This window comes from Poromitra crassiceps, assembly GCF_964638095.1.
Source record: "Poromitra crassiceps genome assembly, chromosome: 15".
Classification (NCBI taxonomy): domain Eukaryota; kingdom Metazoa; phylum Chordata; class Actinopteri; order Beryciformes; family Melamphaidae; genus Poromitra; species Poromitra crassiceps.
The window spans coordinates 41,989,684-42,061,772 of NC_139634.1; the positions used below are offsets into that span (position 1 = coordinate 41,989,684).

General features: G+C 44.7%; 2 protein-coding genes across 2 annotated transcripts in view; both read right to left on the reverse strand.

The window, feature by feature from the left end:
- Positions 1–31,816: 31,816 nt before the first annotated feature.
- mtnr1al (melatonin receptor type 1A like) lies at positions 31,817–50,314 on the reverse strand (the record flags this gene model as incomplete). The annotated part of the gene is made up of 3 exons (XM_083651439.1): positions 31,817–32,200; positions 33,823–34,208; positions 50,002–50,314. 3 exons carry the CDS (start codon positions 50,312–50,314, stop codon positions 31,817–31,819), a joined length of 1,083 nt encoding a protein of 360 aa, XP_083507565.1.
- Positions 50,315–72,068: 21,754 nt separating this feature from the next.
- Positions 72,069–72,089, reverse strand: part of fat2 (FAT atypical cadherin 2) — a gene marked incomplete at its 5' end in the record, with an annotated part of 200,893 nt that continues 200,872 nt past the window's right edge. Inside the window, one exon of the mRNA XM_083652048.1 lies at positions 72,069–72,089. This exon is cut by the window's right edge and continues 4,009 nt beyond it.

Genomic DNA, 72,089 nt, shown 5'->3' on the forward strand with positions numbered 1-72,089 from the left:
GAGAAACATAAAAATAAAAGATGGGTGCAGTCTTGGCGTTGTTTTTCTGAGTTTGTATTCAAGTTAAGTCCACTACACAACAAACACTTTCAGAGAGTTCAGCTGTCTAACGAAAAGACAGGAAATGGTCTCTGTCTATCTGCAAGAGAAGAAACTAGAAAAAAGAATGTGAATTCGCAATATGTGTGAAAACTGTGGTGGACCCAGCAACCGACCGGCTGCCTGACAGAGCGAGCTAGCTGGTGTTTAGCTGCTGGTTACAGCTAAACACCAGCAGCAGGTTGCTATAGCGTGCTGGGGAGTGTTTCCTCTCTGCTCACTTTATTACTAGACACATGACTACAGTCAGAGGCAGTTCTTCATTTCTTAGTATTTGTCTCTTGTTCTTTAGTTACAGTAAGCTTTGTTATTCTCTGATATATGGTCTTTAATCCCAGCCGGTAGGCTACATATAGATATCATTTCCCCATACATTTTAGTTTGTGCAAGCGAAGCAAAAGGCATAATAGAATGTTTAATATTGTTACACAGATATCACTTGTGTATCCTAAGATATGTGCTTTCTGGTTTTCCCATGTGGCAGAGTATCATTGCCTCAACCCTAACCCCTAACTCTAAGCCAAACCCCTAACCCTAACCCTAAGCCAACCCCCTAACCTTAACCCCTAACTCTAAGCCAAACCCCTAACCCTAACCCCTAACTCTAAGCCAAACCCCTAACCCTAACCCCTAACCCTAACCTAACCCAGGGCCAGCAGACGTTAGCCTGGTAAACCAGCCCGTCACGTGAACTCACATTTCATTTTGTTCTGCGAGACTGTCTGGCCCCAAGGCCTGGGAGGGTGTTCAGCAGAAGCTGCAAAGCGGAAGAGCCAATCAGCAACTGCGCTCAGTGCCCTGTGATTGACAGCGCAAATTGGACAATCAGAAGCGGACTGACGTAGTTGATGGCGTGAATACAGGCCGACGCTGTAGCAAACAACTAAGTAACTAGCAGTAACGTGAACGTTAGCATAAACACAGCCATAAGTGAAGTTATTGCATTAATAGACTCAATAACAACACTTAAACAAGAGCAAGAGTATGCACTTCCCCATGTTCATGTGGGTATGCTCTGGTTTCCTCCCATAGGTATGTTAGGGTTAACACTCCTGAGTGAACATGCCTGGCTCTCCCTGGAGTGACTATTTTGTTGTACAATACGTTCAATGACAATAAAAGCATTCTTTGTCTGACACCAACTTCTCCATCTCATCTATAGAGGAGTAGTAGCAGTGGTTCTCAAACAGTTTCACATCAAGGACCCCTCAACTGACACAAATTAGACCACGGACCCGAATTTGACAAGACTTTGTCCCAGGGTCCCCATCTGGTTTTTGCTTTCAGATGTTTTATTACAGAAAGTGTATGAAACCCATGACCACAATAGCCATACATTCTCTCATTGAGTGCGTTTACATGCAAACAATGAACGGATGACTGAGAATAATCAGGTAACTGGCAATAATCTGATTTCCACGTTGCACTTAGTAAATAGGGGGAACTCACCTCAAAGTGCGTGAGTGGACATTGACGGCAATGAATAAACCTGATGACTCAGCAGAAACCTAGGTGTGTTTATCCGTTTTCTCATAAACTGATAACTGCCTTTATCTGATAAAGGATGCTGTTTACATGACTGATACATGACATTGAATAATCAGGTAACTCTAGAAATCTGCTAATAAACAGTTTATTAGTGTGCATGTAAATGCACTCAGTGTGTTACCATGGATGGAATTATAGTGAAAATAAATGATCCCCCTTTTGCTGGGGCCCGCTTGCAACCCCCTCAAGGACCCCTGGGGGTCCCCGGAACCTAACTTGAGAACCACTGATAATGGCTGGGTTTCCCAAAAGCTTCTTTGCGCTAAGAAGCTAATTTAACCCTTCTTAAGGCCCCCTTAAGAAGCAAACGCGTTTCCCAATTGCTTCTTTACGAAGGCATGCGTTTCCCAAAAGCTTCTTAGCGCTAAGAAGCTTCTTTGACCCTTCTTACGGCTCCCGTAAGAAGCCAACGAAGCCAACGCGTTTCCCGATTGCTTCTTAGCCTAAAATTATCTTCCAATTATCTTCCGTTAAGAAGGCTGCGTTTCCCAAAAGCTTCTTAGCGCTAAGATGATCTTTCGTTAAGAAGGTTTTGTAAGAAGGGTCTGGGGCATTCTTAACACCTTCTTAATGACAAAACACTGGCAGATCCAGCCGCGTCAGGCAAAAGGAGATACTTGTGTCCACTGTTCCTCTTGTGTTTTTCCCTTTTTCCTTTCTTTCATGCACCCTTTAGTGTTTAAAATTGGGGAACACTTGAAAATCTCCCGTCTATGTATGGTTACTTGTGTTTTAAATGTTTTACCGTAGGCTATATTGCTCTAATCAGAATGGATTCCTTTTGTAATGTTGTGGATTTATATAGCACCTTTCACAGAACCCAAGGTTGCTTAAATTCTGTAGTGTTTCTCGCAATTTTGTTGTATGCTGTGTATATACAGCAATTTGAACTGCAGTCCATGTCTGAAATAAATAATGTTTAATAAAAGAAGTTCTTGTTTAACATGACCACGATTAGGTTATTCTACAACAGTGTTTCTCAACCACTGGGTCGTGGCCCACTGGTGGGCTCAGAGTGCCATCAAGTGGGCCGCAGAGGACCTCTCACATCGAGATGGTGAACAGCTCCAGTTAAGATGCTTCTTAAGAGCCTTCTATTTTTTTTATTTTTCTCTTCTGTTAAGAAGGCGTTTGGGAAACACTTCTTTGGAGCCTTCTTAACTCCTTAAGAAGCTTCTTAAGTCCTTAAGAAGCTTCTTAACTCTTAAGAAGCTTCTTTGTTGGGAAACTCAGCCAATAGAGGTTAGTGTTGATGTCTCCGTGGTCTGACACCAGCTTCTCCATCTCATCCAGGAAACTTGGTCTGTAGAACACTTTCCATGTTGCTCGGCGTGTACACCAATTATTTAAAAAATCCTACTTTCCCAAGAGATTGATATGGATTTATTCATGAAACCAGCGGCAAAACAAGCGGCAGACATTCTTATTTATCCGAGTTATCTCCCCTCAGAGCCATATAATTTAGAGCAATCATTTTCCACCATTGTCGTCTTTGCAACAGAACATCAACAATTGTCTGCATTTGTTGCAATTCTGCCCTCAAGGCCAGTTTGTCTTGCAAATACACACACACACACACACACACACACACACACACACACACACACACACACACACACACACACACACACACACACACACACACACACTTATTATCCTGCTCACACATAGGCCCAGGCGGCTGTGTCATTTCAGATCAACACAGCAGGTTTTTCTACACCAGTCTTGATAGGCTGGTAAATGGCCAGTCTTGATAGGCTGGTGGAATGGCGTGATAAAGGTGCACGTCCGTGTTTTCGCTCGCCATTCAGTTGAGCACTTTGTTTTACACACTACAGTACATTGAACTTTTCATTTGATCCAGAGTGACTTACACTGAGTGCAACAGTAGAATAGATGTGTTCACACCACCACGCATGTTTTGAGTGTGATTTGTGTGTGTGTGTGTGTGTGTGTGTGTGTGTGTGTGTGTGTGTGTGTGTGTGTGTGTGTGTGAGTGTGTGTGTGTGTGTTTAGTGGGGACCAACAGCTCTATAAGTCACTCGGTTGGTTGGTTGGTTGGTCGGTCAGTCCACAAAAAGTTCACCACTTTTTAGCGTGCACAGTCAAATGTGTGTGTGTGTGTGTGTGTGTGTGTGTGTGTTCATGTCAATTGCCTGAAAGGGGCGGAGTGCCATCCTGAATTTCAGAAATTTGCATAATGTGGTCGCAGCTCCGTATTGGGAATTTGCGCTTGTTTTGAATGCCCTGTTCACATTCACACACACATTCCCACCTGGAAGCTGACCAGTACAACCAGAGTCTGATCTGCCGGCCACTGAGCCACTGAGCTACTGAGCCATTTATTTTATTTTATTTTGTAACGGTTTATGATCGTTTAGTTTAGATCTGCTCTGTAATGGTTTGCCTTTTAGTCTTCATTCAGGCATTTAACAATTCATGGTGGAAACAATGATTTTAGTCATGGTGTCTTTTATGTGAGGCAAAAATGGCACACAAAAAAGAAGACTCAAGTCTTTGTTGGTCAGTACAATGTCTTACATTTGCCTATGTTTGTTGTTGAGCATGTCTCGTTGAAGTTAATTTACGATGTTTATTGTGATACAGTAAGTTTCACATTTATTTTTTGCATGTAAAGTAGTAGGAGGGGGCACTTCAGGTGAAGTCACCCTACCTAGGGCACCACACTGTTAATGGTAAATGCTAAATGGACTGCATTTATATAGCGCTTTTATCCAAAGCGCTTTACAATGTGCCTACATTCACCCATTCACACACCGAAGGCGGCAAGCTGCCACGCAGGGTGCTGGCACAGCCATCGGGAGCAATTCGGGGTTCAGTCTTGCCCAAGCACACTTCGACATGCGGACTGGAGGAGCCGGGGATCGAACCACCGACCTTCTGATTAGTGGACGACCCGCTCTACCTCCTGAGCCACAGCCGCCCGGGCCTCCCTTTAGAGTGCTCAAATTAGCATCACGGTCCAATTTGCCTGCAGCCCCTCCAGCTGCCTGTCACCTCTTTGATGAAATTACTTTTCAAACATGCTCATCAACCAGCGTTACCTTCTGCTTTTGCATCTGAAATAACCCTGAACCACTTTACATCCAATCGGCGACTTGGCGAGCAACACGTGGCTGAAGGTCACACAGGCTTTGATTGCTCTTCCAGTGTAACTCAGGGGCTGAAGTTATCCATTTAATTTTTGAATAAATGCCAGCTATTGATGGAGGATCTGGAAGGAATGGTTCTGCGAGGACCGCAACCCCCTCCAACATCCGTTTTGTAATTACAAACGAGGCTGAGTTTGGAATCTTCTGCAGGCTCCTCTTAGATACGCAGCCACCTTCTTTATTGTACTTTGTGCAGGAGCCACCGTGACTCATTTTGGCTCGAGGTGCTCGGGAAATTGAGGCACGTTCAACTCACCCTCTTCTGCAACAGAAACCGTTTGTAATGTAAATCTGCCTTCCTGCCCAAGTTGTCCTCTTTCCAAAGGCATACAGTACAGGTGAATAATGGAAACATGTGGACGTAATCACAATGGACGACCAATCACAAAAAGGTGGCCTAAGTTCCAAACCGATTCACGTAACACCACGGAACTTTGTAGAAAGGTTTGCGGCGGTATCAGAAAATGCCATCACTTTACTATAATGCAGCCTTTCAGACTATTTTTTAGTTAGGCTCATGTCCCATCCACTAACATGGAGGAGGCGAGACTGATGACTAAAGGTCTCCGGGTACAGTATGCCTGAATACCCGAGGGTCCGACTTGGGTCTTGGGTCCATTCAAAAGGTGTGACTGCGGGTCCGGGTCGGGTCCAACATGTATTGGTTCTGTACTAGGTCTGGGTATCAGCTTTCTAATAATAGACGGGTATGACTTTTTGGGGGTATCCGTTAATTTCTGAAAATGGACACCTACTACAGTAAGTAGTTCCAGTGAAACGGTCTGCACTGAAACACATATCCTTCAGTGTCTCATCCTCTACACACCACATGATGGCGACTGTAACACATTGGCTGCTAGAAGTAGGTGCCCATCTGCACTTCCTGATACTCTGTATCTCACATCCCATTCACTATTCAACTCACTACTTCCTGCTGCAGCAAATTTCAATATTGATTTGGGGACAGTAACATGGCTGGATAGGTAGCTAGTCTTGTCAGAGCAGGAGTGCGTAATCTTTGTAGTACAGAACCTTTGTCTCCCCCTTGTGGTGCTTCTGGCAGTGAGAGTACATGCGCTGCATTCAAGTGGTGTCGGGAAAATTAGTTCCCGACCGTTTCCTTTGCTCTTTGCTGTCACGCAAAAACTGGAAACAGCTCCAACGTGTTTGTTTAAACACTCTGAGCAATAACATACATCACATCTTCTTTGTAGCATAGTGTTGTTTCTAATCGCGCCGCTAATCGAGCTCGCCAGCGATAAACGCATTTCATTTCCTATGTTCTTCACAATTAAACCGTTGTGTTAGTTTGTAAGTGGAAAGGTTTTAATATGAAGGAGCAGCAGCAGGAAATGAAGTTACAACCGGGCAACGTGACATGCTCTGGGCGGGGCATCGAAGTTCCATGGTGCAGTAAAAAGCCATTCAGGGCTCAGAGTGGGAATGATAGAGGCACCATTCTCCCATACTGTATGAGAAGTCAGTGTGCCATCGACATGATTTAAAAGCTGTTTAGGTAAAAGAAAAGAAAAAAGAAATGTGACACATTGGGGCTTTAAAAGCTCATGAACACACAGAGGAAGGACGACTTCCCAACTCGGGAATGGGGACAATCTGAGCACCACGTGAATGCAGCATTTGTCATAAGCTACGCCGTAGTGGCTATGCTATAAGCAGGTTAATGCCCTTCCAGGTGTCCATTAGCAGGCATTAATGGACTCCCCATCGTCCATTAATTTATGGAAATGGAGACCTCGTCTCGCTTCAACCCATACGTATAAAAAAATATATACATATACATATACATATGAATATATAATGAACTACCCCCCAAACAAATGAGCCAGGGCCAGCAGTCTGCACACATTACAAACCAAAAGTCCTGATACTTCATATTTGATCATGCTCTGAGGTAAGAGAGTTCACTCCTGGTTCGAGGATGAAGCCTTATGAATGATAGATTGAAATGATCAATTATCTATCAGAAGGGACTGTGCAGGAGCCTTATTACCATCGTATGATCACGCTATGCATCAGAACTGAGCCGACTTAGTAAATCACCCCGGTTCCTCCATTAGCTTGTCTGCAACAGCTCCGCTAATTGGATGGATGTTCTTGGTAGTCCTCTCCGAGCTATATATCACTGAGACTATACTATCTTATGCTTTAACTCTGTAACACCTGAGCTATATATCACTGAGACTATACTATCTTATGCTTTAACTCTGTAACACCCGAGCTATATATCACTGAGACTATACTATCTTATGCTTTAACTCTTTAACACCTGAGCTATATATCACTGAGACTATACTATCTTATGCTTTAACTCTTTAACACCTGAGCTATATATCACTGAGACTATACTATCTTATGCTTTAACTCTGTAACACCCGAGCTATATATCACTGAGACTATACTATCTGATGCTTTAACTCTGTAACACCTGAGCTATATATCACTGAGACTATACTATCTGATGCTTTAACTCTGTAACACCTGAGCTATATATCACTGAGACTATACTATCTTATGCTTTAACTCTGTAACACCCGAGCTATATATCACTGAGACTATACTATCTGATGCTTTAACTCTGTAACACCTGAGCTATATATCACTGAGACTATACTATCTTATGCTTTAACTCTGTAACACCTGAGCTATATATCACTGAGACTATACTATCTTATGCTTTAACTCTGTAACACCTGAGCTATATATCACTGAGACTATACTATCTTATGCTTTAACTCTTTAACACCTGAGCTATATATCACTGAGACTATACTATCTTATGCTTTAACTCTTTAACACCTGAGCTATATATCACTGAGACTATACTATCTTATGCTTTAACTCTTTAACACCTGAGCTATATATCACTGAGACTATACTATCTTATGCTTTAACTCTGTAACACCTGAGCTATATATCACTGAGACTATACTATCTTATGCTTTAACTCTGTAACACCTGAGCTATATATCACTGAGACTATACTATCTTATGCTTTAACTCTGTAACACCTGAGCTATATATCACTGAGACTATACTATCTTATGCTTTAACTCTGTAACACCCGAGCTATATATCACTGAGACTATACTATCTTATGCTTTAACTCTGTAACACCTGAGCTATATATCACTGAGACTATACTATCTTATGCTTTAACTCTTTAACACCTGAGCTATATATCACTGAGACTATACTATCTTATGCTTTAACTCTTTAACACCTGAGCTATATATCACTGAGACTATACTATCTTATGCTTTAACTCTTTAACACCTGAGCTATATATCACTGAGACTATACTATCTTATGCTTTAACTCTTTAACACCTGAGCTATATATCACTGAGACTATACTATCTTATGCTTTAACTCTTTAACACCTGAGCTATATATCACTGAGACTATACTATCTTATGCTTTAACTCTGTAACACCCGAGCTATATATCACTGAGACTATACTATCTGATGCTTTAACTCTGTAACACCTGAGCTATATATCACTGAGACTATACTATCTTATGCTTTAACTCTGTAACACCTGAGCTATATATCACTGAGACTATACTATCTTATGCTTTAACTCTTTAACACCTGAGCTATATATCACTGAGACTATACTATCTTATGCTTTAACTCTTTAACACCTGAGCTATATATCACTGAGACTATACTATCTGATGCTTTAACTCTGTAACACCTGAGCTATATATCACTGAGACTATACTATCTTATGCTTTAACTCTTTAACACCTGAGCTATATATCACTGAGACTATACTATCTTATGCTTTAACTCTTTAACACCTGAGCTATATATCACTGAGACTATACTATCTGATGCTTTAACTCTGTAACACCTGAGCTATATATCACTGAGACTATACTATCTTATGCTTTAACTCTTTAACACCTGAGCTATATATCACTGAGACTATACTATCTTATGCTTTAACTATTTAACACCTGAGCTATATATCACTGAGACTATACTATCTTATGCTTTAACTCTGTAACACCTGAGCTATATATCACTGAGACTATACTATCTTATGTTTTAACTCTTTAACACCTGAGCTATATATCACTGAGACTATACTATCTTATGCTTTAACTCTGTAACACCTGAGCTATATATCACTGAGACTATACTATCTTATGCTTTAACTCTTTAACACCTGAGCTATATATCACTGAGACTATACTATCTTATGCTTTAACTCTGTAACACCTGAGCTATATATCACTGAGACTATACTATCTTATGCTTTAACTCTGTAACACTCGAGCTATATATCACTGAGACTATATACTATAGTATGCTTTAACTCTTTAACACCTGAGCTATATATCACTGAGACTATACTATCTTATGCTTTAACTCTTTAACACCTGAGCTATATATCACTGAGACTATACTATCTTATGCTTTAACTCTTTAACACCTGAGCTATATATCACTGAGACTATATACTATATTATGCTTTAACTCTTTAACACCTGAGCTATATATCACTGAGACTATACTATCTTATGCTTTAACTCTTTAACACCTGAGCTATATATCACTGAGACTATACTATCTTATGCTTTAACTCTGTAACACTTGAGCTATATATCACTGAGACTATACTATCTTATGCTTTAACTCTTTAACACCTGAGCTATATATCACTGAGACTATACTATCTTATGCTTTAACTCTTTAACACCTGAGCTATATATCACTGAGACTATACTATCTTATGCTTTAACTCTTTAAGACCTGAGCTATATATCACTGAGACTATATACTATCTTATGTTTTAACTCTTTAACACCTGAGCTATATATCACTGAGACTATACTATCTTATGCTTTAACTCTTTAACACCTGAGCTATATATCACTGAGACTATACTATCTTATGCTTTAACTCTGTAACACCTGAGCTATATATCACTGAGACTATACTATCTTATGCTTTAACTCTTTAAGACCTGAGCTATATATCACTGAGACTATACTATCTTATGCTTTAACTCTGTAACACCTGAGCTATATATCACTGAGACTATACTATCTTATGCTTTAACTCTGTAACACCTGAGCTATATATCACTGAGACTATACTATCTTATGTTTTAACTCTTTAACACCTGAGCTATATATCACTGAGACTATACTATATTATGCTTTAACTCTTTAACACCTGAGCTATATATCACTGAGACTATACTATCTTATGCTTTAACGCTGTAACACTCGAGCTATATATCACTGAGACTATACTATCTTATGCTTTAACTCTTTAAGGATGTTCATACTCATTGGCAGAACCCAAGGAGCCTCGATGCATTTTTAAGATGACCATGTGCAGGCGGCGCCAGGGTGAAGTCATTAATCTGAAGGCTGTCTGTTGGCTGCGGAGAGGAGGTTCTGCCTCTCGCTCTTGGGCCCGTTGGGGCGAGGAGAGACGCTGATTGCTGACTCAACATGATGGAGTGTGGGAGAGACGAGGTGAGGCAGAGGTTATACCAGAGACCTTTGATAGAGATAGAGACACGCCACTCCACTCCAGGCTCCACCAATAATAATAAATGCTACTCTTCCGGTCTCCTAAATGGGCGTGGTCATCTGCTTGTGGTTGGCTGTGTCTGTCAGTGGTACGAAACTTCATTGGCTGACCAGTCTCCTAAGTCATGGTGAGACCTCCTTGGCACAGATGCAGGAAGTGACTGGAAGATGGAGAGTCTCACTCTGATATTGACGTCTCTGGTTATACCCTCGTGTTTATACAGATGTGGAGGGCAGAGAGAGGAGAGCACGCGGGCCGGAGAGGTGTGTTTAATGCCAACTTAATGATGGTGAACTATTAAAGCTGTTTAGTTAAATGACTCTCTCTCTCTCTCTGTGTCTCTCTCTCTCTGTCTCTCTCTCTCTCTCTCTCTCTCTCTCTGTCTCTCTCTCTCCTGCTGGCTGGCAGCAAGGTGGCATCAGAGAAATTGCAAATTAGCATCATTTGAGAGTTTATTTGATCACTTTGGCAATTACAGAAACCGTCCTGCGGCTGGATGCTCACAGGTTCCATTCCTGTCATTGGTGTCCATGAACAAAACATTGCGTCACTACATGTTCTTTTTATTTTGTACAGTTTAAGAAGAAGAAAGAGAAGATGAGGAAAAACAAACAGAAAAACAACAACGGTAACAGTATACAGTATGGTGGAAGGTAGAGATGCAAAGTTTAATCAATTTCCTTTTTGACCAATCAGCCACATTAAATTATTTGATTAATCATTATGTATTTAAAAAAAAAAAAAAAAAAACCTTGACATAGAAAATACAAAATGTGCGTTTTTTACACCTGTCTTTAGGCCTACTCAACACGTTAATCAACCAAGCAAACTCGTGCTGCATTTCATATATACTGTATATATATATATATATATATATATATATATATATATATATATATATATATATATATATATATATACATGTATATATATACATATATAACCATGCTCCAGATGATGTCCCGCCAGCTGCTGGTGATGTACTACAAGGTGTCTAATATGATTAGGGAGGCTCCAAATTAAATTAATGCATGAATTAATTGTCTGCCTTCTGCAACCAAGTCGTTGTGATTGTCTGGCAACCGTAGATAACGACACATTCCTGGTCTTCTATCGCAGTGGAATTCGGGGACCCCTAGGGGTCCTTGAGGGCGTTACGGGGGGGGGGGGGGGCAGCAAAAAGGTGAATCATTTATTTTCACTCCAGACTCCAGACTGTGGAGGAGAAGACCACCCCTCCTCCTCAGCACAGACTCCAGACTGTGGAGGAGAGGATCACACCTCCTCCTCAGCACAGACTCCAGACTGTGGAGGAGAAGACCACCCCTCCTCCTCAGCACAGACTCCAGACTGTGGAGGAGAAGACCACACCTCCTCCTCAGCACAGACTCCAGACTGTGGAGGAGAGGATCACACCTCCTCCTCAGCACAGACTCCAGACTGTGGAGGAGAAGACCACACCTCCTCCTCAGCACAGACTCCAGACTGTGGAGGAGAAGACCACACCTCCTCCTCAGCACAGACTCCAGACTGTGGATGAGAAGATCACACCTCCTCCTCAGCACAGACTCCAGACTGTGGAGGAGAGGATCACACCTCCTCCTCAGCACAGACTCCAGACTGTGGAGGAGAAGACCACACCTCCTCCTCAGCACAGACTCCGCTGCAGCTTTGTAGTCGACTCGCTGTGGAGGCTGAGCACGCTCTTGAGGTATGCGCTGCCCCTCGCGGGCCTCCCTCCTCTGCCTGGTTTGATCACGCGGAAAGCTTCAAAACGCAGTTTGAAGAGCGCCCTTGTACGGCGAAGGCCCTTCTCAGAGAAGTGACAGGTTCCCTGGCGGGGAGCATGCCCCTCGCCGGGCTTGTCACATGAAAGCTCGACCTTGCCTCGGCGCCCTCGTAGGTTCATTTGACAGACTTTGTGAACCAGCCATTGATTCTGGTTCAAAGAGTCTTTTATCAGCCTCTGGTAACGGCTGTCCGACCAACACGCAGAACAAGAGCAACGACTTGTCCTCTCCACTCACCACGGAGAAGATGCTAACTGACAGAGAGAGAGAGGGAGAGAGAGAGAGAGAGTGCTGTGTGTGTGTGTGTGTGTGTGTGTGTGTGTGTGTGTGTGTGTGTGTGTGTGTGTGTGTGTGTGTGTGTGTGTGTGTCAGGGTTCCCACGGGGTCCTCAAAATATATTTTTTCTGCTTTTTCTCATATTTCCTCCCCAGGCCAATTCCCCCCTGCCTCCACGGTCATTGCTCCACCCCCTCTGCTGATCTGGACAGAGTTGTAGACGAGCACATGCTTCCTCTGATGCATGTGCAGTCGCCAGCCGCTTCTTTTCACCTGACAGCGAGGGGTTTCCCCGGCAGGACGCAGAATCACGCTACTCCCCCCAGTCCCCCCAGCCTCGCACCCCCCCTCAAACTGGCACCCCGACCGACCAGAGGAGGCACTAGTGCAGCGACCAGCTCATACCTCACCGGCTTCCCACCCGCATATACACGGCCAATTGTGTCTGTAGGAACATCTGACCAAGCCAGAAGTATTGAAGTAGAATTGAACCCGCGTCTCGGTGGTGGTCAACAGTACACTACCCAGAAGCAGAGGTCCTAGAAATCCTTGAGAGTTTATGAATTTGAGAGAGAAAAATCAAGGTCTTGAAAGTCTTTGAAAATAGACACATGCGTCAGCATTGAAAGTGCCTGCATTTACATATTTTGTGCTAGAATAGACATTTAAGTTCTTTTGATATTCTTTTGACTTAACATTAGTAAATAGGTGTCACACAGCACAGTTGGGAAGTGTTCACACATTCAAGCCTCTCTCTCTTTCTACTACATGTAGCTGTCTGTGAGCTTCTGTGAAGCTGCTAGTTCTCATTATAAAAACAAATCCCCAGTGTTGTAACAGTGTGTAACAGTGTTGTAACAGTGTTGTAACAGTGTGTAACAGTGTTGTAACAGTGTGTAACAGTGTTGTAACAGTGTTGTAACAATGTTGTAACAGTGTTGTAACAGTGTTGTAACAGTGTTGTAACAATGTTGTAACAGTGTTGTAACAGTGTTGTAACAGTGTTATAACAGTGTGTAACAGTGTTGTAACAGTGTTGTAACAGTACTTAACCTTGATCCATGTCTCAAACTAAGCCGTGTTGCGTCCTTGAATTTGAGTGAATTGGGCCTGGAAAGTCCTCGAAATATCCTTAAATGTGATGTTTAGAAGGTGTGGGAACCCTGGTGTCTGTGTGTGTCTTGCATGTACGACTGCACGTGTGCAGACTTCTCGAGGCATAAGCTTTCCCACAGAGCGTGTCGGTATAGGGAGGGAACACACGCACGTCAGAGCGGCGCGCTTATTTTCTCCATCGCTGTTTATGCTCGTCTCCACGGCAACAGATGAGGATGACTATGGGTCCCTGGTGCCTGTCGCAGCGGCACGTGAAGAAACAGTCAGCACAATCATTTATTTTTCTCACAGAGAGCTCACGGCGCCTCTGAAAACTATTTATAGTTTTCCTTCGCATCGTCATCTCCCTGAGCTCATCCATCCTGCCGGCTGGCAAGCCTGTTTCACATGTTATAGCTAGGCTGGATATGTATTCTGCAGATATTCAATTCTTCCTCGTCAAAAAGAACATTTAAGGTATCCAAAATGACCTAGGACAAATTACATCACTTTTGCCATTCATGTATATGGGGTTTCTTATTATAGATATCTACAATTCACATTGCAGATATCTGCAACTGAATTATGGTTTTCTTCTCCTATCAAGGTTTTTCCGGCTTTTTCTCTCCCATTTTCTCCCCAATTGTACTCAGCCAGTTCCCCCTGCTGTCGCAGTCGTTGCTCCACCCCCTCTGCCGATCTGGGGAGAGTCGTAGACTAGCACCATGCTTCCTGCGATACATGTGAAGTCGCCAGCCGCTTCTTTTCACCTGACAGCGAGGTGTTTCACCATGCAGGAGGTAGTGCGTGGGAGGATCACGCTATCCTTCCCCCCCAGTTCCCCTCCCCGCGTACAGGCTAGTGAGTTGTAACCTTGAGTTGGATCCAAAAAGGCTCTGAGCATGAATGAATTCATCTCTCCCGTAACGCCCAGACTCTCTCATCAAACCCACCCCGTGAGGAGGTGACCTGTTCCTCACTGGGCCACGCACACGGGCCTGAGACGTCCAGTTTGTAGAACCGAACAAATGAGAGGGGCGAGGTCCAACTCGCCGCTCTGCAAATGTCCTGGGGCAGACACTCCTCTGAAGAACCAGACACTCCTCTGAAGACGGGTTGCTGAAGACATGTGACAACATGCAGTGCAACAGAGGTGAACACATTATTTTTAGGTCTGATCTTTAAGATCTTTTTTTTTTAAGTCTGATGTTTTTTTTTGCAAATCTATTCCACTACCATCCACCATGAGCTATCTGACATGACTGTTTCCCCCTCAATGCTTCGACAGCCTGCTTCCTCCTTTAGGTCCGAATGTAAACAAATGCACGTCCATAAGCACACGGCACAGATCAGCTGCCCGAGTAGCATAATGGCTAACAGCAAACGGCTTGTTTTGCCAGAAAACTTGACTTGAATTGTATTATTGACATTGATGCACACTAAAGCACTTTAGAGGAGGCGAGTGTGGCCAAAGAGTGCTGAAGGCAAGAGTTGACACATTTGCTTTTTGACAGTGCTGCTTTGGCCAATTAGCCTGGTGAACCAGCCGGTCACCTGAACTCAGCCGCGCTGGAACTATTATTAAGTAGGGGGTCCTGTAAGGAATGGAATCTCGACGCTGCCGAAGAAAATTTGACATTTTTTGGACTTTCATCCATATTTAGAAGAATTTAATTTTAAATTAACATTAGGATTATACTGTTGTGATGTGATTATTCAGTATCTTCTCCTTTTCTCTCACTTTCATGTAAGCACCTGCTCTCCCTTTAGTCGTTTTACACTACAACAGACAGCAACACAGGCATAAACACTGAACGTATTATTATTATTATGGAAAACCAGATTATGATGAAAATCAAACACTTTTGAAGAGAGAGCGTATGAAATAAGATTAGAGCTGGGAAGCACAAACTGTTTTTTAATGCATTTTGTTGGTGCTATAAACAAAAGACAGCCAAATCCAACAATTTCGAAAATCCCATCTCTTGCCACCAGGGGGTGCTGCAGCACCCTCAGCACCCACCTTCCCGCTCCCTTGCGTGAACTCACATTTCATTTCGTTCTGCGGGACCGAAATGAAATGTGAGTTCACGTGACCGGCTGGTTTACCAGGCTAATTGGCCAATGGGACAACAGCACCGAACTGTGCCAGCCAATCAGAGGTGTCTCCTCCAGGCCAAAATGGCAGGTTTGCTGTGTGCAATGGATTGATGCATTAGTTGTCACTTCTTATCAATGAAAATTTGTTTGCGCAATTTGCAGGGCCTTTTACAGTGTGGGGGCCTTACGCTATGTGTAGTGAGCATATAGGGCACACCGGCACTGACAGCATTAGTATTGTTTCGTCCATTTTCTTCAACCTGGTTCGTCTCCGTCAACTGCCATTGTTGTCAGGTGCTCTGCTAACCTTCCACGTAGACTTTTCCATCCAGAGTGTGACACAAGTTCAGAATGTAATTGCCATCGAAAGTCAATAACACCAGTGTGACATCATGACCAGCAAACTAACTGCTGACCTCGCTGCGACCACAGAACAGGGTTCAAATATAACATGTTTGCCACGGACAACTGCATCGCCCAATCACTTAAAAACTGTTCTGATCAATGCTATTGATCACTGGTCTGTAAAGTAAAGTAATTGGTTACCCTAACTTGGCGCTGCATTCACTTCAGAGAGAGAGCGTTTGAGTCTTTGTGTCTGAGCGATGTAAAGCAGTGCGGGAGAGAGGATGTTTGAGTCTTTGTGTCTGAGTGATGTAAAGCAGTACTGGAGAGAGGATGTTTGAGTCTTTGTGTCTGAGTGATGTAAAGCAGTACTGGAGAGAGAGTGTTTGAGTCTTTGTGTCTGAGTGATGTAAAGCAGCGCTGGAGAGAGAGTGTTTGAGTCTTTGTGTCTGAGTGATGTAAAGCAGTGCTGGAGAGAGGGTGTTTGAGTCTTTGTGTCTGAGCGATGTAAAGCAGTACTGGAGAGAGGGTGTTTGAGTCTTTGTGTCTGAGCGATGTAAAGCAGTGCTGGAGAGAGGGTGTTTGAGTCTTTGTGTCTGAGCGATGTAAAGCAGCGCTGGAGAGAGGGTGTTTGAGTCTTTGTATCTGAGCGATGTAAAGCAGTGCTGGAGAGAGGGTGTTTGAGTCTTTGTGTCTGAGCGATGTAAAGCAGTGCTGGAGAGAGGGTGTTTGAGTCTTTGTGTCTGAGCGATGTAAAGCAGCGCTGGAGAGAGGGTGTTTGAGTCTTTGTGTGCACGCTTTTGCTTTGCTGGATGTAAATCCAAGCCAAATAAAAGAACCTTGGAGCTCCTCCCAAGGCCAAGCTGCTTTTGTGACCATCTCTGCTTTATGCAGATTCGCCCGCGTGTCCCTGAAGTGCACACGGTTTTCCAACATCCGCCGCGCAAGCATTTCAACTAATCCTCTTCTCTGCCTAATTGATAAAAATGAGAGGGAGGCGGATTGGATTGGGGAGGCAAAAAAACAGGTCCGTCGGGGTTTATTCTGCACCATGAAGCCGCACGCCGCAGCCAGAGATGGAATTTCATTAACCCAAGTGGGAGCTGGGGAGTCTCTAATGTAGACCAATGTATGCTGAAAACAACGCTGTGCATTTGAGATGAGCTGGTCATTAGCCAACAGATTGTGTGCAGGCATGTTCCGGGCTATACTTTGGTGTAAATGGCTTATAGAGCGTATAGATTTTGAATGTCGAGTAGCTATAGGCTTTTTTTTATACTCTTTGCTGCAGAGATTTCGATAACACACTGAGTTCCATTATGCCTGTCCGCTATGCATCGCTCAGTATTATTAGCCTACTCTTTACTATTGTTGCCCTCTCTCATTGCCTCCTTTATTAAGGCATAAACGCTGTTTGCCTGCCTCCCGCTCTTCTTCTGCATGTTGGAAATGAGTTCTTCTTCTGCGTGTTGAAATGAGTAGAGGCCAGCATTACTGTCCTAATTACCCATTACTGTGCTCCTGAAAGCACAGCAGTACGCTTTGATGACGTCTGTTCAACACTTCCTCATTTGCTACAAATTAAGTTCTATTCAGTCTGATAATATGTCTGTGTTAGAGGCAGCCATGCAAACACAGGCATGATGCGCTTCGTCAATTTACACTGCTGACTGTGTGTGCGTGCGTGTGTGTGTGTGTGTGTGTGTGTGTGTGTGTGTGTGTGTGTGTGTGTGTGTGCGTGTGTGTGTGTGTGTGTGTTCCACAAGTACACACACATGTGACCACTTGGTCTGGTCCTGCTACCTTCAGCCAGTGGCTTGAATCCACAGATGGTCCATGTAGAGCGACTCTTAGTTTAGTTTAATTGCACAAACACACACACACACACACACACGCACACACACACACACACACACACACACACACACACACACACACACACACACACGCACACACACTGAATCCAACAGAGGCATTCCTCCTCTGTTCTCGGTCGTGCAGCGCTTGTTCGGCCCTGGCCTGTTGTTGCTCTCTCTCTCTGTCTCCTCGTCCGCTCTTCAATTTCGATTAGCTCTTCATCCGTTGTTGTAAACAAGTCGGTAGTCGTGGGAAAATGGCCCCGGTGCACGATGATTCCTGGTAGAAAATATAGCCAGGTAGACAAAGAAAGGAGTCAGCAGGAAACTCACTAGACTTCAGCCGGACTTGGGGCGAGAGTTGGATTCACGGACCCCGGATGAGGGAACTGAGGCTGCCCGATTTATGAATGAGATATTATGAGGATATGAACCGCTACATTGCAGAAAATACGTTATTTGCAGTGTGTACTATGTCATTTTCGTCCGTTTTGGCCAGTTCGGACTCTTCTCAGACCTGAATATCTTCTATGGCGATCAGAATGAAACCAAAGTTCTCTGGGTGAGTAAAACATCATATTTTAAGCTGGAAATAAGGTCTGGGGTGTAAAAAAACTGAATTCTCCTTGCCCCCCTCCAGTCAGTTTTGTAATTTTTAAGCTATTTCATGTGTAGCCGTGTTTTTTCCTGCTTTGCTAATTAGCTAATAAGTGTTCGCCACTGTAACTTGTTGACAAAGAACTTTATTTTGGCCGCAAACTCTTAAATGTGCTCACGCACCAGAAACGGGTGCTGACGTCAGACTTTATGGTTGTCAACGCTCACGTATGCGGACGTGTCATAGACAATATTTAATATTACAGTGAATACAATCTGCCGTTAGCTTGGCCGTTACGTTTGCTAACGTAGTTCGTTCTGGCTCAAAACGTCGCGATAGTCACCTTTAACCAGTTTGAGTTACGCTCTTTCCATATGTTTTCCATATACCCACCATCTGTTGGCTGGTTATGTTGATATTTATAACAATATTGTGGCTTCTGGATGAACATTTTGTCGGAGATAGAGGCAGCCATACTGTTTCCGGTCTACCGTCTGGAAGGGAGACAAAGATCGTATTGAAGGTAGGAGCGAGGCTCTTATCCTTTTTGGACAGCAGTGCTCCAGCCATGATGTTGCAGTGGAACAAGGTAGAAGCCTTTGGTTCCAATAGACGAACTTTGGTGCAAATGATTAGACTGGTGGTGACGTAGTTTATGACGGCGCGTGCAGCTTTGTGTTTCCACTGTACACCCAGGATTGTACACAGGCGGAGAACTGACTGGAGGGCGCTTCAAATTGACTCAAGTCCATCTAAACCTGACAAAGTAGATGTGTAGCAAGATGGGGATGCCCTACCATGGCCACCATAATCAAGGCTACCACTTCCAGTTCCACAGTGGTGTTGCTGAACTAACACCAGGTATCGCCTACAGGTTCCCTGTTGCTTCAAAACGTTGCTTCCACATCTTATCAAAAATAAATGAGTGTTAAGCTGTGCGTTAAGGAGCCAATCAGCCGGACGTGACACTCGGCGCTTCGCCGTATTAACGCTTGATGAAACTGAGCGGTTGTCACTCGACGTGCGAGGGGCGAGGTCGGCTGTGATGTCACCTCTAAATTGAGGTGTGAGGACCCTTCATGTCCTCCTGTTCTCCTGCCGCGTGCATGGAGGAGTCAGGAGGACAATCAATCTGTGACCCCTCCGCTCCGCTGTGACCCCGCGTGCCTCGCTCTCCCGCTCCGCTCTGACCCGCGCCTCGCCTCGGCCTCTCCTCTCCACTCCATTCACTTCATCCACATTTAAATGCATCCTCACGGCTGACGGCGGGAGATAAGCGGGATTTTTGCATCAAAGAGGCAACAGGTATGCCATCATCTTAAGGCTAATTACACCTTTCCTTATTTTGTGTCATATAATGTTACAATGTTGGATATGTTCATAATAAACGTGGCCAAAGTTTCAAATAATGAGGGAAACGTATGTGAACGTTATCCCCGTGAGCAAAACATCACAGGGTTCAGACTGCTCTGAATGTTAGCTTTCCAATGACCCCCCCCCCCCCCCTCTACTTCCGTCTCTATTTGACGCCAGATGGTGACAGATTTATTTAATGGTCATTGCTCCGACACAGCACACTCCTGAGGTCACCGCTCCGCTAACATTATGGCATTTTTTCCTTTCTCTTCCATTAGCTTATCCTGCATCGGTCTGATGTTAGTAGTGCTACATTAGCTTATCCTGCATCGGTCTGATGTTAGTAGTGCTACCGTAGTCACGCCGAGCCAAAACGGGGGGAAACAAACCCCCCCCCGCCCAATCCTGGCGTTCTCCTATGTCACGTGTTGCAAACAAAGATCATGGTCCCTATCATTGCATCGGCGCTGTTTCTAGGCCGAGCGCCTGGCCCAGCTCAAATCAGTGGGCGTGGACCAGCGCACTTGATATCGTCGTGCTGGCGCTAGACGCAGCCTCAACCATTACAACCACGCCTTTTAAGCGTAAAATTATGCACCGTCATGCTCATTGGATAACTGCAATAAACGAATCACAAGCTTGCCTTTTTAGCTCCAATTCCAGTGATCCCGCAAAACCAGACGAAAGCCAAACGCTCTGCCCCCCCCCCCCCCCCCCCCCCCTTCATCCAGTCTGTCTGTCTGCATTATAGGCTATTATTCTATATTATTATGCTTCTCAAACCAATCTAACTGCAGTTTCAATACTGCAAGCATGTAAAAACGCTACACTATAGCAAGATCAAAGTGAAAATAATGTTCTAAACGCATCAGCTAGAAAAATATAGCCTATTAGATTGGTGAAAGTTTGTCCAGAAAGATATCATTTTCTCTCGCCTGCTGCAGGAAGGATGATGCACATAAATATAGCCTACATTATGTAAAGTCATTGCATAAATGTGTTTTTATTGTAAAACTAAATGTGGAGTAGGGCCAAGTTATTGGAGCGGACATCACAGTATAGCAGATGACAGTAGAAGCTTCCGAAGCGCGTTCCGCTGTCACTTATCGAAATCACGTTAAATCAACAAGGGATATTTATAGCCCCAGTAGGACATATATGTTTCACATAGGGTGGTGTTTTCATTTCGATGTTTTATTTGGTCCAATATTGAAATGTTCTACAATTGGAGGTTGTCTTACCATTACACATTATTTAGATCCTCCCTTAATATAGGTTTTCGGCTCATTTGGTTGCTATTTAGTAGCGAAATGGAGAAACACAATGCATCTTGGGACATTCACATTGCAGTGAAGTTACAGCTTATTTTTTCTATGGGACTCTGAGCGAGGGAGTCAGAGACAGTCGGTATTGTGCCTGTCAGACTGAGGAGAGAGGGAGAGAGGTGACACAGAGAAGGGTGAAAGAGGAGAGAGCCAGAGGGGAGGGAGAGAGCCAGAGGGGAGCGCTCCGCACAACTGGCCCACTGAATAGGCCTGCTTTTCAAAGGCGCAAGGCGCTAAATTAACGCCAGGTCAGAAGATAGCAGTACGCCGGTATTTAGCGCCGACACGCCCACTTTGGCCCATTCTGGGACTGCGCCACGCCCATTCGGCCTAAAGCGCATTTGGCAGCCTAAAGCCATATTGATATCGTCCCAAAACAGGCGCAAGGCACGTTTTTTTGCGTTTAAGGCCCGTTTTAGCGCCGAAGGCTTGTGGGAGAATAGGGCCCCATATATACGGAAGACTCCAACTTACTTCCTTGACAGCTGCATCCACATTTTTCTTCTCGTCAATTCTCAATGGCTTCCTTGTTTTGCTCGGGAGTAAAAAAAAACTTTAATTGCCGATTTTTTTACATTTGTTGTCTGCACAGCCCACCACACAACAGCTTTTAGCTATGTTTAATTCAAGGAAAATGACGCTGGTGTGTGGAAGTGAATGGAGCGCTCTCCCCCGTGATGGGCGTGGCCTATTTCATGCAGTGTCTCTATGAGAGTGTTTCCGATACACAGCTGCTGTTTACCTGTTGGAGGTGTGCTGCTCGTTTGCAGTTCTTCATCAAACACCTCACTGTGGCTGTTTCTGTTTGAAAGCTATACTATTCATCCTCCCTGCATTATTTAACTCAGTGATTTTCAAATCTTTTCACATCAAGGACCCCTACAACTGACACAAATTAGACCTCAGAACCCCCATTTGATAAGATTTTGTCCCAGGAACCGCCGTCTGAGAATATGTTTTGCTTTTAGACGTCATATAACAGAAAGTGTATGAAACCCATGACCAAAATAGTCAAACATTCTGTCATTGTGTTACTCATGGATGGAATTATAGTGAAAATAAATTGTTCCCCTCTTTGCTGCATGGGGACCCCTTGAAACCCCCTCATGGACCACTGGGGGTCCCCAGACCTCACTTTGAGAATCACTGATTTAACTGATCCGCTGCACAAATATCTCCAGATCTTGTTGTTTTGACCGGTTTTGAGCACCGCTAACAAAGCTCTGCTAAGTCGGTGAGGGATACATTTCAATTCCTGTCAATTCTTCACAATAAAAGTCTCCCGTTATGTATTGTAGTAATTTAAAGTTTTTAATTTGAAGCAGTAAAGCATTTATGTATAAATAAATAAATATATATATATATATATATATATAGGCCCCTTTTAAGGCACTCTGATGCTAGCAGACTGGTCTGCTCTGCAAAGCCAAGCGCTGATGATCGATACTTGTTTAAAGAGAGAAAGAGGGAGAAAGATGAGGTAGAGAAAGAGAGTAAGAGGAGAGAGAGAGAGTGAGAGAGAGAGAGAGAGAGAGAGAGAGATAGATAGAGAAAGAGAGTAAGAGGAGAGAGAGACAGCCATCAACTTCTCTCCTTTCTTCCCTTTTCTCTCCTTTTCTCTTCTCAGAATGACAGAAGTTTGAGTTTAGTCGTCACACCTGCTCCATTCTCCTCTCATCTCTTTCCTCCTATCTATCCTTTTCTCTCATCTCTTCTCATCTAATCTACTTCAATTTCATCTCCAATGGTGTAATACTTTACTTGCATATTTATACAGTATTTCTGGCAACTTTCACTTTTACTCCACTACATTTCCAAAATAAAATATATACTTAAACAGGCCTTCCTTCCATCTTGCATGGCCACCTAATCATCCCTGATCCCTCGTTACTTAGTTGGCACATTCAGTCCTCAAATCTCCACCGTGTTAGCTGATGTGTGGTGAGTGTTCTGGCGCAAACTGGCTGCAATGCATCACTAGGATTGGGTACAGAAATCTGTACTTTTAAGTACGGATTCAAGTAAAATCTATCGCTACCAAATTGTGGTACCTGCTGAGAGCGCATCTGTGTGTAAAATGTTCTAAATAAAAAACAATGTTGAAATTGATCAGTTTGGAATGATTATTTTACAACTGAAATTACATGTTAATTATGGAGAGAGTAAGGTACCGAAAAAAAGGTACCGTTGTGTACCGGTACTGAATTCCAGATATCGGTATCGGTTCAAATGTGAATGGTACCCAACCCTATGCATCACCCAGGTGGTTGCTACACATCGGTGCAGATGAGTTTTTTTTTTTTTTTTTTTTCAACTTTTTTATAGAACAATATACAAACAAGTCAAACAGGCTCAGACACAGGAAAAGAAAGGAGAATAAAAACAAAAAACATACATCATTGACATTCAACATTACAACGTGGTGCCATGACCCGCCTAAGGTGCTTATGTGTTTATAAGAGATAGTGTGCATGGGATCCCGCGCAAGGGGTCCTTGAGATACCAGCAGGACGAGCCATCCGTCACCCCTAACACTCGGTCACTGGTCATTCTTAAGCTCGTCAAAGTAGGCCAACAAAGGGTCCCAGATATTTGAGAAACTATTAAGCGTGTTGGTTGTCAGGGACCTGAGTCTCTCCATCTGTATAACAGAGATCATGTCCATCAGCCACACCTGAAAAGAAGGCAAAGTGGAGGACTTCCATTCCTTCAGAATAAGTATTTTAGGCACCGAATCTTTTAACGGTACTGCGTACCGCCTCGCACTGGTCTACTTTCACCCATGGTCATATCATATCAGATACTTTAAGACTCAAGTAGCCTAATGTTCTAATAGGTGAATTTAACTGAACTACCAAAGTCATTTTCTGACACAAAACACCTGTGTTGCACCGCCCCCAGAGGGAAGTGAAGTTGTGAATCTGTAGTCCTTTCAGATATCGCCCGTCTGTCCGTGCAGACCTGCTGCCCTCGCTGTGGAGAGCTGGTCTGTCTTATGGTCGTCTCTGCTCCAGCTGCTGCAGACTCAGGGGACCGACATGCATCCTGCTCCTCACCCACCGGACACGCTCTGCTGGCCGCGTGTGTTTCTTTGGACGGAGGGTCACTCACTCACCAGCTGTGACAGCTATGCTATCATGCTATCAGCTAAGTGTTCTACATGTTTCCCAAACTTTTTCTGGGGACCGGACCCAATTCACAATAGGTCTCATCTATAAATCGTGAAAAGAGCAAATTTGCTCATAAATGAATGAATTCTGCATCATCTTATATTATCTTGAATAGGCAGCTATTTTTTAAGAGATATATGTTTGGTAAATCATAACATTGTTTTAGACCAAATAAATGCATTTAGGCGGTGTTAACAGGCTGTCTCATTGTTTTTATTTCCTCTCGGTAAAACAATATACACATTTTAAATAAAACACTGTGGAAGAACTTTTGCACATTTATTTGGCGACCCATATAAAATCTCCTGCGACCCACCTGTGGGGCCCGACCCAGTCTTTGGGACGGCTGGTGTCTGTATGTGTGTGTGTGTGTGTGTGTGTGTGTTGTGTGTGTATTTTTTACACACACCCTACATCATCCCAACTGACTTGTGCCACGTATGCCTTATATACACAGGTGCGGTGGCCGACGCCCAGCTAACACTGCCTGAGGAAGACCTGCGTGGTTGAAACGCGTTGCGGTTTGTTTGCCCGTAGTAGATTGAAGATATATTCTGTTTTGTAACTGCTTGTACACAGATATATTACTTCTTATTAAATATTGCCTAAAAACTCCAAGTAGTTCCCCTTTTTTCACTTTGTATTTTTTACCACATACTCTCCACACACATTTCACATCAACGCAAGAGATTTCCTCATAGCTGTGTGTGTGTGTGTGTGTGTGTGTGTGCGTGCACGCGTGAGTCTTTATCAGCAAACAGCACAGCAGCATGTCTGAAGGCTTCTCCTAATGCTGTTGAGCATGTTAATCATATTAGCATAGCATAGCATGGCATATTAATTGGACACGACGAGCTATGTGAAAATTACGTTCCCCCGCCACAAATTGGATTCTCGACATTCCCAAAGTTTGGTAACAAAGCAACAAAATACAAAAGCATTTGTGCATTTTTAGCTATAACGCTTTTGTTTCCGAATTTGCAAAGCATTTTGCATAATGCAGTTCGTTCGTGCACCTCTAAATAAATATGAGCTATTTGTTAACAATCAATACAAGTCAGAGTTTCACTGCAAAACACTGTTGCAGCATTCTCCTAGTAACAATTGAAGTGAATGGTGACCAACTTTCAAATGTAAAAAATATATATAAACAGGGGAAAAAATCCCTCCATATTGCTCGCCCGGTTGTAATTCAAGTCTCGAGAAGCCCTGAGATGCCAAGTTGACTTGAAAATACATTTTCAAGACATTTCCGCCGGTGATAACCAGGCCGGAGGCATAATGGATTCGGGTTGTCCGTCCGTCCGTCCGTCCGATGTTCGTTAAGACGATATCTGACGAACCTTCACGGAATTAGCCAAATTAGCCTCAAACGTAGACTTGGACTCAAGGATGAACTGATTCGATTTTGGTGGTCAAAGGACAAAGGTTAAGGTCACTGTGACCTCACGAATGCCATTTTCAAGCTTGTTAATGCAATATCTTAAGAATGCTTTCACGGAATTTCTTCCAATTTGCCTCAAACGTCCACTTGGACTCAAGAACTGATTAGATTTTGGTGGTCAAAGTTCAAGGTTACTGTGACATCACGACTGCTCATTTCATGCTCGTTAACGTGAGATCTCAGGAATGCCTTGACGGAATTTCATCTAATTTCCCTTAAACGTCCACTTGGCCTCAAGGATGAACTGATTACATTTTGGTGGTCAAAGGCCAAGGTCACTGTGACCTCACAAACGCCATTTTCAAGCTCGGCAACACCATAGAGACTGGGACACATGTCTGGGAACGCCCATACAGGCTCTAGGAATGCTAACAATAGATGCTGGTTTAGCTGGCTCAGCCTTGCTGGGGGCGGGGTCAGGGTGGGGTAAATTCCCCCGTTCTATCCATTCAGCAAAGTTAGAATTTAGCTGATAGCCCAGCCCAGGCAGACACGATCGTGGATTTAACCACCGCAGTAAACGCACATCTGAGCAGACGTCTTGTGTTCTGCTCTAGAACCCCCAAATATGTAGTTTAGAGCCGCAGCACTGTCTTTTGGTGAGTCAGCCCATGAGATATATCGGCGGTTTTACCCCACTCGCGCGCCAGCCGTATAACATTTTGTGGGCGTTCCCAGACATGCAAACTCTCTCTATATCTCAGTAACACTCAAACGTCAAAGTCTGGACAGACATGCATGTCGACTGCTGACTTGTCGGCGGAGGCATATATATCCAGGGTGCGGTCGTTCTAGTTTAATGTTTGAAAGTTGGTCACCATTCACTTCAATCGTTTATGAGAATCCGATGTTTTGTGGACTAAAAAACTTCCATCGGCATGGGGGGTGAGTATGACTGAGTTTTCATCTTTGGGTGAACTTGAAGCTGGGCAGATGGAAAGCATGACACAGCAGCAGCTCACAGTGAACGTTCTTTATTAAGACATGTTTGATTTCTGGGGTCGGTTGGTTTCTTTTCTTACAGACATTCAGAGGAAACATTCTCCACGGCCATGTGCAAAACAGCGTATGAAAGGAACATGGTACATTCTCATTGACTGTTGGCTCCAATGCAACTGGCTGGCTTCAGCCTCGAGCCACAGGGACTTCTTTTTAAATAGAAACAGTTCCGACACACACAAACAAACAACAAGCTCATTGCATTGATTTTCGGAGCTGAAAAAAGTCGAAGAGGAAAAACGTCGGATTTACAGCACAGCTAAAAAGCAGGTGTTGTAGTTTTTAAGCAGTTAGCCCTCAGTGGGCCAATTATATTTGCTCTGGTCCACAGTGAGCGCCTCTTACCGGCCGTGGCTTCAGGAAGTCCACTTAAGAATGCAAACTTAATAAGAATGGAAATTCACATCTAGCTGCAGTGGGGAGTGCTGTGTGTGTGTGTGTCTGTGTGTGTCTGTGTGTGTGTGTGTGTGTGTGTGTGTGTGTGTGTGTGTGTGTGTGTGTGTGTGTGTGTGTGTGTGTGTGTGTGTGTGTGTGTGTGTGTGTGTGTGTGTGTGTGTGTGTGTGAGAGAGAGAGAGAGAGAGAGAGAGAGAGGTAGGAAGGGGATTTCATGTCTTCAGTACATTCTTTTATTTATTTTCTACCTTTTCTTTGTCCGAGGAAGGAAGCTATACAGCGAGCGGGTGAATGGGCTTTTTCAGCAGTGCCACTGGGGGCTGCCCAGTATGACCACCTTCTTCTTCTGTGGTCACTGGGGGCTGCCCAGTATGACCACCTTCTTCTTCTGTGGTCACTGGGGGCTGCCCAGTATGACCACCTTCTTCTTCTGTGGTCACTGGGGGCTGCCCAGTATGACCAGCTTCTTCTTCTGTGGTCAGTGTGGGCTGCCCAGTATGACCACCTTCTTCTTCTGTGGTCACTGGGGGCTGCCCAGTATAACCACTTTCTTGTTCTGTGGTCAGTGTGGGCTGCCCAGTATGACCAGCTTCTTCTTCTGTGGTCAGTGTGGGCTGCCCAGTATGACCACCTTCTTCTTCTGTGGTCAGTGTGGGCTGCCCAGTATGAACACCTTCTTCTTCTGTGGTCACTGGGGGCTGCCCAGTATAACCACCTTCTTCTTCTATGGACACTAGGGGGCTGCCCAGTATGAACACCTTCTTCTTCTGTGGTCACTGGGGGCTGCCCAGTATAACCACCTTCTTCTTCTGTGGTCAGTGGGGGCTGCCCAGTATGACCACTTTCTTCTTCTATGGACACTAGGGGGCTGCCCAGTATGACCAATTTCTTCTTCTGTGGTCATTGGGGGCTGCCCAGTATGACCACCTTCTTCTTCTGTGGTCACTGGGGGCTGCCCAGTATGAACACCTTCTTCTTCTGTGGTCACTGGGGGCTGCCCAGTATAACCACCTTCTTCTTCTGTGGTCAGTGGGGGCTGCCCAGTATGACCACTTTCTTCTTCTATGGACACTAGGGGGCTGCCCAGTATGACCAATTTCTTCTTCTGTGGTCATTGGGGGCTGCCCAGTATGACCACCTTCTTCTGTGGTCACTGGGGGCTGCCCAGTATGACCACCTTCTTCTTCTGTAGTCACTGGGGGCTGCCCAGTATGACCACCTTCTTCTGTGGTCACTGAGGGCTGCCCAGTACGACACTATACAATCTTGTACTGTTGGGGAATAAACCTTCACTGTCATTACCAAAGAAGCAGAGATCATTTTTCCTTAAAGAGCATGTTGCAGGTTGGAGACCATATTGCATTAATATGTGCAAGGGGTATATACCAATGGGATTTTGGTGATTTTGTATTTTTAATCACACATAGCTGCATTTAGCTGCACTTAGACTAGTTTTTGTAACCAGCAGGGGGCACTGTTCCATTTCATGGCACTCACAGCAGTGATGTCAGTGGGCAAACTAGTCACTTTTAGATGACAGTCACATTGTTCAGCCCAAAATATCAGGATTCCTGAGTCTGCCCTGGTATCTGTCACCTTTTTCACTCTCCATAACTCTGCATCCCTGTGTCAGCCCCAGCAGAACATTCTCTGCTTGTGATGTCACTCCTGTTGTTTTGTCACATGCCCATTTATAGAATGCCACCTTTTCCTCCATATTTATACCCTGGGGGCCTGTGATTTTTTTCATTTTCTTTTCTTTTTTTCCTTGTAATCATGAGCCCAAAATGTAAATTCAGATTATTATTTTTTACCTGCACCACACTCTTTAACTTTTCCCATTTCAGCTTTCCCAGGGTTTTGAACAAAACCATTTATAGCTCATTTATAGCTTCTTTATATCTAATATTTCACCTTTAATGACAACTGTACGGTGGGGCGGGGGGGTGAATTATTTTTATAAATCACCTGTTTAGAGTCAAATATACAATAGAAAAGAAGAAGTTTTGGACCTGATTGACAGGTCACCTGTCCAGTGATCGTGCAGCTCAACGACCAATATCAGGCAACGCTGTGGCTCCATGGGAAACCCCCTCTCAACCAAATATGGCTACACATACTTCACACCTGGCTCCAAAAAACAAGATGGCAGCCACCAAACTGCCAAACTCAAGGCTTCAAAACGAACCACAAACCAATGGCTGGGTGACATCACACACACTACGTCCATCTTTTTTTCTACTGTGTATGTTTTCAACCAGTAACCTCGCTCTACAACCCCCACCTTCCTCCCTCTTCATCCTCCCCACCCCCTCTCCTGTAATTGGACCCGCCGCAGCCACCGGGGGAGTGTTAAAGCAGGGCAGGCCTGCTGGTCCCAGAGCAGCCAGAGGGATCCTCATTAAAGCGGAACTGAAGCACGGGTGAGATTATCACAGCAGCTACGCCTCGTCATCCATATGCAACGTCCAGCTTCCTCCTCCCAGGAGTCCCACACACACACACAGCGATGTGGTCAGAATACTGTCCAGCTCGCCAGCATCCACAGCAGCTCGCTCAATCATTCTCATATCGCTCGTTATGTTGTCCTTTCAATTAATATTCAAATGTGAATTGTAAAGTAAATTTACTCACTGCTGGTGTGATGACAGATTTGAGCCCAGTGGGGTTGTGTGTGCTGATGTGTATATAGTGTGTGTACACTATACTGAAGTCAGTGGTTAAATACTGCTGACCCGTGTGTGTGTGTGTGTGTGTGTGTGTGTGTGTGTGTGTGTGTGCGTGCGTGCGTGCGTGCGTGCGTGCGTGCGTGCGTGCGTGCGTGTGTGTGACGGGTCTGGTTGGATACTAATGAAAGTGCACACAGTATTGCTTCTGAATGGCGGAGGCACCGTTTCCCCCCCCCCATACATTTGCATGTAGTCACAGAGAGTGCGTGTGCGAGGAGACATGTTGGCTGGGTGTCAGAGAGGTGACACCGTGACAGAGAGGTGACACCGTGTCAGAGAGGTGACACCGTGACAGAGAGGTGACACCGTGACAGAGAGGTGACACCGTGTCAGAGAGGTGACACCGTGACAGAGAGGTGACACCGTGACAGAGAGGTGACACCGTGTCAGAGAGGTGACACCGTGTCAGAGAGGTGACACCGTGTCAGAGAGGTGACACCGTGTCAGAGAGGTGACACCGTGACAGAGAGGTGACTCCATGTCCCAGGTGCTGAGGCAGGATGAGGCCATGTGACAAGGTGAGGTATTGGACTCACAGCAGCGTGAAACGGCTTTACCAGAATGTCACACACCAACACCAACACCAACACCAACCTCCATCCACGCTTCACTTTCTCTCCTGAATAAAATGGTGGCATGTTACTTTTCTGCTAAACAATAGATGTCTCTCTCATTAAGGGGGCAACATGCAGCATTTTAACATAAATAAATCATTGGCACATTCATTTTAAGACAGTGTAATCAACTTAAACAAACAAGACCATCACGAGAAGCCTGTCGGCCTCTCCCCGCCTCTACTCTGCATCCTCCAGAGTGTCTCCACCTGGTGGATAGGAGGGGGATCTGCTGGATGGAGCACCTTTAATTGTTACTTATTTCAGAATGCATATTACTTTGCGTATCGTTACTCTTGTTGTGATATTACTTTTCTGTTACAACCCCCCAAAATTGGTGACCGCTTCCTCTCTTGCTTCTAAAACAACAAAAATCAAAAGCATTTGCACCCAGTGAAAGTTTACTGCAATCCGTCTTCTTCTAGACTAGTTCACAGAAGTTGATCTATCTTAATGTAGCTGCATCAACTAAAGGAGAGAGAGAGAACTTGTGAGGAAATGAATCAGGGAGATGCAATTCATCGATATTTCAACTTCAAATTGATATTTAGAGAAGGGGAAATAACATATTTTTCGATTATAACTAACTATTATTTTTAGAGAAATTGAAATAGTAATTTGTTATAACACTCAATACTAGAAAAACTTATATAAATTATCAATGCACTGAGTAACAATTTTGCTTTGCAACTCTGCTCTCTCTCGCTCTCTGATAGCTCCCATGGCATCTTTTGTTTCAATGTCTCGATCTTCCTCCTGTCCTGTTAGGAGGAAGTCTTGTCTATCAGCACCACCTGTTCAGAGGTCAAGTCAACTCACGTTTGTCCTTCCTGGTTCAATAAAGGTCAGATAAACCTCTCGGGACTCCTCCCCCTGATAACGACGTGACCTCACATCCTGTTTGGCTCTACGTATCAGTCTGGAATTCCAGCCACTCACATCAATTTCAGTGGGCGGGGCTACTTGCCTTGACAGACAACTCCTTGAGTCAATCAGCGTCACCAAATCCCATTCAGATCCAATCAGAAGAACTTGTGGTTATAGAGTCCATCTCTGCAATACCTGAACTTTATGGCTGTGTTTACTCTACTAACGTTAACGTTACCGCTCGTTGCTTCGGGAGCCGCCATTACTGTTTTGCCAGCGGCGTGGCGTCCCTGATTGGCCGCTTACGTTGTCAACTACAACGGGCAGTGCCTATTTGGCCCAGGTACATTTTAATTTCAGGAAATGACTGTGGGTGGGTGGACGTCCAGACTGATCTGTGGAGCCAAACAGAATGTGAAGTCATGTGATCAAGATGGTCTTCCCAGGCTACCTCCCTCCTGACCTCAGCAGTGGAACTTGAAGATGATCAGAACGATCCTCTTGTACTCCTTCCTGAAGTTGTGGTTGAGGACGCCGTAGACCACGGCATTGAGGCAGCTGTTGAAGTACGCCATGAAGTAGCTGGCGGTGAACAGCCACTCGGGGATGGCGGGGCCCAGCCGGGAGTCTATCGCCACCGCCAGGCCGATCAGGTTGAGCGGCGCCCAGCACACGGCGAACAGCACGAACACCACAAACATGGTGAGGAAGTTGCGGAGGTCGTGCGGCTTGATCTTGGGCCGCGAGTCCGGTTTCACCCTCCGCCTCACCTGGATGACCAGGATCCAGATGCGCAGGTAGCAGTAGGTGACGATGGCGATGGGCAGCACGAAGTGGACCACCACCACCTGTAACGAGTTTGGTTGTATGTTAGCTTACGTCAGCTTTAGGCAGAGATGCCCACAAGTCATTTTTTGCAAGTCCAAGTCAAGTCTCAAGTCTTTCGTCACAAGTCCAAGTCAAGTCTCAAGTGTGTTATTATCTGCTGCATGCCATCCGGTCTGCTTAGAACACTGCATAGCTAAAACTAAGGGATTCAAAGCATGTACTGCAGAGGTGGCCAACTTTTTTGGTTTGGGCCACCTACACAAAAATATAAGTAGTTGCAGGCCAAACAATATTAAGCATGGCAGTTTTCAACCTGTTTAGACTGAAATAATAATAGTAATAATTAGACCAGAAAACCACTGTGCCATCAAAAAATCTTTTTCTACCTAAATAAATATATGACACATAGTAGTTTATGATGTGCTCACCTTTACAATGGGTATTTCTGTATCTTTAAAAAAAATTCTGTTTCTCTTTCTGCACCAACAGATTAAGACAGAGATAATTTCACCAAAATTCAGTGTTAAAAATGTTGGCCAAGGTACTTTTGACCTTTTAAATCAAAAATGAAAAAGAGAAAGAAAGAAGAAGAAAAACGTCCCATTTTCTCGTTTTTCGTTTAAAACGGGAAAAAATAAAAGATTACCCATTTTCTCCTTTTTCGTTTAAAATGGAAAAACGGAGGATTATAATTTAGTACCCCGACTCCTGTTTTTAAGTGGCCCGTATTATATATTTTTTTATTCATGGAGGGCCACTTAAAAAAAATAGTTTGGCCACCCCTGATGTGCTGTGCTATCCTCACTCCTTTATTAGCATGCAGTATCAGCATTGATTAATTGACATTATTAATAGACATTTCCTTCATGTTAAGCCAAAAATACCAAAATAAAAATTGTTCACGAGTCCCAAATCTCGAGTCCGAGTCGAGTCTCAAGTCTTTTGAGGAAGATTCTCAAGTCAAGTCTCAAGTCCCTGTGTGTGCGACGTAAGTGTGATTTGAATCCAAGTGCCCTTCTCTGGCTTTAGGTTGCGCCTGGATAGCATCAGCATAGCATGACAGATCCAAATGACGTGAGTTTTGGGATCTCACACATGTACCTCTTTATTCACCTATACTTGTCGACCATACAATGCCTGGTCTCTACGGCAGTGCTTCTCAAACCTTTTCATGTCAAGGACCCCTAAACTGACACAAACTAGACCACGGACCCCAATTTAATACACTTGTCCCCCCATCTGATACGATTTTTGCTTTTACATGTTTTATTATAGAAAGTGTATGAAACTCATGACCAAAATAGTCATACATGCTGTCATTGTTATTTTGGATGGAATTATAGTGAAAATAAATTACCCCCCTTTTTGCTGGGGTTTCCCTGGAACCACCTCAAAGACCCTTGGGCGTCCCTGGACTCCACTTTGAGACCCCACTGCTCTATGACACTATTATCTCCTAACATACTGTACATGTAGATCGATAGTACCAAGTCCTTACTGAAGAAGGCTACTTGTCTGCAGACAGACTGGGAGTGGCACTGAATCATGTTGCTAACTCAGTAACACTAAGCACCACCCAGTTACTGCAACCAACCAACCAATGTTCCCCAAAGCATAACAAGAATATGCGACTGTTACACACCGTGATGGTGTACAGCGAGCTGACCGACTGGGCGAACGTGCACGAGTACACGCGCGGGTCGTACTGCAGCGACTCCACGAACCAGTTGGGCACGATGGCCAGGATGGTGAGCGCCCACACCAGGACCACGTAGCACATGGTGTTGGCGTTGGAGAAGAGCTTGTCGTACTTGAGGCTGTGGCAGATGTAGCAGTAGCGGTTGATGGCGATGCCGGTGATGTTGAAGATGGAGCCGATGACGCTGAGGCCCATGAGGAAGCCGCTGATCTGGCAGTGGATGTAGCCGGCGATCCAGCCGTCGTGGAAGATGGCGGTCAGGACCATCGGGTAGGGATAGACAGCCACCACCAGGTCCGCCAGGGCCAGGCTCACCACAAAGGCATTCCCTGCAGGCAGGCAGGAGGAGGGGGGAGACAGGTCATGAGTAAAGACAGGCAGGGCAGGGAGGAGGGGGGAGACAGGTCATGAGTAAGGACAGGCAGGCAGGGAGGAGGGGGAAGACAGGTCATGAGTAAAGACAGGCAGGGAGGAGGGGGGGAGACAGGTCATGAGTAAAGACAGGCAGGGCAGGGAGGAGGGGGGAGACAGGTCATGAGTAAAGACAGGCAGGGCAGGGAGGAGGGGGGAGACAGGTCATGAGTAAAGACAGACAGGCAGGGAGGAGGGGGGAGACAGGTCATGAGTAAAGACAGACAGGGCAGGGAGGAGGGGGGAGACAGGTCATGAGTAAAGACAGGCAGGGCAGGGAGGAGGGGGGAGACAGGTCATGAGTAAAGACAGACAGGCAGGGAGGAGGGGGGAGACAGGTCATGAGTAAAGACAGACAGGGCAGGGAGGAGGGGGGAGACAGGTCATGAGTAAAGACAGACAGGGCAGGGAGGAGGGGGGAGACAGGTCATGAGTAAAGACAGACAGGGCAGGGAGGAGGGGGGAGACAGGTCATGAGTAAAGACAGGCAGGGCAGGGAGGAGGGGGGAGACAGGTCATGAGTAAAGACAGACAGGGCAGGGAGGAGGGGGGAGACAGGTCATGAGTAAAGACCAGGCTTGGGGAGTAACGGATTACATGTAAAGGGATTACGTACACTAATCAAATTACAAAAAAATGAGAAATGTAATCCATTACAGTTGCAGAAAAAAGATAATTGTAATCAAGATTACAATTATTAGAAAGTGGGATTACTAGCAGGATTACAATTTTACAATACTTTTCAAAATAAAGAACGATGTGCACACATTGTGCAACAGCACTCTTTTGCAACACGGTCTCACGGCAGTTTGTGAAATAATAGTGTGCAGCCAGTTGCACCAGCTGACATTGTGTTATATATTTGTCACTTTTTCACACACAGCGTGGGATACCAGGGACATCGAGACGATGACGTGAGCCGGTGACGCTGGAAATAGGACAGTGGCGTGAAGTGACATGGGGGTGGCACCGACGCACGCCTGCCGCTGCCAATGTGGGATTGTACGTCAAAAATAATGTGTACAACTGGCCTGGTTAGAGTGTAACTGGCCTGGTTAGAGTGTAACTGGCCTGGTTAGAGTGTAACTGGCCTGGTTAGAGTGTAACTCGCCTGGTTCTGACGTTACTTACGTCAAATGCGCGAGTGTGTGCAGAAAGAGACGAGAGTCCCACCAAAGAAAGCTATTGGAATAACTGTTTACATGAAAACATATTACACGTGTTAAGCGATTGGTTGGGCCTAGGCAAGAAGTGGGCGTGCCAAGGCTCACCCATAGCTACGCGGCTGCCGTAATACCTGGCTTAACAGTTACCACTTCATTACCATTAACTGCTGAAGGTGGGGGTACAAAAAGCCTTGTCTCCCCTATTCAGGCCCCAGTGTCTAAAGCCGTTTTCACACATGCGCTTTTTACCGCTAAATGACCGGAAATCGGTCTAATGCCTTCATGTGTGAAAGTTGTTTTCCGGTATAAGCGTTCCCCCGTCATCGCGGACATTTCACCAGTTTCAAGCCAGTCAGAAGAGCGGTATGCCGCGATAAGGGACACAAGTGTGAAACGGGTCCAGTCATTCGCCGGTCCTCATGGGGGAGGTGTACACACGTTGCTTAACGTTCACTTCCAGCGTGCATCATCTAATCATTCGCGCACATCAAAGCAAACTACTTCCACATTTCGCTTCGTGCATTTGCTTTCTCTACATACATACGCGTAGAGAAGCGTAGAGAAGCTATAATATATACATTTCTAGTTCGCCACTGAATTACCAAATTGATATAACTTTCAACCATTTTCAGATTTTCTGTTTCCATACAGACCAACAGCGTTGGCTAGTTGTTGATATTTATAAAGATATTGCCCCTCTCAAATAAATTATTTTTGAGGCAGTAGGCAAACTGTAATGGCGTCGATTTCCGAAAAAGAATCTTGACTTGAACACAGCCAAAGAGTCCAGTATAGACAAGAGCATATGTCATTTCTTGGTTTTTTCCATAGGTATTTTCAAATCACTGTTCTAATACATATCTAGGGGGTAAGTCCTCCTTTAACATGATACCAACGTGAAAGAACGCATGGAAGTATGTGGGCAGTGGCGATAATATCGTTTGAAACAGACGCATCTATTTACGTATGAAAATGGAGTATAAATGAGCCATAAGTAGCTCTGCAGCCTCTAACGTACAGTAGATGTGTTCTGCTGGAAGCTTTTATCCAGGCGCATGTTTAAACCCAGAGGGAAACGGAACCCCTAGCTCTGTGTTGAATATCACCATGCCCTACCACTTAGCTATGCAGCATTCAATATTTATCATTCCCTGATTTCGTCTTCATTAAGAAGAAGCCTCTTCATTAGTATTCTTGACAAGGAGACTCTGCGCCTCCTATACGAGTCACAGAAGGCTAGTTAGGAAGACTCTTGGGCTCCGAGGATCGAGAGAGACGGGGGACTTTTTAACCAGCAGTCAATAGGTATTAGCCTCTACTTCTGTCTTTATTACTGCATTCTTCCCTTTGTTACTATTATTAACAATGGTTCCCCTCTCACATACGTCAGAGCTGTATACGTGAAAGTGTGAGGAAAAAAGGCCGTCGGGGTTTTGAGGTTTGTGTAGAATATATAATGGGGCTGAGCGAACACAGCCACAGTCAGATTCTCATTAAGGTCATCCTCCATGCTGTAGGCTAAATGTCTGATTCGTGGCTCTGGAACGTGCTTCGGATAACAGTGGCAGCTAAGGTTTGTCCAGGTGGTGCAGACGTATTGTCTTCCTCCCAACATGAGGGTGGCAGGTTGGACAAAGAAGGCCTGCGGGCTGAAACGTCCGTTGTTGCTATACTGCCCAGATGATTGATTCAACCTGTGAAGGGACATTTAAGTGTGCTGGCTTATTTACCTGGCTTACACTGTAGTTACCTCCGGTCCATCGTACAGTTGGCCGTGTCTGCGCCGCGGGTGGGAATCCATAGTGTCCTCTAGTAAGAGAGTGGCGTCAGCGGAGGACCAAAATGCGAGACTCATTAGCCAATGAACAGCCAGGAATGGGTCTCGCGCTACTTTTGCATGCTAAAATAAACCAGATAATGTACAATTTGATTCATTTCAAGGGATGAAAAACCCTTTCAAAGTACAACACTGTCTATTTTGTTGCAACTCGACAGTGCTGTTTTTTTTACTCAAGAGTTCCACTTTCTACTTCCTGCAAAAAAAAACTGGTCCATTGGAGTGAATGGAGATGTCGGAACTCTTCTATTATACGGCTCTGGGAATCCAGATTAAAGAAACGAGCCAGCTTCGCATGCTCATTTCATAGAGTGCACCTATTTAAGAATGTATGAACCAAAAAAAACACTTTCTTGCTTTTGTCAGTTTGTAGGCTACTAACCAATTTTAACCAATTATATCATGACATCCGCATGCTATCAATAAATCTTCATGGCTAAAAGAAAATTCCAAGAATGGGTTAGAATGGTCAAACTTTGCTAGCTCATAAATGTTAATATAACTTCTCACATAAGCACAAGATAAAATAAAAACGGACGGTAATTCGGTAATAAAAGACGGATTCAAAGGACATGTAATTGGCTCATTAACACGCATTCGAGGAATATTGCTATTTACCACGGCTCGTCGCACGCTTCAAGGCCGGCAGCCACCCTTCTCCCTCGGCTAGGAAGTGCCTCTCTGTGCGGGCGAACCGCCAGCCTGTCAAGAAGCCTCTGTCTTTAAGCTCAGAGCACGCAGTCTACGCCACTGTATTTACATTATTGTGTTTGTAACATAGACTGTTCTTGCAACGTGACCGCGGTAGATTTCAGATGTGTCCGATAAAATACATTATTTAGCAGACTGCTGTCTCCCTCTGCTCGGAGGCATGCGGGTCTGCACTCCTCCAAACGTTATGTCCAGCCTCTCCCATTTTACTCAGAAAATACATCACGATAAGGAAGTCACATACTCTCGAAATGCCGTCTCTGCTCAACTTTAAGATCAACCATAACAACTGTAACTTTACTTTACCTATCATTTGTGTGTTTTTTTATTTTTCACGTTGAAGGTCACTGGTACTAAATACCATTTTACAATTCAAGGCATTTTTAGTGTGGAGATGCTCTTTAAGATGAGAGCAGATTTTGGCTGGGTGTCTACCAGCCAGTCACTGACATTTACAGAGGATGTGGCCACGTTCATAAATCCCAATTAAAGGGTGGACATTTTTAGTGAGATATTAATTTCAATTTTGTTCTCGCAGCATCGTGGCAGCGACAGTTCCAGTATGTTGGATGACAATTATTCACACCACAACCTGTATGCTATACAGTAGTTTGAATAAATTACTGATTTTAATGAATTGATTTTTTCCCGCCTGCTTGAGGGAATTACATCAAAGTCAAATTGGCCAACATATCCACAGAAAGGCTTGTGTGAGCTCATTTTGGAACAGGATCTGTCCACAGCACTTGCCTAAAGCCGGAAAATTAAAGAGCATGGCGCAGGTCAAAATTACATTGAATTTACATTTGGGCTCATGATTAGTATGACCCCCCCCCCCCCCACCCCCAATATATATGTAAGCGATAATCAACGACTAGGTGTGCGTTATAGAATTTTAATGCACGAAGTGGAGTGCGGAGTGCATTAAAATCGCATGATAACGCACACCTAGGAGTTGATTATCCCGCTTATACCATGGTCATTTCACAACAATATAAACTAAAAGCATTCGCGAATTTTTGATGCAAGTTTAGCAATCGAAATCGTATGTTTTCCACAAGCCATAACTCTGTTTACCTAGCAACACTTGGGAAACCGACTAATACCTGGAACAATCGTTACCATCCTGTCAGCTTCTCATGCAATGGAAACGTTGTTCGCTGTTCCAGTAAATAGGAGGAAGCTACGAGCCGGCAGGGAAGCTATAGTCCGCTCAGCTCATTAGAAGCTGAGATAGCGAGTTGACCTGTTTGATTACACGTCTAACATGTGATTAGACTCGAGCCGGACTACGTGTGCGTTCCACAGTTTTAATGCACACCTGCTGGTCAATCAGAAACGAGTATTCACCCAGACCATGATATAAATTATATACCATGGTCTGAGTGAATACTCTTCTCTGATTGGCCGGCAGGTGTGCATTAAAACCGTTTAATGCACACATAGTCCGGCTCAAGTAACAACTAATTACATGTAAATACGGTACATGTAATTACAGGTAAGTAACCCATTACTGAATATATAGCATTAGCCAGGTAGGTAGTCACGTCAATCTGTGTTTTCACCATCATGCGATAGATGGCTCCCTTTTGGCCACCTCGTGAAATGCTAAGGGCACTTCCGGAGTTGCACGGGAGCAAACGGTTATTCTCCACCAAAACCAGCAAGCAGACAAAAGCAACAATCTCCCTTCAGGAGGAAGCTCCATAGAACAGCTCCAGCCTGGTGCCTCAAAGCGTTGCGACGAGCAACCGAAAACGCCCACCCACCCCACACTCAGAGATGGGACGTGCGGGTCATCACACTCTTCGCTTTCCTGGGGGGGCTCGACGCGCTGTCAGATGGACTCATGACAGTCACTCAAAGGGGGAAGGATTTTTTTTTTCACCAGACGCTTGTAAACGCGCTGACAAATCACTTCTCCTGTCAGGTAGATTAGTAATCTGGTGTGTGAGCCCTCACACCGTGTACATTTCAGCCGTCAGATATGCCCACAGACCTCCAGACATCGAGCACCATGAAGCAGACGAGAGTGTGACCTGCACGTCCCCTCTCTGAGTGTGGGGGTGAATCTCTCCCAGGCATTCCCAAAGTGGGCCGGTGGGGTTCACTGTCTCAACCACACACACACACACACACACACACACGCACACACACACACACACACACACACACACACACACACACGTGCTCTTGAGCAAGGCCCTTATTAGCCCTTGTTCACACAGGACGCCGAACAGAGCTGAAGCTTGAGGCAGGCACAAGCTGAACTGACGCCTCACCGTTCACACAAGAAGCCTTCTCTTTTCCTCTCAGCGCCTCCTCGGGGGGGGGGGCCTTGAAACCGCCCACAACTCCCATTTTCTTCATGCCCGGCAGCGTCAAGCTTCAGCGTGCCACGCGCGCGGGTGGTGTGAAGGAACGGCCTCGCCTGTTAACAAGGACGCCTAAATGAAACGTGTGGGTTCAGCGTAGGTTTTGCTTAGGTTGAGCGTTGCTTCGGCCTATGGTGTGACTGTGAACGGGGGCTTATAACCGCAACTGCTCCAGTGGAGCTGATCAGTGTGACCAGCAGATCAGACTGTGGTTGTACTGGTCAGCTTCCAGGTATATGAATGCGTGTGTGAATGTGAACAGGGCACTCATGAAAAAGAGAGCATTGCTCTCAATGAGACTCCCCCTGTATAAATACAGGTACAAAAAGAAGAAGACATGTATAAAGTTAATATTCACATATCAAAATATGCAATGTATTTTGGTTCAGAAATGTTCATATTTTACATTTTGTGGATTTTGCAAAAATGTTCAATGCTGACATTTCATTTTGGCAACTGCGCTGAGTATGTGTGTACTTGTCTGCTTCTGTTCATACTCTCTCTCTCTCTCTCTCTCTCTCTGTGTCTCTCTCTCTCTCTCTCTGTGAGTTTTGAAGCGAGTGCCTTTGTGTTGCTCCTCTGTTCTCGTGTTGTATTTCTGTCTCAGCGGAGCGTGTTGGAGCGAGCGAGGCGAGCCGCCACTGTTTCTGATCCTCTCTCTCTCTCTCTCTCTGTGTGTCTCTCTCTCTCTCTCTCTGTGTCTCTCTCTCTCTCTCTCTCTCTCTGTGTCTCTCTCTCTCTCTCTCTCTCTCTCTCTGTGAGTTTTGAAGCGAGTGCCTTTGTGTTGCTCCTCTGTTCTCGTGTTGTATTTCTGTCTCAGCGGAGCGTGTTGGAGCGAGCGAGGCGAGCCGCCACTGTTTCTGATCCTCTCTCTCTCTCTCTGGCTGCTGGTGAACTGCTTTGTTCACAGTCAGTACAAGAGCAAACAGTGCTGTCAGCCACCTGGGGACACACACATGAGTGCAGGCACTAAGAAAACAAGGGCAAATCTGGCCCAGCAGGAGGACCGCGGGGGCGGGGCTACCTGGGTTGTGGCTATAGATGGGGTACAGCCATGGATGGAGTGACAATTGTTATTCCACTCAATTTGTGTTACTTCTTGTATAGTGTCACGACGAAAGCAAAGATACGACAGGGTGAGATAAAGGATACATCCCCCCCAATATTCAAGTATAATACTGTGTGTGCGTGTGTGTGTGTGTGTGTGTGTGTGTGTGTGTGTGTGTGTGTGTGTGTGTGTGTGTGTGTGTGTGTGTGTGTGTGTGTGTGTGTGTGTGTCATGTATCGGATCAGCCGAAAAAAGGCAAATTAAGTGAAAGATGTGCTACTTTGGCACTTTTTTCAGTCGTTATTGGCAAAAACAAACAAACGTTCAAATGGGAATATGCAAACAGTGCAGGCTATGAATTTCAATCAACAATAAATGTGAGATAATTATTTACTCAGAAAAGTAAATTTGGGAGAAATAAACTCCATTGATCAGAAAATTATTTGCTTCTTTGGCCTAATCCCATTTCTATGTAACCCCCCCCCCCCCAGGGGTTTTGCTCATGTCACTGGAAAACATGATTGTAACATTATGTAACAAAATACTTTTTCTGCCTGACTCTTGTTTCTTTGCCTGTCTTTGCATGTCTGTATCATACAGTACGGATATTGTAAATGCCTGTGATATTTGTGACATGGTCTAGTATGTCTGTATCATACAGTACGGATATTGTAAAGCCTGTGATATTTGTGACATGGTCTAGTTAGTATGTCTGTATCATACAGTACGGATATTGTAAACGCCTGTGATATTTGTGACATGATATGTCTGTATCATACAGTACGGATATTGTAAAGCCTGTGATATTTGTGACATGATATGTCTGTATCATACAGTACAGATATTGTAAAGCCTGTGATATTTGTGACATGGTCTAGTATGTCTGTATCATACAGATATTGTAAAGCCTGTGATATTTGTGACATGGTCTAGTATGTCTGTATCATACAGATATTGTAAAGCCTGTGATATTTGTGACATGGTCTAGTATGGTCTGTATCATACAGATATTGTAAAGCCTGTGATATTTGTGACATGGTCTAGTATGTCTGTATCATATAGTACGACAGCTGCACTGGAGCCTCCTCCAGGTTGAGATGGGTCACTCACTCCGGCCGGCCCTGGAGAATCCACATCAATGAAAAGGCACCACTACTCATTCATGTCTTGTGCGGCAAATTGATGGTGGGCTGCTGGGCACAGATGTTCAGTTTGTGGAGCAGAAGACGTGAAGCTGAATTGAGTATGTGCTACGCAGGTCCGCCTGCGGGGGGGAAGACGAGTAATCTGGCCGTGTTTGCAGCAATCCCACCCAGGGGCAGAGCGTGAGCACGTGCTGAAACTACTGACAACAAGCCTCTGCATTTACATGATAATTGCGTTTCTACATGTAAATGCTTATTTACATACATTATTTACCCAGAATATATTCACACACGCGCTCTCTTATCTGCCCAGCGAGCCGCCCGCCAGGTGTGTTCAGTGAATGAATGGAGGCCTCTCTGCTCTGCCCTCCTCCTGCCGCTGACATGATGGACTGTGACAGGACTTCATTAATGATCAGGTGATTTGTCTCTGACCAGGAGGATGGAGAGAGGGGGAGGAAGGGGAGGAGAGGAGAGGAGGAGAGGAGAGGGGAGGAGGAGAGGAGGGGAGGAGGAGGAGAGGAGAGGGGAGGAGGAGAGGAGGAGAGGGAGAGGGGAGAGGGGGAGAGGAGGAGAGGAGAGGGGAGGAGGAGAGGAGGGGGTGAGAGGAGGAGAGGAGAGGAGAGGAGGGAGGGGAGGAGGAGAGGAGAGGGACGGGAGGAGAGGAGAGCTAGGAGGAGAGGAGAGGGGAGGAGGAGTGGAGGGAGGAGAGGGGAGGGGAGGAGGAGAGGATAGGGGGAGGGGAGGGGGGAGAGGGAGGGGAGGGGGAGAGGAGGAGAGGACGGGAGGAGAGGAGAGGAGAGGGACCAAAAGAAGCAGAGGAGAGGGGAGTAATTGAAAGGGGGTAGAGGAGCAGAGGAGACGTCATGGGACGGACCAGGGAGGAGATGAGAGAGGAGAGGACAACTGGGAGGGGGACGAGAAGAGAGAAATTGAAAAGAAAGGAATGCGCGAGTGGATGATAAAGGAGGAGAGAAAAGACATTAAGAGGAAGAAGGAGAGGAGAGTAATTGGAAGGGGAGGAGGAGAGGAGAGATTGAGGAGGAGAGCAGAGGGAAGGGGAGATGAAGAGAAGGATGGACAGAATGAATCAAATGGAAAGCAGAGCGGAGGAAAAGACCATCCTGTTCTCATCACGCCATCAAATTCAGCCACTTTGTCACAATTCCTCGCTGTCACGTGTTCATGCACGGGGGACATGTGACCCTTTCACATCGGGGTTTTTTTTTACGCCTTTTTCCTCAGTTTTCGACGCCACAAGAGCGTTATGATTAATTTGAAAATGTTGCTTCATTTGAAAACATCGCCCAATGTCAATTTGAAAAGGTTATGCACACAAAACAAGCTGGGTTAAGCTTATAGGCCACTACAACAATGTGGTTAATGTTAGGGTTATGGGTTGGGTTAGTGTTAAATAATGTGAAATGTGACTGACAGTTGGAATGGAGACTTACAGTGCAGCTGTAGATTCCCCGCCTATCAACACAAGGGTGGCAGTTTCGAGCCCCCCCCCCCCCCCCCCCCGTGTTGCTGCACTATAGCGCCTCATGTGGTCGGTCGGGACCCCTGGTCGAGGGGGAGGGGAACTAGGGGGAAATCCGTAATCCTGCCACGCGCTACGTCCTGCTGGTGAAACCCCTCGCTGTCAGGTGAAAAAGAAGCGGCTGGTGACTGCACATGTATCGGAGGAAGCGTTAACTTACAACTCAGATCGGCCAGATGGTATGAAGCAACGACAGCAGGAGCATTTGGCCAAGTACAATAGACCCTTTTCACGGGGGCCATTTTGTGTCAAAAAGGCAGAATAAACACAGGTGCAAAACACTAATGTGGGTTTCCAAATTCCAATCATGGAAATTGGATGATATGGGATGACCCGAGGAGGCGACTCCATGAGAGAGAGAGAAGTGAAGAACTCCTCCCTTTTATCTTGCAGTCGCAGCTTGCATCCCTCCAGTCCTCTCGCTCGTTCAGTTAGTTCGTTTTACCTCTCGGAAACAAACCTGGTGTCTTTGTGACTGATGCGTGCAGGCGGCTCTGATGAGCGCTGGGAAATGACGGCCGCTTGTTTATATATCGATTTTTTGGCAACGCCAATTCATCACCGTGACAAAGTCTCGGGCACGCAGCAGCGAGCGGGATGCTCAGAGGCTGCCAGAGAGGTGACAGAGAAGTGTCGTGGATACAGATAAAGAAAAGGAATTAACTCTCCACCATGCTCTCTCTGCCTCGCTCGCTCTCTCTCTCTCCATGCTCTCTCTGCCTCGCTCGCTCTCTCTCTCTCCATGCTCTCTCTGCCTCGCTCGCTCTCTCTCTCTCCACGCTCTCTCTGCCTCGCTCGCTCTCTCTCTCTCCATGCTCTCTCTGCCTCGCTCGCTCTCTCTCTCTCCACGCTCTCTCTGCCTCGCTCGCTCTCTCTCTCTCCATGCTCTCTCTGCCTCGCTCGCTCTCTCTCTCTCCATGCTCTCTCTGCCTCGCTCGCTCTCTCTCTCTCCATGCTCTCTCTGCCTCGCTCTCTCTCTCTCCATGCTCTCTCTGCCTCGCTCGCTCTCTCTCTCTCCATGCTCTCTCTGCCTCGCTCGCTCTCTCTCTCTCCATGCTCTCTCTGCCTCGCTCGCTCTCTCACTCTCCATGCTCTCTCTGCCTCGCTCGCCCCCTCTCTCTCCATGCTCTCTCTGCCTCGCTCGCTCTCTCTCTCTCTCTCCACCATGCTCTCTCTGCCTCGCTCGCTCTCTCTCTCTCCATGCTCTCTCTGCCTTGCTCGCTCTTTCTCTCTCCATGCTCTCTCTGCCTCGCTCGCCCTCTCTCTCTCCATGCTCTCTCTGCCTCGTCGCTCTCTCTCTCTCCATGCTCTCTCTGCCTCGCTCACTCTCTCTCTCTCTCCATGCTCTCTCTCTCTCTCTCCATGCTCTCTCTGCCTCGCTCGCTCTCTCTCTCTCCATGCTCTCTCTGCCTCGCTCGCTCTCTCTCTCTCCATGCTCTCTCTGCCTCGCTCGCTCTCTCTCTCTCCATGCTCTCTCTGCCTCGCTCGCCCCCTCTCTCTCTCTCCAGGGTTTCTTCCACTTTCACAGCTGTTTTCTTTTTATTACACTGCCTCACAGTGAACAGTGTTGGGCAAGTTACTTTCAAAATGTAATATACTACATATTACTAGTTACTTTCATTTGAAAGTAATACGTTATTTTACAATATTACTGTCTGTGTAGAGCAACTTGTTACTTATTACACTACTTTTGCATTACTTTCACCAAAACAACAGCAGCAGCAGAATGCCATCGCTGCCCCGGAACCATCCCGAAAAATAATCTCAACCGTCTTGAAGTCAGTGTAAACAATCCAAAATTCTAAATGTTATTTGTTTCGTTTGTTATTGTCATCTATAGTGGTTATTTGCATTAAAAAAACAGTTTGATTAGGAAATGATTATCTTCATTTAAATGGTGCTTTGATTTAAAAAAGAAAAATCACTCAATTTGTAACTTGAGTTACTTGACAAACTAACTGGTATAATATTACTGAAGTCCTATAAGTAATAAGTTATATTACTGAGTTACTGCTAAAAGTAATATATTACATGTAATATGTTACCTTTGTAATGAGTTACCCCCAACACTGTCAGTGAATATCGACAGATATTTCAGATAAATACTACAAACGTGTCAGGTTGTTGTCTTTGGTTGGTTGGCAATGGCAAAGTGCACCCGTATCGCACCATCAAACTTCCTGTGTTCACTCTCCACTCAGCACGCCTCGCCTTTTCCAACCGTTTAAACGCACTGCATGCGAGTCGGCCCTACTTGCACCGAGATTAATGACACGTGTAGAAGAACTAGATAGCTGTGTGTGTGTGTGTGTGTGTGTGTGTGTGTGTGTGTGTGTGTGCGACGAGTGTGATTCATATGCATAATACACGTCAATGAGCAGGGCCTCGCACCCCCCCCCCCCCCCCCCCCCCCCCGCCACAGCCCGACGCACACGCACGGCTTAATTGTTAATTTTGAACAGGTGAAATTGATTTAGGCTCACATGACAGTGGCCCCAGACAGTGAAAACATCACTCTCTGTGACAGTGATTTGGTTATACTGGTCCCAATACGCTCCACTAGTTAAGGTGGAGCTCAGTCTCCATGGTGCAACTAAGAAACCTCTGGGGGGGCAAATAAAGTTCTACCTCAATTAACTTCAAACAAAGTGTGTTGCTTTGTCTTTGCAAGTGAAGATCGAGTGTTCGTTCAGCCGCTGGAACAGATTGATCAAAATATTGATTTAACAGATGAATCAATATTTTTGTGTTTCAAATGATTAATGTGTTTAAATAGCAGAGGTGGGGTCATACAGCAGCTTATTTTGTAACAATGAACTCTCTCTGGGTCTAGGACACGGCTCACTCCAAACTGATTATGGAATCCCTGGCCAGCGATTGGTGCGTCCGGAATCCTGAACCCACCAATCAGTAACGACTTAACAAACAGGTGCGCTCGCTCACCCAACCTGACTCTGTTGAAAATTAACCACTCTTATTAGTGCTAGGACAACCCCCCTCAAAACAGCTGCTGCAACTGTGAAATGGCACAGACTCATTTATGTAGTATGCGGATATATATATATATATATATATATATATATATATATCCTACGTATGGGGTTAAAAACTTAAATAAATATAAATATAAATTGCAATATAAAGTCAAATTGGCTACAGACAGTATAGGCTCTATAGGATAATTAGTGGAGTGGAGTGGAGATTATTCAGCATTTGGATGCCAGCAAATTAGTTAATGACAGATATCAAATCTTACAGGTAGCTATTAGCCCTGAAAGTTATTGATTAGGGTAACTGGGAAGATATATATATATATATATATATATATATATATATATATATATATATATATATATATATATATATATATATATATATATACTGTATATATACATTCACATTCATTCCCTTCCACACATTCTCACACAGCAGCCCAACCACAGGCTCTTTCCTGGTTAGCGCTCATTGAGAGAGAGAGGGGTCAAGGGTCTCGGTCAGGGGCCCCACAGACGGTGCCTAAGAGAGCAAGGGACTTTCTCACTCACTTTCCTCAACTCCATTTTCTAAGCCGATTAGGGATTTGAACCGGCGACCTTTCCTCCCGTCAGAAAAGCTCCCGTAACCTCTAAGCTCCCAATTGACCCCCCCCCCCCCCCCCCTCCTCTGAGCTTCACAGGAAGCTAAGCATCATAACGCTCGGGCCTAAACCCATGCATCAATACTGATACATCTCCTTTGCTTTACCAGTTATGAGTGTGATTGTGAGCAAATGCGCTTGTCCTCCAGAGACAAACTAAGTGCTTTTAATGTGATGTTTGACTCTTTCGGAGGGCCCGCCGGAGCGTGCCGTCCAAAGACTGATAACAATTAGGAGACCGAATTGATTTTCTCTCCGCGTTTGTGTTTGAGGGGATCCTAAGTGCCCGGCCCTATTATATGCACAGCAGTGCCTCTTGACGACTTCTGGTCCGTGTCGATCCTCGGCTTACTATCGGATTCACAGATCGATCGTGCAGACTCAGAGAGTGAGTCATGGCACTCCTTTTACTTTGGAAAAGTCCTTGCCTGGAAGCCAAAGTGGAAAGTCTCCCAGCCGGCCATCATCATGGCTGACTGTGCTGTGCATCACTCACTCCCTGCATGCCAGCCTGCCTGGCCCATGACAGCTGGGTATGATTTGTACCTCAGTGACATTGACATTTGCTCTCGGTCCCCCGAATGTATGTTCATAAACTTTTACAACATCCTATAGGCTATAACTTGGGCGGCCGACAGGGCAGCCGTGCCTGCTGTCAAAAAGTCCTTGAAGGGGAGAGCGAGACCGAAGCTGTCATACGTCATGTCAGTGTCACTCATAAAGGGCTGGAATAGAAAGTGTCACTAGGAGAAGGTCAGAGCCACGCTGGTTTGTGGGAAAAGATAATCCCCAATTATGTTATGCCTTGTTAAAAGTCTCATCAATGTGACTTTGTTGGTTGGTTCACACTTTACTTTCACACTTCTGCTCTAATCCAGATTGACCTAATCAGTTCAGTGCCTTGCTCAAGGGCGCTCGGACATGACACGCGACTGTCTCCTATAATATCCTTATAGAGAGTTACAGTGTCTCCGGTGCTCAACAGTGAGTTCATATTAATAATATAATAAAATGTCTTATCTCCTATGCCCATGCTATTGCTATAATAATATTCATATAAGGACTTTGCAGTTTTGATGTAAATGTTTGAATAGTTGCCTTGGAACCTTTATTATTTATGTCTTTTTTTGTTAGGGTTTAAGTGTAGCCAGCAGGCAGCAGTGCTGTGCAATGAGTGAAGCTCTTACAGGCTCCGCCTCCCATGCCGGAGGTTCCTGGTTCAATCCCCAGCTGTGGGCGGGACTACACACAACGCAGGTTACACAAGTCCCCATAGTCATATTATACTGACATATGGGAAGTAAAAATGCCACATATGTACGATAAGGTGACAGTTACCTTATTGTACATATGTGGCATTTTTACTTCAATCAATATGTTTATTATAGTCACCTGGTGACTATAATAAACTTATTGATTAGAACAAACATGCTTTAACTCACAGACAGTAAAGTAATTTTAGCCGCACTGTTTAATAACAACAAGAAGAAAACTTTGTCTTTACAAGAAATAAAATAAAAACCATAACACTGACATCAGCCCATTTGCAGCCAGGTCACCAGAATAAAAGGTTGGCATTGTAAGTTTTTTGAGGACCCCCTGCAGGCGATGGGCACTCGAGGACATGCTCACAGCATCCCAGGTGGGAATCGAAACCCAGGACCTTCTAGCTGTGAGGCGATGGCGCTACTGCGCCACCGTGCCCCCTGAATATCAATGTTTCGGAACCAAAAATATGTTGTATATATCAACATTGTTAGATACAGTAGATGTACGTGTATATGAACTTTAGAGAGTCTGCTATTGAAATAGCGCGGTGCCAAGTAAGGGTGTTGTGGTCAGGTTGGATGATGGAGTTCGTAAACACTTTCACAGCGGAGAGCGGTGTTCACGTCCCCACGTGTTAAAAGTCTACATTATTTATCGTTTTTGTTATTTAAGCCTAACCCAAGCCATAACTTTAACCAAGTAGTTTTACGTGCCTAAACATAAGCAAAGTTGTTAAAGTTGTTTTATTTGCGTTTAACGTTGGAAAGCCGGCAAGGTTTTCCAGTACCCGCCGTTGCGTTTCAAATTTACATTGAGATTTTAGGTTGGCAGAGACACGAAAATGACACATTTTTGAAAAGTAAAATGGCGACGTTTTGTTAAAAATGTACTTATAGATTGTTCGTAATATCCCTCCTTTGCAGCCACGTAAAATGCCCACGTCTTATTCTGGCGACCGGGTTGATCTGCGACACTCTCACCTGCTTTCCTGAGTTTCCTGTTCCTGAACACGGACACGATGACCAGCGAGTTCCCAATAATATCCACCACGATGGTTGTGATGAGCACGGCGGCCAGGAGCGTGATCACCCAGGGGAGGGCGCGGTGCCCCTGGCCCCCGGGGGCCCCCGCCTCCAGCTCCCCGCTCGGCCCCGCCGTGGAGTTCCGGGGCCCCCCCAGGATCCCGTCCACCATGGTAGGCTCATGGTCCTCCAGGGACATCAGCTGCGGCAGGTGCCTGGGGTCGACCAGTCGCATCGGGTCGTAGTCGCGGAGCGGCGGTCCATTCAGCATTGCGCGCGGTGGGCTAGACTACACGTGGCCCTCTCCAAAGTGCCCCTCCAAACGCGCCGGAGCCGTGCATTCTCGAGGCGCGAAAGTCTCCAAACAAGGCATCAGTGCCCGTTTTCAGTGACTCTAATGTAATATTGACTTTAATAGTACCGCTGATTACTTAATATCTAGGTTAGCCTTCACCATTCTGAATGGAAACACATTTAAAAACAGCAGATGTTAAGAGGAATTTGTCCATTTACGCACTCAAATTATTCAAATAATCTTCTTTCCCACTGGAAAAACACATCAAATGTCATATATGTGCATTCAAAATTGGAGTCGATGCCGCAAGTTTCCAGACGTTCATCCGTTCAGTCGTTTAGTTCCCATCTTGCCTGGAAGGAGAAGAGAGAAAGAGGTGCCGCGGAGTCCCGCGTCTCGTCCATCTGGCAGCAGCGCCATGCTTCATTCACAAATCTGCTCCGTTATTCATGACTCCAGCTCCATTCAGCCTCTCACACACTGAGAGAGAGAGCCGCTAGCCAGCGCACCTTATAGCACCCACCAATGATGCTCTCTCTCTCTCTCCCTCTGTCTCTCGCTGACTGTGTGAATGAGTGTGTGTGTGTGTGTGTGTGTGTGTGTGTGTGTGTTTGTGTGTGTGTGTGTGTGTGTGTGTGTGTGTGTGTGTGTGTGTGTGTGTGTGTGTGTGTGTGTGTGTGTGTATGTGAGAAACAGACTTTCTCTCTGTCAACACCTGTGCGTAAAACGATTCATCCACAAATTATGCCTCCGCTAGCTCTCTCTCTCCCACTCTCTTTCTCTCTCTGTCTATAACCTATCTCTCTCTCCCTAACTCCCTCCCTCTCTTTCTCATTGTCACTCTTTCCCACTCTCTCACCATCCCCCCCACCCCCTCTCTCATCGCCGCTGTTTCCAGTTGCTGTGCGCGCTCTCTCCTCCTAACAGCTCCATCCTTAACCCATTAGCGGACGGTCTGTCATATTCCCATTCCCTATAAACTCCTGTGTTATCTATACAATTCATATAGACTTTTGATGTGATATTTGTATAGTATAATTTTAAAGTGCACTAAAGGATTGCAATACATGTGTTTATTTTGTGTGTGTGTGTGTGTGTGTGTGTGTGTGTGTGTGTGTGTGTGTGTGTGTGTGTGTGTATAAATATATAAATATAAATAAATAAATAAATATATATATATATATATATATATATATATATATATATATATATATATATATATATATATATATATATATAAATAAATAAATATATATATATATATATATATATATATATAAATAAATAAACAAATAAATATAAATATATACAGTATATATATATATATTATATATATATATATATATAAAGTCAAATTGGCTAGAGACAGTATAGGCTCTATAGGATAATTAGTGGAGTGGAGTGGAGATTATTCAGCATTTGGATGCCAGCAAATTAGTTAATGACAGATATCAAATCTTACAGGTAGCTATTAGTAAAATGTAGCCCTGAAAGTTATTGATTTGTGGAACTGGGAAGAAAGCCCAGACACTGGGTCTCAATCAGTGTTGGCTCACAGCTTCCATAGATGAAGTGATATAGGTACTGTCCACCAGCTGAATACATGTTGAGCAAAGTGAATGAATTTATTTCCCCTTTTGAGGCTATTTTACTTACTAATTGCTGGACGAATCCTAAACACGATTTAAAACACGATTTCAGACGGACAAGCCCGTCTTTATTGTCACACGGTTACACATCAACACATGCACACACATGCTGACGGTGGCCGGTGAAATTTGTCCTCTGCATTTAACCCATCCTGGCTTTGTCCTTTCCTCCGGGGGGCAGGCCAGGAGCAGTGGTCGCTTTCTCGTACAGCGCCTGGGGACCAACTTCGGATGTTGTCGTCACTGGTCGGATGACGATGACGATCTGATCTTCTGCATGTTTTTAATGGGGGGGGGGTTCGGCATATCGTCACATTTGACATCTACTTTATAATCTTTATGTTTATTGATCCTTTGTTTAACCAGGGTAGTCACATTGAGATGGCCCTCTCTTTCGCAATGGCCTACTTATACATTCTGGCTGACTTGACGCAGTCTACAGTATGCGCCTGGCGCTCGTGCGTGCAGCATGAGAGAGATGCTTTGTTATAGGTACATACGTGTTGTAGCACTTTTGTTGCATGAGAAACAGTGTCTTGGGGACGCAAGACAAATTTCTGAGTTGTCCGACAATAAAGTGAAAGTGAAATCTAATTTTCCATCAATGTAAAGTAATTAACTGTTCAGAAAGTCAAATTTCAGCCTGTGGGAATCACTGAATCTCACTGACTCACGCTGCAAAAGGGGCGGCAACTCAGGAGGAGGAGAAGCAGGGTCGGAAAATCACGCGTTGGACCACCGCCAAGATCTATATCGCCATGGCGTGCAAAGCCGTCACGTAAAAATCCACTTCACTTGCAGGGTCGCTCTATCGGCTAAACGGCCCAGCTTGGAAACTTAAAACTTTTAGACTGAAGAAAAACTAGTTTGTGGATTTTGGCCAGTCTAAAAGGGGCTTAAAAGGGGCTCAATTGGCCCAAAGGTTGCATCACTCATTGCGGTCAGCATGTTTACTTGTTTTACATCTAAATCTAGCCCTGTGCACCTTTAAATTATCTATGTGCACAATCAAATCAAATAAAGTCAAATCAAATAAAAAGACAAGACTACAGAGAATTTGAATCATTCATTTCCACATCAAAGGCAGCGTTCACCAAGTTGTTGGATTTCTCCTCTCCGTCATCTGCCATGCACTTTGCAGGCGCTCCACATCCCCATCTCCTTTGTGAATAATGTGAATTGGTATGTATTGGTTGCATGCAATCATCCACACACACACACACACACACACACACACACACACAGACGCACGCACGCACGCACGCGCACACACACACACAGCAATTGTGATGACATCAGTGATGTCATAAATCCTTCACTGCTGAGGATATAATTTGGACGACTCTCAGCCGACCTGTGACAACAACAACATGGACCAGCTCTGCCCAGTGGCACTGTGGAGCCGGCTCAAGCCAGAGAAACTCCAGCTGAGTGCACACGTGGCTAAAGTGCACTAAGCGCATGAAGTTGGCATGGGTTTGGTCACATGCCCAAAAAAAAAGTGTGCCCATGGCGCATCGCCTCCCGAGTCCCCACCCTAGAAATGAGCGCGTGAAAGTGCGCTAAAAAAAAGTGTCCTTATAATCTGTTAGCAAACAGCTTGCCAGGGCAAAGCAAGTTTGTTCACCAACTTTCAGGGTGAGTTTCTCTGAATGTATGAATGAGTATAGGACATTCAAATAGAAATAAGCATATTTATCTTTTCAACTATTCTCAGATTTTCAATGTATATGACACATCTGAAAGCTTACAACACTCTTCAGTCCGTGACATCTCCTGATTCCATACAATTCAATGTTCTCGACAGCTAAATTACCTGTTGTTTGCATGTAACCAGGACATGTTTCCCAGAATCCCTTGCAGCTTGTGGAATAGGTTTTTCCTGAACTTTGACCCCTCCGTCCTCGCAGCTCATTACTGTACACAATCACACGAGTATGACTCCCGCCGCTGTTTTCTCCAACCAAATTATTACAGCGCGGCACGGCCTTTACATTTACATTATACACACACACACACACATATACACACACATATACACACACACACACACACACACACACACACACACACACACACACACACTCACACACACACACACACACATACTGCCACACACACACACACACACACACACACTAACACCCAGTAGCAGAGCCATGTAGACTGCATTAGCGCTCCTTAGTGACTCATCTTCTGTCAACCCTCAAATGACGGGTCGTCTGATTTGGTTTGATTTCCAGGAATCAGTAGGACACAGGTGTGCCTGTGTGTGTGTGTGTGTGTGTGTGTGTGTGTGTGTGTGTGTGTGTATGAGAGAGAGAGAGCGAGGTTGTTGATGCCAAAGCTTTTATAGTAAACAGCACCCCCCAAACACAGACTGGAGTTGATGAAAAGGTGAACAGCTATTACAGTAATGGCGCAGAGACAAACCTGCACATGTGTGTCCTAAACAAAATGGAATATAGTTGGTATATTTAGCCTGGTGATAAAGCATATTGATGTGAACTCACTCACATTCTAGTTCACTCTAGGTATCAGTGTGGCCTCTAGCCCCATTTAGTTGGGCGGGAGACGCGTGACAGACAACTCCGTCAGCCAATCGCCAAGAAACTCCGCTGGCACAGACTGTACTCTTGTTCTTGTTTCATTGTTGTTATTGAGTCTATTTCTACAATAACTGCACTTATGGCTGTTTACTCTATTAACGTTAACGTTGCTGCTCGTTGCTTCAGGAGTCATCTCTCGAGACAGACTTTTTCGACTTGCATCGAAAATCACGCCATCATCATCGTCACGCTACAGTACGTGAAAAGCTGTGCGACAGCGCTCGCACGCATGCTGCGCTTTACCCGATCAAAATGAAGTGAACGTGACCGCGGTGTGTAGTCAAAACGTACCATTTTCAGCACGTAGCAAGTTGCTACTAGCAACGAGCTAGACTTGTTATTGTTGTTGTAGCTGCCCTTGGAATCATTCAACGCAGGAGAGTTTCTGACGGGTGCTTTAGTTATTTTAATTGTCTCTTTGCACTGATGAGCACCGTGAAAACTATAAATGGAAAATACAGAACAAAGGACAAATGCTTAAATTTGACAGTTTCACAATGAAATGCATAATAAAAATAAACATGTCTTAATGTACAGTTTCAGTGTTTTTAAGTGTGTAGTATTTTAAGCATATTTAACACACTCCACAACATGACATTACTAAACAAAGTCACATTTTAGCCCAAATACAGACACATGACAATTTACTGCTGTTTGACCATGACATGTAGAATTACTGATCTCAAGTTAATTAGAAGCAACATTCTCTTTGAACAACACTCCAAAAACAAACCAAAAAACCACATGCTTCAAGCTTGACTCATAAACTGAGGGAACATACCTTGCTCCACTTTACCAAGGGTGCTATTATGTAGGAAACTCGTTGATATCGGCGTATTGTGAGACAGTAGCTTTGCCTGAATGAACCAACAACAACAATAGCAGATCTCTTTAGTAAGATAAATCAAATGGCACAATCGGTCACATTGCAACAACACACAGCCAAGAATACAGTCAAAGGAAGCAAACTTACTCTGTAAACTCTTGGTGACAGCACTATAAAACAGTTAAAAGAGAAGAGAGGGGAAGGAAAGGCAAAAAGACGTGGCCATCTCGCTTCCCGCAAATTCTGCAACAGCGCGCTCTTCCGCTGACGTCACTGTGGCGACAACTGGTTGCTACGTCAACACTGGTTGTTGCTATGGCATTCTTAAAGCGACAGGACCTACTGTCGTTTACACTCCCACCAATCATGTTATGATGAATGAGTATAGTTATTACCATAAAGACTACATGAATCATACATGATTTCCAGATGATAATGAATGTCTTAAGGTGGCACAATTAGTTTAGTTTGTAATGCCTACATGTTATTGCTTATTGATTTTGCAAATATTTACAGGTTTCGCAGAAGGGAATCACATAAGAGAATCATGGACTCTCGAGAAGGAGCACTAACTTTTGGATGGGCCGTTCAAGGATGGAAGGCTTGGAGGGTCTATCCACTTTCCTTGGTGCTTTCCGCTCTCCAACTTGTACCTTGACTCTGCGCACTAGGCCATCACCCTGTTCGACTGCTTCAACCACTCTCCCTAGTTGCCACTGGTTTCTTGGAAGAGTGTCGTCCTTGATGATGACAATGTCATTTACTTTGAGGTTGCGCCGGGGTGCATGCCACTTCTGCCGTGTAGAAATGTTCAGGAGGTATTCCCTCTTCCAGCGGCTCCAGAACTGTTCAATCAAATATTGCACCCGGCGCCATCGTTTTGTTGCATACATATCTTCCTTCATGAATTTTCCAGGAGGTGGTAGAGCAACCTTAGACTTCATCAGGATGAGATGGTTGGGCGTCAAAGGCTCCAGTGATTTAGGATCGTTGATTCCATCTACATTTAGTGGACGGCTGTTAACGATAGCCATAGCTTCGTAGAACAGTGTTCTAAGTGAAGCGTCATCAAGTCTGCCTGGACATTGAGAGAAGGTGGCATTCAGCACGTTTCGCACAGTCCTGATTTGGCGTTCCCAGACGCCGCCAGCATGACTTGCTGAGGGAGCATTAAAGATGAATTCACATTGTTTATCAGCCAGGAAAACCTCAAGTTCCTCGGTGTTACATTGCTTGAGTGCTGCTTTGAACTCGTTCCTCGCTCCCACAAAGTTTGTGCCATGGTCACAGTGGAGTTGACGAACGGCCCCTCTGAGGCTAATGAAGCACCTTAAGGCATTGATAAAGGTGTCTGTTGACAGATCGTCGAGCATTTCGATGTGAACAGCTCGAGAGGAGAGGCAAGTTAGGATTAATCCATACCTCTTGTATTCTTTACGGGCTCTCTTGATGATAAATGGGCCAAACACATCCATACCGCAGTATGCGAACGGTGCTGAGGCTTCAACCCGTTCCTTCGGGAGCTCGGCCATTTGCTGTTCCTCTGCTGGTCGTCGGAGTTTTCTGCATCTCACGCAGTTGTGTATCAGCTTGGCAACAGATTTGCTCCCACCAATTATCCAAAACCCATTGGCTCTGAGCTCCATTTGAGTCTGACTTCGGCCTTGATGACAAATTCTGTCATGGTAGTGTAAGAGAATGAGCTTGGTGATGTGACAGCTTTTTGGAAGAATGAGCGGGTGTTTTAGTTCTTGACTCAGAGATGACTGCTTTAGCCTCCCGCCAACACGAAGGAGTCCCTTATCCACAAAAGGATCAAGGCGAAAAAGAGGACTAGTGCATGGAAGACTGCTTCCCTTTTGAAGTGTCTTCAGCTCTTGGGAAAAGGCTTCATGCTGGACAAGCTTGATTACCACCTCAGCCGCTCTTTCGCGTTCTTCGATACTCACAAGGTCACTGTGATGCTCTTGCTTGGATGCCAGCCTCTTAATTCTCGCAACAACCTTCAAGAGCCTTGTCCAAGAGGAGAATCTACTCAGACAGCTGAGGATGTCGATGCAGTCACTGGTCGTGGTCGCAGTTACCTGAACTGCTCGGACTTCAGGATCACCAACCAGTAGTTCAGTAGAGAAGGTAGGTCTTGGTTTCACTTCTCGCTCCCACAGGAACTTGGGTCCTGACATCCAGATTGTTGAAGAGATATCTGAGGCATGAAGACCTCTCGAGGCATGATCAGCTGGGTTTTCTGTTGTGTCAACATAATGCCACTGACTGGGATTTGTTATTTCTTTTATCAGTTGAAGGCGATTTGCGACAAATACATGGAACCTTCTTGCATCATTGTTGATGTATGCCAACACGACCTGAGAGTCTGTCCAAAAGAACTCCTCATCGATTTTCATTTCAAGTTCAGTTTTTAACATAGCACTTGTTCTGGCAGAGACTACAGCCGCCGAAAGTTCCAATCTTGGAATGCTTGTGATTTTTGTTGGAGCAACTCTTGCCTTAGCCATCACAAGGCTGCAGTGGATCTCATCATTGTCAGTTATGTACCTGATATAGGAACAAGTACCATAGCCGACAGTACTAGCATCCGAGAAGTGGTGCAGTTCTGTCCTCATGATGTTGTTGAAGTCTTGTGGGTGGTAGCATCTTGGTATTGTGACTTCCTTCAGTTTCTGGAGACCATCTTTCCACTCCTCCCACCGTGGGTATAAATCCTCAGGAAGTGGATCATCCCATCCAATGCCCATGCGACACAGTTCCTGTAGAATGAATTTCCCACGCAGGGTGAATGGGGAGACAAACCCCAGTGGGTCATACAGTGAGGCGATGACCGACAGAATGCCACGGCGAGTGGGAGGCTGGTCCTTCAAGTTGACGTTGAAGCTGAAGGTATCATTTTTTATTGACCATTGGATACCAAGTGCACGCTCTACAGGTGCTGCATCCAGACTGAGGTCAAGAGGTTTGGCAGTTGTTGCCCTTTCTGAAGGATCCACACAGTTGAGCACTTCTTCCTTGTTCGAGTTGAACTTATGCAGACGTAGACCTCCCTTTTTGCACAGTTTTTGTGCTTCAAAGATCAATTTCTTGGCTTCATTGACTGATGGCACGCTGGTGAGCCCGTCGTCTACATAGAAGTCCTTCTCCACAAAGGCTGATGCTGAAGGGTGGTCAGATTTGTGTTGCTGTGCCAGATACTTAAGGCCAAAGTTGGCACATCCAGGGGATGAGGCAGCGCCAAAAAGGTGAACTGCCATGCGATATTCTTGTGGCTCTGTTTCCAAGTCTGCGCCATCCCACCAGAGAAACCTCAGGTAGTTCCGTGCTCCAGGCGAAACAAAGAACTGGTGAAACATCTTTTCAATGTCGCAGATCACAGCCACATCTTCCTTCCGGAAACGACAAAGAACTCCCACTAGGGGGTTAATTAGGTCAGGGCCGGTTAGAAGAGTGTCGTTTAATGAAACACCACAGAACTTTGCTGAGCAATCGAAAACAACTCTTAGCTTGTCTGGCTTTTGCGGGTGGTATACACCGTGGTGGGGAATATACCACACAGTCTCTCCGTCAGGTGTTGTGGGGACTGGCTCTGCATCACCTCTTTTGATCATTTCCTCCATGAAGGTCTTATAGTGATCATAATACTGTTTGTTGGCTTTCAGTTTCTTCTTCAGATGTTGCAGGCGAATAGTGGCCAATCTCTTGTTATTAGGTAGTGAGGGTGGAGTGCTACCTTTGAATGGGAGGGGCATTTCATAGTGCCCATCCTCCTTCTGCTTGATGTTGTCACTAAGGAGCTGTATGAAACGAACATCGTCTTGTGACACATACTTGTCCTCATAACTCTTCTCATTGAAGTCTGACTCTAGGATTTTGAGGACATCAGTGGCTAATGGGGCTGGTATTTGCTTCACTGCAACACGATGTACAAAGCTCTGGCTTCCCTGTCTATCGAGATGGGGATTAGATGACCCAGTTATGCTCCAGCCGAGCTCAGTTCTTTGTGCGAACGGTTTGTTCTCACCACCTGTAATGGCCTCCAAGGGTGCTAGTGCCGACGGGCAGTCATATCCGATCAGGAGTCCCACGTCGCAGTCTTGGAGTGGTGATAACTTGTCAGCCAAGTGTTTCAGGTGTGGCCACTGCAATGCTGTCTTGTCAGTTGGGATGTGAGATTTGTCAACTGGGATGAAGTCCCTAGTGTATGCTTGGCATAGCTGAATGTGGGTTTCAGAGTTGGCTCCTCTGACTTGTAGGCCACGGGCAATCTTACTTGGTATGATGGTACCAATAGCAGTCATTGTACTAAGCTTCAGTTGCACAGGTGGAGCAGTCACATTTAGCTCATTGAGTAGATCTTCCAAAATAAATGTAGAATCACTCTGTGTGTCGAGTAGAGCATATGTGAGTATTTCTCTGTGTGGCTCTTCCACTGATGACAGAAACACTGGGACAATACTGGATGTGGAGGATTTAAATTGACTCACTGCGTGGGACATTACCTTGTGGACTTCTTGCCTTGCACAGTCTTCTTTGGGAGTGTGGCTTTTCTTAGATGCTTCCATAGACGCACTGCCTTTCTCTTCGTGCAGACAGGTTGGATGACGCCGTCCACATGTGCCACAAGTGTGACGCCTTTTGCAGTCTTTGGTGACATGTCCCTTCCACAAGCAGCCAAAGCAGAGACGGTTTTCATGTATGAATGCCTTTTTGTCTTCAATAGATTTTGCTGCAAAAGTGGGGCACCTAGCCACGCCATGCATTTCATCTTGACATACTAGGCAGGGTGATTTTGGCTTAAAGTTGGTTGTTTTTGTTTGTGATCCTGAAGTGGGATTTTTTATTTGAGTACTTGTGTTTAGAGCCTTGACTCTTTTGGGGAGCCTATCATCTGTGCTCTTGAGGTTCAACAAGAGTGGGGAGGCGATGGGGTTACAAGCTATCCGGGCTTCCTTTTGCATGAACTCTGTGAAGCGTGCAAAGCTTGGGTAGTCTCCAGATGCGTCTAGCTCTCCCACAACAATTCGGCTCCATCTGTGTACAATCCAATCCGGTAACTTTTTAAGCAGCTTGTGATTTTCCTCGCAGTCGTTTAGGATGGCTAATCCTTTGACATGAGGCATAGCCTCAACACAGCCTTTTAGGAAGTCTGAGAATTCCCGAAGTGCAAGAGGATCATTTCCTCCGATCTTGGGCCATTTCACAAGTCTGTCTCTGAAAGCCTTTTGTACGACAAACTGGTTTCCATATCTCTCCTGAAGCACTGTCCAGGCGCCCTGGTATGCATCTTCAGAGTTTCTGTAAAAGAATCCCTCCACAGCTTTACGTGCCTCTCCAGCAAGATAATTTTTAAGATAGAGCATCTTTTCACAAGCTGGGATGGGTTTATTGTCAATAAGGGCTATGAAGGACATCTTCCAATCTATAAATTTTAAAGGGTCACCAGTAAATGTTGTTGGTTCTGGGGGAGACAACCGGCTTATGCTTAGAGAGCTTGCAATAGCCTGAGCTAGGTTGACTGTATCCTGATTTGTTGATATTTCAGGGGATACTTGTTGAGGCTGGAATGACATAGCTTTTGGGTTTAGTGATATTTTGGATTTGGACTTTTGGTGAACAGAGTAAGTCTCATGATCAGTCTCTTTATCGTAATTCCAATCATCACCTTCAAGACTGCTGTAAACCCGTACTCTGGCTGCAGCTATGTCAACCTCCTTTTCTGCTTGTAGCACTTGTAATCTTGTCTTCTCCTCTTCCAGCCTTAGTTGCATCTGGGCCTCCTTTTGCCTCATTTCCGCCATCATTTTTGTTTCACTTAGTTTCCATTCATTCTCCAGTTTAGACAGTTTTGCTTGTTGAGCATGGATTTTCTGCATAGCTTTGGCCTGTTCAAGTTTTGCTGCAAGTTCGGCTTCTGCGTCTGCTCGTTTCTCAGAGACCGTGGAGGATTTCTTTGATAACTCTGAGTGGGCTTCGGATTTCTTTGATGAGTTTGAGATTATTGTCTCAGTATCTGTGCATCCAAAGATGGAGCTGTACTCATTCTTATTTAGTGTCATCCTCACCCTTTCTTTCTCGAGTTGATCATTATAGGCCTCTTCAATCGACTGTAGCCGTTTACTCACAAGATCACAGATTTCTACTGTCAGGATGATACAGGCATCCATTCTCTTTACAATGTCTGGAGTGTTGGCAGTGGCACGGTTGCGTTTAATGGACTCATAATGTTGATACACTAAGTCATGTTTGGCTTTAATGTTATGTTGGATTTCGACGAGGTCATCGTGTGAACAAAATGCCTTTAATTTTGTCCTGAATTCTCTTGCTATTTGTTTCCAGGAATTGTAAGTCTTGTTAAAGGCCTTCTCATGTTTTTTATTTTCCTGTTCATGCATCTCCAGGCCCTTCTGTGTTAAAGATCTCTCACGGGAGCTTGATCTGATTTGTTTGTCGGCAGAGCTGCTCGTTTCACGCTCGTGCGATGGCTTTTCCAAGGCTTTCTCATGTTCTTTAGCTTCCTGTTCATGTATCTCCTGGCTCTTCTCTGTTAAAGATGTCTCACAGGAGCTTGATCCGATTTGTTGAGTGTCGGCAGGGTTGCTCGTTTCATGCTCATGCAATGACATTTTAACTGGTGTGCTTTATATTTTCAAGTTTCAGTAAGCAGTAAATACCTTTAGCACTTAGCAACACAAGTTCAGTCTGAAATTTACGGTTAGGATATTCAAAGATTTTAACAGAGATGTTAAATTAAAATTGTGAAGAGAAAACATGTAAATTATCAAGAATCAGACAATTTCCCCTTTGTGAAACGTTTTCAATATAGCAAGGTTCAGGAAATATGCCTTTATGAGATCATATTCTTCTCTGTCTTAAATGCTTAAAGTGCTCTCAATGTAGGCTACTATATATATATATATATATATATATATTTTTTTTTAATGTTATCCAGCCTCACTGCATCTGTAACCTCTGTACTTTGGTGTGCAGTCCGTTTCAAATCTTCCCGGGGGATGGTAGAGGATCTTGCAACCATAGGCGACGATGGCACAGACGTGTTGGATGGCTCAGATGTCGGGTCAAGTTTTCACTGTAGCTGCCCTTGGAATCATTCAACGCAGGAGAGTTTCTGACGGGTGCTTTAGTTATTTTAATTGTCTCTTTGCACTGATGAGCACCGTGAAAACTATAAATGGAAAATACAGAACAAAGGACAAATGCTTAAATTTGACAGTTTCACAATGAAATGCATAATAAAAATAAACATGTCTTAATGTACAGTTTCAGTGTTTTTAAGTGTGTAGTATTTTAAGCATATTTAACACACTCCACAACATGACATTACTAAACAAAGTCACATTTTAGCCCAAATACAGACACATGACAATTTACTGCTGTTTGACCATGACATGTAGAATTACTGATCTCAAGTTAATTAGAAGCAACATTCTCTTTGAACAACACTCCAAAAACAAACCAAAAAACCACATGCTTCAAGCTTGACTCATAAACTGAGGGAACATACCTTGCTCCACTTTACCAAGGGTGCTATTATGTAGGAAACTCGTTGATATCGGCGTATTGTGAGACAGTAGCTTTGCCTGAATGAACCAACAACAACAATAGCAGATCTCTTTAGTAAGATAAATCAAATGGCACAATCGGTCACATTGCAACAACACACAGCCAAGAATACAGTCAAAGGAAGCAAACTTACTCTGTAAACTCTTGGTGACAGCACTATAAAACAGTTAAAAGAGAAGAGAGGGGAAGGAAAGGCAAAAAGACGTGGCCATCTCGCTTCCCGCAAATTCTGCAACAGCGCGCTCTTCCGCTGACGTCACTGTGGCGACAACTGGTTGCTACGTCAACACTGGTTGTTGCTATGGCATTCTTAAAGCGACAGGACCTACTGTCGTTTACAGTTGTTTCATAGCGACGGATTTGAGAGCGACACGCAGAAATCCATGAATGGGCGGAGCCGGTCGGTTGGAGCCAATGGCAGAGCTTGCAGGGAGCGGAAAGGGATTTTTTTCCGCTCCCGACCACGCCTCTTGATTTCCTGTTGCAACAAAAAAAAAATGTATATATATTTTTTCCCCCATTAGTGCTAATTTTAATGTATTTATCCTGGTTGCTGCTCCACCCTCTGCCGATCTGGGGAGAGCCGAAAACTGGCTCCATGCTTCCTCTGAGACATGGGCAGTTAGCCAGCCGCTTCTTTTCACCTGACAGAGGAAGCTTCACCGGTAGGACATAGCACGTGGGAGGATCACACTATTCCAACGAGTTCCCCTCCCTCCGAACAGGCGCCCTTAACGACCAGAGGAGGCACCACATCAGCAACCAGGATATTGCATGTTTTGGTGAAGGGGGTTCCTATATGAAGGAAACCCGCGGGAGGCACGGGGAGAACATGCAAACTCCACACAGAAAGGCCCTTTTGACGACCCCACCCGGGCGGTGGGCACTCGAGGACATGCAGACGGGCACGCATTCCTTCAGCGTTCACAGCGTCCCAGGTGGGAATCGAAGCTGTTTGATGTCTCGACAAATATTCAAAGCAAACTTCTCCAATGTAAGAGTAAATGGATGTTTAAACTAAAAAGTGAACAAACAGCCTTTAGGGTTGAATGAAACTTTGTCTCTAGTCTGTTTCCTCTAGTCCTCTTGACAGTGTCTGCATGTACCAGCGTGTCCCCATGTCCTCCTGGCTCTTTTTATTACTCTGCCTCCCATTGCTTTTCTCCAATGATGAATGTATTGTGGCAACGTTTGTACATTTGTGGTTCATATTGTAGTGTACAGTCAATATCTCTTGTTGTTTTTGGTGAAGAACCTTACTTCCAGCTAATTGACAATGATCTGACTGTCTGGCCCACATGCAATCAGCAATGAAAGCTGATTGATTGATGGCACCTGAAGAGGCCATTTACACCTGGCATTAACATGCGTTTTCTGCCATCAGATTGCAATCAGATTGTATTTTATCACTTCAGCCTATGGTGTGCCTGCCTGTCTATTGAACCTGTCCTTGGTAGACCTGAATGCTAGTAGCACTGATGATTACGTTTGCTGCCTTTTAAACCCACCTTTTCTTTTTTGCACTGTTTTGTTTTGCACTATGTTAAAATAAAGTAAGTCTATTTGTATGATCTCAGCCTCTGGACCTCCTCTGTGGCTTTTTTAGCCCTGTTACATCTGGTACATACAGTACTTTTGTACCGACGCACCCAGCCGAACTTTCTTAGATGCCTTTTGTCGGCGCAGTCTCACAGCCTCTTCCCTACTCGACAAATATTCACACACACACACACACACACACACACACACACACACACACACACACACACACACACACACACACCTTAACCATGTTTGATAGCTGTTGCTTACAATGCTGAAGAAAGCTCAGTACAGGCATCTGATGAGACAGGTGTGCGTGTGCGTGTGTGTGTGTGTGCGTGCGTGCGTGTCTCTCATCTGCTGGCTGTTGTGGGTAGTGCTATGACTAATTTGCCGTTTTTGGCCATTTACAGTAATCGGCCATAATGACTCAAAAATCGAGGCCGCGCAGCGGCGAGCCTAGGAATCGAAATACTGTGTAATTTAAAGGGACACTATGGTACTGTGGAAGTTAAAGGGACACTATGGTACTGTGGAAGTTAAAGGAACATTATGGTACTGTGGAAGTTAAAGGGACACTATGGTACTGTGGAAGTTAAAGGGACATTATGGTACTGCGGAAGTTAAAGGAACATTATGGTACTGTGGAAGTTAAAGGCACACTATGGTACTGTGGAAGTTAAAGGAACATTATGGTACTGTGGAAGTTAAAGGGACACTATGGTACTGTGGAAGTTAAAGGGACATTATGGTACTGTGGAAGTTAAAGGGACACTATGGTACTGTGGAAGTTAAAGGGACACTATGGTACTGTGGAAGTTAAAGGGACACTATAGTACTGTGGAAGTTAAAGGCACACTATGGTACTGTGGAAGTTAAAGGGACATTATGGTACTGTGGAAGTTAAAGGGACACTATGGTACTGTGGAAGTTAAAGGCACACTATGGTACTGTGGAAGTTAAAGGGACACTATGGTACTGTGGAAGTTAAAGGAACATTATGGTACTGTGGAAGTTAAAGGGACACTATGGTACTGTGGAAGTTAAAGGGACACTATGGTACTGTGGAAGTTAAAGGGACATTATGGTACTGTGGAAGTTAAAGGGACACTATGGTACTGTGGAAGTTAAAGGAACACTATGGTACTGTGGAAGTTAAAGGCACACTATGGTACTGTGGAAGTTAAAGGGACACTATGGTACTGTGGAAGTTAAAGGCACACTATGGTACTGTGGAAGTTAAAGGCACACTATGGTACTGTGGAAGTTAAAGGGACACTATGGTACTGTGGAAGTTAAAGGCACACTATGGTACTGTGGAAGTTAAAGGCACACTATGGTACTGTGGAAGTTAAAGGGACACTATGGTACTGTGGAAGTTAAAGGCACACTATGGTACTGTGGAAGTTAAAGGGACACTATGGTACTGTGGAAGTTAAAGGCACACTATGGTACTGTGGAAGTTAAAGGGACACTATGGTACTGTGGAAGTTAAAGGCACACTATGGTACTGTGGAAGTTAAAGGGACACTATGGTACTGTGGAAGTTAAAGGCACACTATGGTACTGTGGAAGTTAAAGGCACACTATGGTACTGTGGAAGTTAAAGGGACACTATGGTACTGTGGAAGTTAAAGGCACACTATGGTACTGTGGAAGTTAAAGGGACACTATGGTACTGTGGAAGTTAAAGGAACATTATGGTACTGTGGAAGTTAAAGGGACACTATGGTACTGTGGAAGTTAAAGGCACACTATGGTACTGTGGAAGTTAAAGGAACATTATGGTACTGTGGAAGTTAAAGGGACACTATGGTACTGTGGAAGTTAAAGGCACACTATGGTACTGTGGAAGTTAAAGGCACACTATGGTACTGTGGAAGTTAAAGGAACATTATGGTACTGTGGAAGTTAAAGGAACATTATGGTACTGTGGAAGTTAAAGGGACACTATGGTACTGTGGAAGTTAAAGGAACATTATGGTACTGTGGAAGTTAAAGGGACACTATGGTACTGTGGAAGTTAAAGGCACACTATGGTACTGTGGAAGTTAAAGGAACATTATGGTACTGTGGAAGTTAAAGGGACACTATGGTACTGTGGAAGTTAAAGGCACACTATGGTACTGTGGAAGTTAAAGGCACACTATGGTACTGTGGAAGTTAAAGGCACACTATGGTACTGTGGAAGTTAAAGGGACACTATGGTACTGTGGAAGTTAAAGGGACACTATGGTACTGTGGAAGTTAAAGGGACACTATGGTACTGTGGAAGTTAAAGGGACACTATGGTACTGTGGAAGTTAAAGGGACACTATGGTACTGTGGAAGTTAAAGGCACACTATGGTACTGTGGAAGTTAAAGGGACACTATGGTACTGTGGAAGTTAAAGGCACACTATGGTACTGTGGAAGTTAAAGGGACACTATGGTACTGTGGAAGTTAAAGGCACACTATGGTACTGTGGAAGTTAAAGGGACACTATGGTACTGTGGAAGTTAAAGGCACACTATGGTACTGTGGAAGTTAAAGGGACACTATGGTACTGTGGAAGTTAAAGGCACACTATGGTACTGTGGAAGTTAAAGGGACACTATGGTACTGTGGAAGTTAAAGGCACACTATGGTACTGTGGAAGTTAAAGGGACACTATGGTACTGTGGAAGTTAAAGGAACATTATGGTACTGTGGAAGTTAAAGGGACATTATGGTACTGTGGAAGTTAAAGGACATTATGGTACTGTGGAAGTTAAAGGAACATTATGGTACTGTGGAAGTTAAAGGGACACTATGGTACTGTGGAAGTTAAAGGGACACTATGGTACTGTGGAAGTTAAAGGACATTATGGTACTGTGTAATTTAAAGGGACACTATGGTACTGTGGAAGTTAAAGGAACATTATGGTACTGTGGAAGTTAAAGGGACACTATGGTACTGTGGAAGTTAAAGGAACATTATGGCACTGTGGAAGTTAAAGGGACATTATGGTACTGTGGAAGTTAAAGGCACACTATGGTACTGTGGAAGTTAAAGGGACATTATGGTACTGTGGAAGTTAAAGGGACATTATGGTACTGTGGAAGTTAAAGGGACATTATGGTACTGTGGAAGTTAAAGGCACACTATGGTACTGTGGAAGTTAAAGGCACATTATGGTACTGTGGAAGTTAAAGGGACATTATGGTACTGTGGAAGTTAAAGGGACATTATGGTACTGTGGAAGTTAAAGGGACACTATGGTACTGTGGAAGTTAAAGGCACACTATGGTACTGTGGAAGTTAAAGGGACATTATGGTACTGTGGAAGTTAAAGGGACACTATGGTACTGTGGAAGTTAAAGGCACACTATGGTACTGTGGAAGTTAAAGGGACACTATGGTACTGTGGAAGTTAAAGGGACATTATGGTACTGTGGAAGTTAAAGGGACACTATGGTACTGTGGAAGTTAAAGGCACACTATGGTACTGTGGAAGTTAAAGGGACACTATGGTACTGTGGAAGTTAAAGGAACATTATGGTACTGTGGAAGTTAAAGGGACACTATGGTACTGTGGAAGTTAAAGGGACATTATGGTACTGTGGAAGTTAAAGGCACACTATGGTACTGTGGAAGTTAAAGGGACACTATGGTACTGTGGAAGTTAAAGGACATTATGGTACTGTGGAAGTTAAAGGGACACTATGGTACTGTGGAAGTTAAAGGGACACTATGGTACTGTGGAAGTTAAAGGGACACTATGGTACTGTGGAAGTTAAAGGCACACTATGGTACTGTGGAAGTTAAAGGGACACTATGGTACTGTGGAAGTTAAAGGGACACTATGGTACTGTGGAAGTTAAAGGGACATTATGGTACTGTGGAAGTTAAAGGGACACTATGGTACTGTGGAAGTTAAAGGCACACTATGGTACTGTGGAAGTTAAAGGACATTATGGTACTGTGGAAGTTAAAGGGACACTATGGTACTGTGGAAGTTAAAGGCACACTATGGTACTGTGGAAGTTAAAGGGACACTATGGTACTGTGGAAGTTAAAGGCACACTATGGTACTGTGGAAGTTAAAGGGACACTATGGTACTGTGGAAGTTAAAGGCACACTATGGTACTGTGGAAGTTAAAGGACATTATGGTACTGTGGAAGTTAAAGGGACACTATGGTACTGTGGAAGTTAAAGGGACACTATGGTACTGTGGAAGTTAAAGGGACACTATGGTACTGTGGAAGTTAAAGGGACACTATGGTACTGTGGAAGTTAAAGGGACACTATGGTACTGTGGAAGTTAAAGGGACACTATGGTACTGTGGAAGTTAAAGGGACACTATGGTACTGTGTAAGTTAAAGGGACATTATGGTACTGTGGAAGTTAAAGGGACATTATGGTACTGTGGAAGTTAAAGGGACACTATGGTACTGTGTAAGTTAAAGGGACATTATGGTACTGTGGAAGTTAAAGGGACACTATGGTACTGTGTAAGTTAAAGGGACACTATGGTACTGTGGAAGTTAAAGGCACATTATGGTACTGTGGAAGTTAAAGGGACACTATGGTACTGTGGAAGTTAAAGGGACACTATGGTACTGTGGAAGTTAAAGGCACATTATGGTACTGTGGAAGTTAAAGGGACACTATGGTACTGTGGAAGTTAAAGGCACATTATGGTACTGTGGAAGTTAAAGGCACATTATGGTACTGTGGAAGTTAAAGGGACACTATGGTACTGTGGAAGTTAAAGGGACACTATGGTACTGTGGAAGTTAAAGGGACACTATGGTACTGTGTAAGTTAAAGGGACATTATGGTACTGTGGAAGTTAAAGGGACACTATGGTACTGTGTAAGTTAAAGGGACACTATGGTACTGTGGAAGTTAAAGGCACATTATGGTACTGTGGAAGTTAAAGGGACACTATGGTACTGTGGAAGTTAAAGGCACACTATGGTACTGTGGAAGTTAAAGGGACACTATGGTACTGTGGAAGTTAAAGGGACACTATGGTACTGTGGAAGTTAAAGGCACACTATGGTACTGTGGAAGTTAAAGGGACACTATGGTACTGTGGAAGTTAAAGGCACACTATGGTACTGTGGAAGTTAAAGGGACACTATGGTACTGTGGAAGTTAAAGGAACATTATGGTACTGTGGAAGTTAAAGGGACACTATGGTACTGTGGAAGTTAAAGGGACACTATGGTACTGTGGAAGTTAAAGGCACACTATGGTACTGTGGAAGTTAAAGGGACATTATGGCACTGTGGAAGCTCATTGAGTGCCATGGACGAGTATGTTCGTCATTTCGTTTAGTAACGTAGAGTGCCAAGGACGAGTATGTTCGTCAATTGTGTTTTTTGACGGTGGGACGTGGATCAAAGGCTCAGGCATCTCCTGTACAAATATGGGAGCTATTGAAGGTGTATAACCTATTTTACGGACTCATTAGGTGGCGACAGTGCTCTCCAGATTACAGAAAGGTCCGGAAAACAGGAGGAAAAAGCCGTGATCAAAGAGAAACCGATGCATGCTGCAGCCAGAGCCATATAGATTGCTCTGTCTGCAGCTGACGTTGTCTGCGAACCGCAGTCAATCCGCGCACACAACTGAGCTCCTCTGCCTCTGTCTGCATATAGTTTCTCCACACGATTACCCGCCAGAAAGGCAGCACCCGACGCCGAAGGGCCAAACCTTTCCCTGCAGTCCGGTTTGGCATTTCCTTGTCGCGCTGGGAGCCGCCCGGCGCACAAAAACGAAGCGCTCCGAAAATAGACTGGGTGCGTGTAGGCTGTGTGTTAGTGTGGGGAGGAGTTTGCAGCTGAGGGGGGGAGAGGGGGGTGGGGCACGCAGGCACCACACAACTACACCACGTCACTACATCAGAAAATATTAGCTAGAGTCAGTGAATGTGCTTGAAATGCTTCATTTCACAAAAGGCTGAATATCTCAGCTTATAATTTGAAACCTGTCTTTTTGCTCAAAACAGCCTATCTTCTCCGGCTCATAACTAAAGAACGGAAAATGGTATCAATAAACTTTTTTTTGCAGATGATAGAAGAGAGTCTCATCGTTCTTTGTGCGTGTTCGGTGTTTACATAGTAATATCACACAATATTCTGTGGGCCTCGAGAAATCACTGAAAACGCTCTGAAACTCTGGCACTGGGAGCGTCCGTTCTCCAAAAGTGGCTGGCACTCAATGAGTTAAAGGGACACTATGGTACTGTGGAAGTTAAAGGGACATTATGGTACTGTGGAAGTTAAAGGGACACTATGGTACTGTGGAAGTTAAAGGGGCACTATGGTACTGTGGAAGTTAAAGGGACATTATGGTACTGTGGAAGTTAAAGGGACATTATGGTACTGTGGAAGTTAAAGGGACATTATGGTACTGTGGAAGAAGATACCAGCCACCCATCGCTCACACAGCCTCTTCAGTCTCCTGCCATCTGGGAGAAGATAGCAGAGCCTTCAAGCCAGCTCTACCAGACTGGCTAACAGCTTCATCCACCAGGCTGTCAGGATGCTGAAATCACTCCCCTCTGCCCCAAGAGTCTGGACTGTTAACTCAGCCCCCCACCCCCCACCGCCCCAACACACACACACACACACACACACACACACACACACACACACACACACACACACCCACACACACACACACACACACACACACACACACACACACACACACACACACACACACACACAGAACCAGCTACAAGGAACCATGCACTCAGCAGTCACTTTTGAATAAAAAATCCATGTCTCTTTAGTTAAAATGAGCTAAGTGAGCTCTGTCTGTCCGGGCGGTGTCAGCCAAGATTTGTGACGGGCAGTAATGTCATCGATGTCATCAGTGATGTCATCAGTGATGTCACTCGAGCCATTGTGATGTCATTAGTGATGTCCCTCGAGCAATTGTGAAATCGATCGTGTGTAGTGCGCAATATTTCTAGTACTACAAAACTACTGCTTATAGTATAAGCAGTAGTTTTGCACTATTTGGGACACTATTGGGACACTATTGGGCACACTACTGTGGGAGGCAAGAAGACGATGCTGCATTCAGGAACACCTGGGGATTTGATAAACTGAAGGTCACTCAGACCAAAACTAAAAAAAACATCAAACAAATATTTTCTTTAAACCCGATTTTTTTTTTAACGTTTTGGTCCCAATGAAATGTTATGTGATCTCTCCTGTTTCTAAATATATCTGTACCGTTTGGTTTGAACCAGTAACACTCTTTTTATTTACGAAATGTCTATGGGAAAATAAATTGCGAATGAAAATCTCTGGTACAGTGCTGAAGCAGGAAGTAGGCGGTCACTTTGCCTCTCTATACTGACCTCGCTAAATCATATCCGGATGGGGTATAAAGTAAAGTGACCCAAAAAAAACGCAGGCATTTTTTTTGTACCTCATTTGTGAATACGTAGCACCTTCCTAGTTAAATAAAGGATAAATACACTGCAGTAAACAAGAACTCTGACATCAATCATCGTTTATATAAGACAATCTCTTTATTCATATTCTC